This window comes from Canis aureus, chromosome 35, assembly GCF_053574225.1.
Source record: "Canis aureus isolate CA01 chromosome 35, VMU_Caureus_v.1.0, whole genome shotgun sequence".
Taxonomy (NCBI): domain Eukaryota; kingdom Metazoa; phylum Chordata; class Mammalia; order Carnivora; family Canidae; genus Canis; species Canis aureus.
The window spans coordinates 29963131-30035219 of NC_135645.1; the positions used below are offsets into that span (position 1 = coordinate 29963131).

General features: G+C 40.8%; 2 long non-coding RNA genes and 2 pseudogenes across 2 annotated transcripts in view; 2 read left to right on the forward strand and 2 right to left on the reverse strand.

The window, feature by feature from the left end:
• Positions 1-2740, forward strand: part of LOC144305237 (uncharacterized) — a 4916-nt gene extending 2176 nt beyond the window's left edge. Inside the window, exon 3 of the long non-coding RNA XR_013372291.1 lies at positions 1-2740. This exon is cut by the window's left edge and continues 611 nt beyond it. This is a non-coding gene — a long non-coding RNA (uncharacterized LOC144305237).
• Positions 2741-11036: 8296 nt separating this feature from the next.
• LOC144305363 (elongation factor 1-alpha 1 pseudogene) lies at positions 11037-12966 on the reverse strand (annotated as a pseudogene).
• A 1165-nt stretch (positions 12967-14131) lies between these two features.
• LOC144305364 (adrenocortical dysplasia protein homolog pseudogene) lies at positions 14132-15044 on the reverse strand (annotated as a pseudogene).
• A 92-nt stretch (positions 15045-15136) lies between these two features.
• LOC144305378 (uncharacterized) lies at positions 15137-43094 on the forward strand. Its single transcript, XR_013372404.1, has 3 exons — positions 15137-15304; positions 40312-40368; positions 42536-43094. It is a non-coding gene; the product is annotated as an uncharacterized LOC144305378 (long non-coding RNA).
• The last annotated feature ends 28995 nt before the right edge of the window (positions 43095-72089 follow it).

A 72089-nucleotide genomic window follows, 5' to 3' on the forward strand; every position in this document is an offset into this window, starting at 1 on the left:
TGTATTTTTTTTAAAGGATTACACATATAAGTGAGATCACATAGTATTTTTCAGCTTTGATTCTACATAGCTGGTGCTGAGGCTGGAAAGCTTGAGTAGCCCAGTGGTTTTTGTTTCAAAAACCATAGAAAAATTGGTTGAGAATCAAAATTTTCACTGGATCTCGCTTAGGTGCACCAAGCTTTTATGGGAATCTCTGTGTGTTGAAGGCCTGACAAGCCAGTAGCTTCGACTCATAGGGGGATAAAGTGTAGGGGGATAAAGTTTCCAGAGGGAGAGTTGACTTGACACTTTTCCATGTAAAGTTGACTTACCAGTGGAGCCAGGCCTAGTGTGTTTTTGAGCATTCCAGGTCCCCTCCCACCTTCGGAGCTATTGAGTGCAAGCTGCTGACCCACTTCTAAATGGGAATATCAGACTGCGGCGTCGTTAGGCCTCCCTGGGTTGGGTATTTGTTTTTGGCAAGAGCTCATCGGTGAGGGGATAGCTGCTTCCAAAAGGACTGTACCTAGTAGCCATATCCAGGAGGCAACAGGTGCAGAAGCACAAGGGTGTCTTCAGGGCAGAGGCGGCTTTCTACTGCACAGTGTCTCATATACAAGATCAGATATTTGTATCTCAAAGGGATCATTAAAGCTATGGGGTTGCAAAGATCTAGAGTGTTCTACAGCTGGCTGGATAGGTTCCAGGACAACTTGCTGGTTTGAGCCCCACTCAGAGAATGCTGACCTGTGTGCATTTGTGGATACGAAGAATGGAGCAAAACGCCTGAGTGAGACCGCACTGTCTCCGATGCCTAACATGTCACAACATGATAATTCTCCTTTTTTGTCATGGAAGATCCAAAGAAATAGTAGGTTTTCCTTGATTTCTGGACGCACTGAGCATTGTTAGTCCACCTAAGTAGTCCTAATAAATTACGTGGTGTGACGGCCCCTCTGTATTTTTGTCAGGGTTTATTAGCCACACCTGCCGAGGAGGTGTGATGATTAGAAACGTAACTGCTGACTTGCCAACCAACAGAACGTATTCTGTCTAGTGACAGCTTTGGACATTAGAGGGCAGAGGCCTGCACGCTGATTTCTACCTGCCCATCGGTAGAAAGTTCCAGGAGTGTTTGTCCCACTAACAGTTCTTTCACTGTGTCTCTTCACTGATTGAGAGCCACCCATATGGCACTTATGGGACATGAAGTTTAAATATATAACACATCAGTCCTACTGTACGTTCGGGTGTAAGGACATCAGCAGCACATTGAACTGACCCCAAAGAATCCCCCCAAACCATCATGTTAGACTCCACCCCCTCCCACTACCCCATGCACCCCCCTGTGAACTGTCCAAACAGCAACAGTGGAATTCGGACATCTTCTTGCCCTGGAAGCCCTGGGGAGGATGGTGAGTTGGGTGCCTATGTTTAGCAGTCATGGAAGTCCGAGTGTCTCCTGTCCCTGAAGCATCCCAGCACATACATGAATAGGTGCCGATGGTTTTCAGTGCCTCTTGAGGACAGGGAAACCTCAGCCTGCTGCTAATTTTCTTTCTCCATTAACCAGCTGAGGTTAGGGTAGTGAGGGGAGTGAAGAACGGAGGACACAGAGGGAGAGACTGTGCCACATTAGTAAGCACAGCACGTCCACTTTTGGTTTCAGGTGGTGCAGGAACTGAGAAAAGACCTCTAGTGTTTTTACCTGCTCACATGTCTGAGTTCATCACTGACACCATCAGTTTCAGCTCGAGGGACTCCTGGACCCACAGCTACAGCCACGTTGCCTCTCAACTGGGGTAGCGACGCTTGCTGCTGGGTTGTGGTGATCGTATCCCTTCCCCCTCCTGCCTGGAGAACAGTGACCAGGCATCACATCACTGCCGGGGCAACTTACATTCCAGTCTACTTTTCCTCAACCGCTCAGCCTATTAGTATTCATGAACAGGTAGGAGAGTAGGGGACACTAGTTTCCTCCCTGCAACGCCCCCTCTCCCTGCCTTTGCTTACTCCAGGCAAGAGCATTCTTTCTCAAATCCTAAGGAGTCCTTCTATATCCTGAACACGGGCCTATGAGGCCCTTATTCTTTTTCTTCCAGAAAGCCATGGCTCTGTTAACACCTGATCTCCATTGATGGAAGCTACTTGCCAACTAATAAGTGAGCTTATCGGGTATTCATGGAAGATACGGGAGGACATGAGACTCCAGGTCAGAAACAAAGGACTCGTATCACTAACAGCACATCAGGAAATATGAGCCTCACGTTTGCAAGGCTGTACTTTGCCCCATAGCCCACCAAGTCCCATGGGGGTGATTTTTGTCACAGCTGAGAAACACTGAGCTTAAGGACCCTGAATCTTTTGTAATGAGCTACAAGAAATTCAGAACAGTCTTTTCCCTAGAAGAAGGCGTTACCTTCTAAGGACAAGCCGCGAGTGTAACACTAAGGAGGTTGGACTGCATCCCTAGAGTAAGAAAACCTTGAAGGTTTATAGATGGAGTTATGGCACCACCACTCTGCATAGGCTGAGCAATATTTATTGACTATTGTAAAATAAATATAAGAAAGTATTGGATTTAATGACAGTTGAAAGGCGAATGTGATCATACTTGTAAAATGTACTAAGGGGCACAGTCGAGGCAAAAGAAAACAGTGGAAGACAGTCTTTCCAAACTAGAGGGAAACATATAGGTGTGAGAGGAGCAGAAAAAAACGACAACACCTGTTTTAAAACTTGTTTACTGGAAAAGTAGCCGACCAATGTCGTGTTGATGATTATATCACTTTGATAATGATAAGAATTTATTTATGAAACTTTTAAGAATAAACTTGTTAAATATTGTAAGGTAAAGAATGTGCTTGGCTTTCTACTCTCCCATTTTATTTTATGCATTTGTGAAGTGGCATAGATTGCCCAAAACTTTCCTCATTACCAATGTTACGCATGTTTGAGGTAATCTCCTGCAGAAACAGAATTAACATTTGGACATTTTTTTCCTGTGTTTAAGAATCATGACTTCAGTTTTTTTATGACTTTATTTTTTTTATTTGAATCTAATGAAAGTAGAATGACACTATTTGTTATAAGTTCTAAGGTTTAAACAATTTACACCAAATACTCAAAGAATCACCAGGAACTATAGCTTTATTAAATTTGAAATCAAATTTCTAATCTATCAAATATTCACAAAAACTATACCTCTGTTAAATTTTGAAGTCAAATATCTTTATTTCTATACTCAGGGGCTATTAACATTGGTGTTAGAGGGAAAACTTTTTATATGGAGTAATCAGTGGCTTTGTGCAGAGATAAAAAAATACAAAGAATCCTTGCAAATAATTAAACATCCTAATTCTGGATAGTCTTTGATTAATACATTGGAAGGCAAAGCACCTCCAGTGTCTTGGAATGTGGCACTGTGATAATACTGCAGCTGATCCTTCATTGTTCTAGCTGAAGATTAATTATCTCCCTTCCTCCTATAATATCCGTTTAGTGCCTTATAAATTGGATCCAGCTATTAGCACCATTCATTTATTTCCTGTGAAGGTACTGGAAGCTTTATCTACTTGAGTGTTAGATTTAGTATTGCTTTTCATTTCCTTCTTAGCTAAATACATGTTCTTCTCAACAGCTTTATTCTAATGTCTTTCCCTCCCTTCACAACTCCCCCACCCAGAGACACAAACACAATACGCACTCATAGACTAATACAAAAGAGCTTTTCCTCTTTTCCACAGTAGCTTTATAACAAATTTATTGTATTTTTCAGGGTTGAGAGAAGCATCACAAAATGAGGGGAAGATCCTGACTTTTAGCCTCTGGACTGTGAGGTTTACAAGTTTTTTGTTTTTGTTTTTTAATTCCTCCCCCCTCTTGGTGGGACAAGATGGCTCTGGTTGGCTGGAGTTGGGTATTTCTCCACCGCAGGTCAGTTAGGCTGGGATAAAACCCACAGCTTGTGAGACTGGGGTTAACTAGTCTCCCCTGAGATCAGGGCTTGTTAAGAAACAAGTGCTCCGGTGTATTTCAAAAACAGTACCTTTTCCCCAACCACTGCTGGCAGCAGGAGGGGATTTTTCTCTGATATTTACTGTGAGAACCTGGTTGTGCTCCTGGAGGTAAGACTCGCAAAAGCATGGTGACCCCCTGTGACTGGGTCCCCCTGGAGTTTTTAACTCTCTGACTTGTCTGCACGGAGCCTCCAGCTATTTGTCAATTAAGGTCCAAGCTTTCCTGCTCCAGCTCTGTTTCCGGAGGCCGCTTCGCACGACTGCAGGAAGCTGGGACTGCCTGTGTGCACTTGCTTGTCTCTCCAGTCTGGAGAGCAGGGTTTTTCTCTGTGTCCACAGGCCCTTTATGGATCCAGGAAGAGTTATTGATTCTTTACTGCACTTAACTTTTTATTTGTTGTTGACACAGAGTGATTTCTTAGCAACACATGGTAGTACAAAGAGAGACATGCGCTGGGCTTCAGAGGCTGCCCATCTTCTAAATTTAGGCAGGTATGGGACATCCAGCTAGTCTAGGTATAGTACTTCGTGGAGTGCAATTTTCTCATCCTATTTCTGTGTTGAGAGGTAGGGGAATTAGGGTGGTAGGACAGGGCAATAGGCAATCGCCTCGGCCAAGGGATTCACACTTCTAAGACATCTTATCAGACTGCTGCGTACCCTTAAAGAGATGGGGAAGGTGAAGGTGGATGTAGCTCTTAGCCTGGCAAGACTAAGCCAGGGGCCCAAGCCCATGGCCAAGAAATTGAAGTCGTCTTCAGGGTAATTCTGGACTTGGACCCTTCAAAGTACAGACAAGATACAAAGGAAAGTGCTGGCTTATTTAGTAGTGTCATTGGTGGTGTTGGCTAAAATGAATATTTGTTCAATCTTTGCAAGATAGAACTCTTTTCTGAGCTTAAAATATTATAGAAGAAAATGTAATATGCAAGCTCACCCACCAAAAAAATGGCATTGACTACAGAAAGTCAAAATCCATTGTAGGCTTCTGTTGCTACTGCCTAGGTTCCTTTGACATGGTTAAGCTAAGACATAATCAACTATGTCCAAGTACGTGGGCCTGGATGTCAGACTATGTGGGTTCAGATAATAGCTCTAAGATCACTAGCTATGTGATTTAGGGTAAATCAGGTAAATTCTCTGTGCCTTTATTTTCTCTTTGATAAAATAGGCAAGATAATTTGCGTTATGAGGATTTACACAAGCTAAAAAATCAAAGTACTCAGACGAGCACTCACTCGGCCCATTATAAACATTTAATAGATGTTAGCTGTTGCTGTTGTTATCTAACGTTAATACTGATACTGTGAGATTTTCTAATCATTAATTCCAAGCAGACAGCCTTAGTTCACCATTATTGAGAACACCATCAAGCCCAACAAAATGGAAAATATGAGCTGGTGATGGTTATTTTCTGTGTTGCAGGCTATAAAACTTCTTTTTGAAAAACATTTAAAAGAATCAGTGTGGACATCCATAAATATTTGCTCATCTCCTTACTGTCCTAAAGAGCCCAAGTGTCAGGTCCCTTTCCTTATGACAATGGTGGACTGATTGTCCCGAAAATTACTGCTTCTCAGATAATTTGGTAGTTCCTCATTGAAACAGTTGAGTTGATTTTCCTTCTCCCTCTGGTTCTTGCTACTCATTTGTAGAGAAATTCATACTTTAAAGTTTATTTCCCACTTTGGTTATGGATTTCTGTTCTCTCTTTGAGTACTTTCTCTTATTTGGCAGCAAGATATATTGAGGTCCAACAGGGCAGGGGTATTGTCTAGTTTTATAGTTTATCCTTTTGTGAGGCTGTTACTCAATTTAGAAAATAAATTGCATTTTGTGTGAAATGCTACAGGGCAAGTTTGACCAGATGACCCAGATAGACTTCTATTGTTTAATGATGTGCTTTTGGTTACTGTCCTTTTGGAATGGAAATATGTTCTATGTTTCTAGTCTGCAATGGACCATCTTACCATTTTCAAATACAAACCATAGAAATAGGGAGATACAAGAAAACACATAATCAGAACCTACAATATTTTCTTATGCTGCTAAAGTTTCTTTTAAATTTTAGACAGTAAACTGAAGATTGATTTGGTTATGCTGACATATGTTATTACTGTATTTACTTTTTCAAATAATATACTAAATGGAAAAAGAGACTTTCCCCTTTAAGAATTTAGAAGTTAAATAATTTAGGAACCCGTTATACAAATTTAGGAGGGTTTTTGTTTTTTTGTTTTTTTTTTTTTTAGGAGGGTTTTTATATTAAACAAATCTTTTCATTGCTGGTCTCAAGAGAAAACATGGTTGGGGCTTGTGGAGGGGAGAGACCTTCAAGCTTTCAAAGTTTTAACAAAATTTTAGCATTGTTATATGCATAATTCAGGAATAATCCAAAGATGTTAGAGATATTTCTCTTTCTTGAGAAGTCACTGTAATCTTCTGCAATTTTTTGCATCTACACTCTTTCTAGTATGTTATGATTATCCAATGGGATGCTTGGTGTCAAGTGGAAACTTGCCATAGGACTGAGAACAAAACCATGTTCAGATTTTTCGCAGTTTGGTCAATCATTGGATCTGTCTTCCTTTCCATATAATACATGATTTTTATTTGTGTTGTGTGAAAAATAGTTACATTAAAATACTTCCAGGAAAGTCATGAACTTAATGAAAATCTCCAGTTAATGAATTGCTTATCAATTTTTTTTTCATTAAATTGCTTATGTCTCCAATTGAGAATGGTATGTTGAAAGAAGATATTTTGGGACACTATTTGCATTTAAATAAGGTTTGAAGTATCTGGAAGGGAAATTGAGTTTTTCAAATAAAAAAATCCATACTAGGGATCCCTGGGTGGCGCAGCGGTTTGGCGCCTGCCTTTGGCCCAGGGCGCGATCCTGGAGACCCGGGATCGAATCCCACGTCGGGCTCCCGGTGCATGGAGCCTGCTTCTCCCTCTGCCTGTGTCTCTGCCTCTCTCTCCCTCTCTCTGTGTGACTATCATAAATAAATTAAAAAAAAAATTCCATACTACTCTGGAAAGCAGAGAAATTTGCTAGTTTTTAAAATTTAGAAAACAATTGTCATGACTATTTCTTTCTTCCCAAGGAGATAATTTAACATTCTTGTACAATAATGAGGATAAAGAATCCTACCATTTCAGTTAGTTAACCAGATTACATTGAATACATGAGGCAATGTTTTGTTTGAAAATGAGAAGAGTCTGATACCAGAATTTGAAAGATTCTTCATGTATTCTTACTATAACACAACATTTCAAGCTCTAACAAATCAGTTTAACGATAATGTAATTAACTTTCAGTGTGAGAGAATTTGCAGATGGTGCTGAAATTCTAATTTTATTTTACAGAATGGACTTATAGTGATTGCTGAATAGAAGAACATTTTTTTTTAAATTAGTGCAAAGCAGAGAATTAAACGGGTTGTCTTGATTCTATTTTTCTTTGACTATATAAACATTGACCTTTAAATGATTAGTTTTATGAACTTTTTATTGCCAATTTATAGAGGAAATCTAAAAACTGATTTATTGTCAGTGAAGTGGGGATTAAACACAGGGACATTAATAACTATTATGTATAATATTTTCACCAGGGAAGATGCGTTCAGCCTTCATCAGATAGAAATGCATCTCAATTAGCTAAAACATTGAAGTGGGGAAAGAATCCCAAGACCGAAAGAGCCAAATGTCTGGGAAAGAAGATGATAAACTTTGCTATAAAATTATTACCTTCCTGGTTTTCAGTTGCAGCGAGGAGGGACTATCACATTCCAGTGATCTGAGACACGGACCCAGATTCTCATTTGGTAACACTCAGTGGGAGAATTACGCTCCGTGTGTAAAATTCAGGGTGTAGAAGCATAAGCACAGTTATTAGATGTTTTTCTCCTGGGTAAATTAACTCGCTGGTCATTTAAATAGAAAAAAAAAAGATTCTTAGAAACTATTCAATAGCAAATAGACTAAAAAGGTATTCCCTTATAGCAACGACGTCCACTTCCTTCACGTTTACTAGTTGACCCCACCTTTCCCTTCTTTAGTAGTAGATGTTCCTATACTCACTTCAGTTCTGCAAATGAGACTCCCACCCACTGGCCGAAGCCAGTAATTTAGTTCAATGAGATTGTAACTTTAGATTCAGGAAGACACCTCTCCTTGCTCTTACAGTTCTACGTTCAGACAAGCTCGACTGCAGCCATCTACGCTTTTTGAGAAGCAAGTGTATCAGACTAGTGGATTTCCACTTGGTGAAATCAGGGCCTGCAGCTTAATTTTCAAAGCCATACATTTTTATACTCAAGAACATTGGAAATTTCTTCCTTTGCACTTTTTTTTGATTGTTATAAATTTTATTTGAGCAGTGATACTGTTAATTGGAGGAAGTAATGGATACTGTGTTAGTAATTAGAAAATTTGGTTCTAATTCTAGTTGTGCCACCAGCTGACTTTTTAACATTCTTCAATACACTTAATGTCCCTCGGCCTAATTGTCTTCATTAGTAGAATAAAGAAGTTGGATAGAATGATCACTTTTGGCTTTCACCTCCTGGGTTTGCACCTGCTGTGCCTTGCTCCAAAACCGAGGTTACCTGCATCGAGAGATTTTGAAGTTTCTGGACAGAACTTTTATATTTATTATGTATTTCTTACTTATTATACTGTATTCATTTCCTGATTGTTGTGTACTTTGTGATGTACACAAAGCTCATATTTCTTATAGCTAAATCGCAAAAGCAGAAATCTGATGATCTAAATTCACTCCACAACTATCTTAAATCCACTGAACAAGTGTCTTAAGATGCATTGTTAAACAAAATAGGCGAAGATCACAGCTTACATTTCACTGAAAAGAAAGGTAGACAAGAAACAAACAAAAAACCCCAAACCCCCCAAAAACAACCCACCCGGTGATGCATAAGAAACAAACAAATATACACACGTAACATTATATTAGAAATTGTTTCATGTTATAGGAGAGGAAAAAGCGCAGCCGGGGGGGCCGTGGCGGGTGCTGTGTGGGGGATGCTGTGTGAATCGGGGCGTCGGGGCCCAGCCCGGAGAGGCAAGGACCGAAAGAAGCCTGGAGGGGGGGCCGCGGAGAGGGAGTGGGGGGGTCCCACAGGGAGGGAATGGGGGGGTCCCACGGGGAGGGAATGGGGGGCCGCGGGGAGGGAGGGGGCCTCGTGGGGAGGGAGTGGGGGGTCCCACGGGGAGGGAATGAGGGGGCCCGTGGGGAGAGAGTGGGGGGCCGCGGGGAGGGAGGGGAGGCCTCGCGGGGAGGGAGTGGGGGGTCCCATGGGGAGGGAATGGGGGGCCACGGGGAGGGAGGGGGCCTCGCGGGGAGGGAGTGGGGGGTCCCACGGGGAGGGAATGGGGGGCCGCGGGGAGGGAGGGGGGCCCACGGGGAGGGAGTGGGGGGTCCCACGGGGAGGGAATGGGGGACCGTGGGGAGGGGGGGCCGTGGGGAGGGAGTGGGGGGCCCCTGCGGGGAGGGAGGGGGTCCGCGGGGGGGCGGGCCCTGCGCAGGGATAGCCGCGTGGGGACCCCGCGGGGGGCGGGGGCGGGTGGCGGAGGGGATGGTCCCCGGTGGCCCAGGGCCCAGGCCTTCCTTTCTGCCGACGCGGGCCGGCGATCCCACCCGGCTCCTTCCCGCGACCCCCGGGCGCCCCTCCCGCGGGCCTGGGCCCCAGGACCCAGGCAGCTGCGGCCCGAGCGCCGTGGGGGGACCGTGGGGCGGGGCCGTCGGGCGCACCCGCGTGTGCCTCACCCTGGAGGGCGACCCGGGTCCCTAGGGCGCTCCATGTCCCCCGCGGCCCCTGCCCCCCCTTCCCCCGCCGCGCACAATCGATGGAGAGAACCGTCACCCTTGACCTCACCTGCGCTCGGAAGACCTGGTGGTGCCGGCACGAGGTGAGTCCTCCCTGTCCCCACTTGGCTCGGGGCCGCCCCCGCCGCCCAGGTCCGTGTCCAGGTCCTGCGCCCCCGCCCCTGGCACCCCCGGCCCTCGCGCCCCGGCCGTGGCACCCCCGGCCCTGGCACCCCGGCCCCTGGCACCCCGGCCCTGGCACCCGGCCCGCGGCCTCCCCCGACAGCCTCCCTCCCGCCGCCGCGGGCTCAGCCCCCTGGGGATAGGGCGCAGGTGACAGGGCCCCTAAGGTCGGGCCCCTCACTCCTCCGACGCTGTAAGAAGCAGCCCTCCCAGGACGCGGAGTCCCCGTCCTCAAGACACCTGCGGGCGCCTGGGCCGAGGCCTCCCGCCTCCAGAGCTGCGCTCCCCGTGCAAGCCGGCCGGGTGGGCGGCTTTTGCTGAAACAAAACCCTCTGCGTTTCCAAGATTATCTTACTTCTTGCTTTGAGAATACTTAAGGAAAAATGTTAGCTTAGAGAGAATTTTTTCCATCTCTTTCCTGAATTTTTGTTTCCGTAAGTGACACAGTGATCTCTTGCGTATCTTTGTGGCTCTGCGCTGCTCCGTCTCTTCTCTCGTTTCTGAGAGCCAGCCGTCGGGGTGTCATCTCCGAGGACGCACAACAGCCTCATGGACTATGATTCTTAGGAAACTAGTGACTATCAGAGTATCTGAGCCCTAGTCCCGGCTGGGTCGTGTAGCGCAACATGGAACAAGTATCAATTAATCTGTTTTCTTGATAGAGTTTTTAAATTGCTAATGACTTTTCAAAGGATATTTCTTCTACAAAAGCAACTCTTTATTATTGTAACTAATCCTCATAAGAAACATTTGAAGAGAATATTAACGTCATCTGCCTCTAAGCTAGATATTAAAGAAAACCCTGACTATAAGGTAATTGATGCATTTTTTAAAAGAACAAAAGCTATCTGCCCAATATGAAACATTAAGCTATTAAGGCTGTACATGAAATAGTTTAGTGTCTAGCACAGGTTGACTTACACTGGATCTTATTTCAGAGGCTCATCAAATAGCGATTTAATTTTTTCAGCAGAAAGAAGCCCAGAAGTTGACAGTCTAGGTACAGTGCTTGCACCCCGCCCTCAGGGATCCAAACCCCTATTTTTCGGCTCCGCCACATTCTTATCAATGTTGTTATTCTGTATTTCAGAAGTTGATTTCTCCTCCGCCACTGCCTTCCAGCCCTCACATATAGTTTCTGCATCTTTGGCAGGAAAAAGGCAAGGGAAGATGACAAAATGACATGCCAACTTAGTCTCGCATTTTCATTTTCATTTTTATTTTATTTACTTATTTTTCTCACTAAACTTTTGTTTTAATGGGTCTCAAAATTCTGTGGTAGATTTTTGGTCAAGTTGTTGCCATTAAAAAGTTCTTATTTTAAAAACTAACAACTTAAAACTGCCACACGCACATACAAAAAACAAATGGCCCACAAAACCTCCTCCTTTCCTTCTGAAGGTTTTCCGGTGCATCGTTATCGGGAACAGTCTTTTCCTATCAGACTGAAATGGCCAATTGACACAAGCCGTTCCGGGACCCGCTGCCTCCGCGGATTAAGCCTGCGGTGCCCCGGCTCGCGGATAACACGCGCTCGGCCTCCGAGCTCCCGGGCAGCCCCGCGGACCTTGCGGCTCCAGCTGCCTCTTGTCCACTGCTTTGATGACACCCACAGCCACCGTCTGTCTCATGTCACGAGCAGCAAAACGGCCCGGAGGAGGATGGTCCGAGAGGCTCTCAACACACGGAGGCTTGCCAGGGACCGTTTCAACAATGGCAGCATCCCCAGATTGCAAGAACTTGGGACCATCTTCCAGCTTCCAGATAGAATGACGATCTATCTTCTCTTCAGCTCAGCAAACTTGCGAGCACTGTGAGCCGTGTGACAGCCCAGCCCAGGTGCATACCCAGCCCTGACTTGGCCTGGACGGGCCAGGATGATCACCTGAGCCGCGAAGCCAGCTGCTTCCATGGGTGGCTCATTTTTGCCGTCACCAGCCACGTTGCCACCACGAACATCTTTGACAGATACGTTCTAGACATTGAAGCCCCCATTGAGTCCCCAAAAGAGCCTCACTCAAAGCTTCATGGTGAATTCCGACAGGCTTTACTTCAGTTGTAGCACTGACCAGAGCAAAGGCGACCACCATGCCAGGCTTACGAACACCAGTCTCTCCTCGGCCCACTGGGACAGTAGCAATACCACCAACTGTGTAGACGTCCAGGAGGGGCCGACGCAAGGGCTCATCAGTTGGAGGAGCTGGCGGCAGGGTGCAACCCAGAGCTCCAAGCAGTGTGCTTCCACGGGCGCTCCCGTCGTCACTGGGGACTTTCCATCCCCTGAACCAAGGCGTGTTAGCACTTGGCTCCAGCGTGTTGTCACCATTCCAACCAGAAATTGCCACACATGCTACTGTGTCGTGGTTGTAGCCAGTTTTCTTAATGTAGGTGCTGACTTCCTTAACGATTTCCTCATATCTCTTCTGGCTGTAGGGTGGCTCAGTGGAATCCATTTGGTTAACACCAACATTTAGTTGTTTTACACCCGGTGTGCAAGCCAGAAGGCCATGCTCACTGGTGTGCCCATCCTTGGAGATACCTGCTTCAAATTCACCAACACCAGCAGCAACAATCAGGACGGCACAGTCAGCCTGAGATGTGCCTGTACCCGTGTTTCTGATAAAGTCTCTGTGTCCTGGGGCATCAGTGATGGTCACATAATACTTGCTGCTCTGGAATTTCCACAGGGAGATATCAGTGGTGATACCACGTTCACGTTCAGCTTTCAGTTTATCCAAGACCCAGGCATACTGGAAGGAGCCCCTTCCCATCTCAGCAGCCTCCTCAAATTTTTTGATAGTTCTTTTGTCGATCCCACCATGTTGGTAGATCAGATGGCCAGTAGTGGAGACTTGCCCGAATCTGCGTGTCCAATGACGATGATGGGAGTCTTTTCCTTTCCCATTTTGGTTTAGGTTTAGCGGTGGTTTTCATGACACCTGTGTTCTGGCGGCAAACCCATTGTGAAAAAGTAGTCTTGCGTTTTTAAAGAGTTTTCTGGAATCCATACTTAGAGATTTCTGCAGAACTTTCATTGGTCAGAAATAGAAGACAGGCTGTGAGGTATAATTGTTTTCAGCGATTCTAAACATCTAGTTTCTGTTGGTTAACAAAAGAAAGGAAAATAGACATCGGGTAGTATGATGGTTAATTTTTATGTGTCACCTTGGTCAGGCTATGGTGCCCAGGTGTTTGGTCAAATACAAGTGTTGATGTTGCTACAAAGGTATATTTTAGATGTGGCTAACGCTTAAATCAGTAGACCTGGAGTAAAGCAGATGATCTTCCACGGTGTGAGTGGGCTTCATGCAGTCAGTTGAGGCCTTAGAGAAGACAGGCCTCCTGAGAGGAATACATTCTGCCTCCAAACCCAAGACTGCGAGCAAAGTCAACTCTTAACTGGGTTTTTAGCTTGCTGGCCTGCCCTGCAGATTTTGGATTTGCCAGTCCCCACAGTCATGTGAGCCAACTTCTTAAAATAAATTTTTCTTTATCTACATATACAGCTTATTGATTCCGTTTCTCTGAAAAACTAATTTGGGCACTGAGAGTGGTTCTAGGAGAACCAAATCTTAAAGATAGTTTTCCAAATTGATTTTGACATTTCTGGAATTGGTTCTCTAATCTGATTAGATGTAAAAGCATTAATGGCTATGTTTTCAGTAGTAAATGATAGTTCATGGTGTGATGTGGCAAAAAGACATGCAAAATATCATCTGGGATGCTCCTAGTCAAATACTTAAAGAAGGCAAGCATTTGGGTGGCCACGTATTTGATACCTTACAACATTTTTGTCAAACTAACAAGTACAATCAAACTAACAAGTATAAATCAGCTGGTTGCTCCTAATCGTGCTAGAAAAAGTAGGGAAAGAAAAGGATGAGCTCGAAGATTTGAATTCCCAGGCTAAGCACCACATAAATGATGTGAAACTTTCTATGTCTTCTCTGGCAGAAACCTTTCTCTCCTGCAGCCACAGAGATTGCTGAGATCCAGACCCAGGGTCTCATCCTGCTACTGCCTGAATGACAACACAAACTGAATTCCAAGTCTCATGGAACATGTCTTGGTAAAGCGAGGGCATTGACTGGGAAGGAATGAAATCCTTCAGGAAGGATTTTTTTTTTCCTGCCGCATGAGATTATTTTATTAAAAAACTCAAAGGAGCAGAGTGTGGAACACTGTTTGTCAGTCTCCAGCCGTGGATCTGTGTGCATACATCCGCCCACATGCCCACATGATCTCTTACACCTGGGTTAGCTCAGACTCCGGCTGTGGCTCCATCAGAAAGTGCAAGGCCCAGGCCACGAGCTGGGGAGGAAGCCTGACAGCTTGGACTTGGGCACACAGGGAGGTGCAGGGTGGCTCGTACTCATACTGGAAGGCGGAACCATCACGATGCCTCTTTGGAGGGTCCCAAACGGGACTGGATTCCAGGGCTCCTGTGGCGTTTTTTGTCCTTGGAGAGTGATGCCAGTTCTTGAGGGGCAACCCTAGCTCCTTGAACTCCAGGCTGGGTTTCTGGGCCTTGGTCACAGTGGCCTGATGTGGGCTGGATACATGGCCAAGGGATGACAGACTTGGGGTGCAGCTCAGGAGTGGGGAACTGGGTACAGGGTTAGAGTGTGGGGAGCCAGGGGGCAGGGGGCCATGGGCTGAACAGATGGCTGGTACAGCCTGGGAGCTGCTCTTCTGCACTAGGTCTGAAGCTGCCAAGGACAGGGCAGGCAGAAGGCTGATCTGTGTGCATATCTTTCCTCTGAGGACACGTGGCTGGGTAAAGCTGGGGTTCCTGAGGAAGTAGGTGAGGAAGGAGAGATGATAGTCAGCGATAGGTCCTGCAAAGCTGGGTCTGGTGGGGGCAGCTCTGGAGCCTGGGCCCTGGGGCCTGGGCCCAGAGAGCTCAGAACTCGCTGGTCATTCTCCGAGATGTGCAGCCAGGAGCTGGGGACAGTGTACACAGCTTCTCCCGCAGCCCTATAGCGGGTGGAGGCCCAGCGGGTGAGTGGGGGGCGCTGTGCAAGGGCCTGTCAACATCAGAATGGAGCCATCTGGGAAGATCCTGATGAGGCTTCGGACAATGAACCTCTAATAATCCTGAGTCTTTTTTGCCTATAGATCCGGCCGTTCCACCTCCACCTGGGGAGGCTAATGCTGATGTGCCCGAGGAACCCCCAATGGCCTCCTGTAAAGCAGTTGCCCTGCAAAACATTGCAGATTCTCCTTACGACCCACCCGTCACAGCCCCTTTTTGCTTCTAGACTAAACACTTCCCAGCAGGCACTGAAAGGTGAGGTACAAAGTATGACCCCAAGGAGGTGCTCTCAAAGAACTAGAAGATGTTTCCAGTTTATACAGACAGAAAGCCAGGGAATATGTGTGAGAATGGACACTAAGGGTTTTGAATAATGGTGGAAGGAACGTAACATTGGATCAAGCTGAATTTATTGATAAGTATTAATAAGCAGAGATTCTGGATTCAATGTTGCAGCTCAAAGGGTTAGACAGGGCTCTACAGTTTGTTTGGTTGTTTGGCTGAGATACGGGCCAAAAGGTGATCTCTATTCACTCAGTTGAAATACCAGAAGTGCCTTGGAATATAGTAGAGGAAGTAATAAAAAGGCTTACAGAGATGAGAATGGAGTGGAATTATCGTCTAAGATCTGCTCACCTACCCTAGGTGCATCTAAAGAACACACCCGTCAGCACAACTCTGAGAAATAGATTTGTGAGGTGCCATCGATGTCCAGCATTTTCGAAGACCTCTGTGGTCTCTGTTCTCTGTAGGTCAGGAATGATATGAATTGGGAAATCTAAGTTCATGGCGCTTGTTGGATCTTGGGTGGCAACAGCCGGGAAGCAACCGTCAATCATCACAGGCGGGGTGGGTGAGGCTATCATAAGGGACAGCGAGGTCAAACCAGTAATCAGAATCTTCTGACTTGTAAAGATTTATGGCATTGGCTGGTTGAATCATGGTGTTCCTAGAAGTGAAATACATGGGAAATCTACTAAATTCTTACTGGGTCTGTATGCACAAAAGTGTTATAGGCCCAAGTAAATAAAAGTCTTGCATCATAAAAACTTGAATCATAAAAACAGAGAGTTATAGTCCTTCAATTATTTCCAAGACTCGAGCCAGTTTATAGACCCAGAACCCCATAAATGAAAAGGAGGCTGAGTCCCCTTGAGTAAAGACTCAGCTACACCACCCCTTACTCTTTATACCATTACTCTTACTCCCAGTCTTCCCTAAAGGGACCTACAGCCTTTTACTGGGTGACTGTGCATTGGGGAAAAAGTAATAATCAGACTTTTTAGGGATTACTAAATACTGGCTCTGAACTGACATCATTTCCAGGAGACCCAACATGCCACTGTGACCTACCAGGCAGAGTAAGCTTTGGAAGCCCAGTTGTTTTGTTGTTATTTGTTTGTTTGGTTGTTTTTAGCTCAGATCCATTTCAGCAGGTCCAATGGGTCCCTTAGCCCATCCTGTGGTTATTTGTCTAATTCTGGAATGCATAATTGGAATAGACATACTTAACAATTGGCAAAAACCCCATACTGGTTTCATGATATGTGAAATGAGGGTTATAAGTTGGGAAAGGCAAAGTGGGAGACTTTATGTAGGACAATAGGAACTCAAAAGCCATATCTCATTTCTGGAGGGATTGCAGAAATCACAGCTGCCATGAATGACTTGAAAGATGCAAGGGTGGTGATTCCACTATATTCCCATTCAGCTTGCCTTTTGGCTGTGCAGAAAACATGAATTTTAGAGAATGACAGTGGATCATTGTGAGCATAACCAGGTGGTAGCTCCAGTTGCAGCTGCTGTACCAGGTGTAGTTTCATTACTTGAGCAAATTAGCATGTTCCCTGGTACCTGCATGTCTTGATCTGGCAAATAAGGTTTCTTCATCTGTGTTAGTAAAGACTAGCAGAGTAGTTCGATTTCAGCTGCCAGAGCCAACAATATACATTCACTATCCCACCTTAGGGATATATCAACTCTCTAGCTCTATGCCATAATTTAATTTGCAGGAATCTTGATCACTTTCCCTTCCACAAGATATCCCACTGGTCATTAAGTTGATGACATTATGCCATTGAGTGCCATTGAGCAAAAAGCAGCAACTGCTCTACGCTTACTGGTAAGACATCGCATATCAGAGGGTGAGAAATAAATCTGACAAAAATTCAGGGGCCTTCTACATCAGTGAAATACCTAGGGATCAAGTGGTGTGGGCCATGTCAAGATATCTGTTTTAAAGTGAAGGATAAGTTGTTGCATCTGGCCCCTCCAACAATCAAAAAGGAGAAGTAAAATATAATGGGTCTCTTTGGATTTTGGAAGCAACATATTTTTCTCATTTGGGTATGTTATTCCAGCCCATTTACCAAGTGACCAAAAAACTGCTATTTTGATAGGGGTTCAGAGCAAGAGGAGGCTCTGTGACAGGTCCAGTCTGCCATACTAGCTGCTCTGGCACTTGGGCCATGTGATCAGTAGCTCCAATGTGCTTGGTGTGTCAGTTGCAAATAAGGATTTCATTTGGAGCCTTTGCAGGCCCCTATAGATGAACAACAGCTTGTCATCTTCTGTGGATATTACTCTTCTTTTGAGAAACAGCTTTTGGTTTGCTCTTAGGCCTTAGTAGAGACTCAGTGCTAGCCACGAGCCACCATGTTACCAGGCAACCTGAAATGTCATCACGTACTGGATGTTGTTGGACCCACCACACCATAAAGTTGGGTACACACAGCAGCACATCACCATCAAATGCAAGGAGTGCATATGGACTTGGGGTCAAACAGGCTCTGGAGGATCAAATACATTCTGTTAAGAAAAGACCCAAATACCCATGGTGCCCACCCCTGTTATATTGCCTTATTTCTCATGGCCTGCAGCTATGGCTTCATAGGAAGTTCTTTATGATAAATTGACCGAAAAGGAGAAAATTTGGGCCTGGTTTAGAGATGGGTCTGTATGCTAGGCAGACACCACCTGGAAGTGGACAGTTACAGCACTATAGCCCTTCTGTGGGACATCTCTGATGGGCAGCAGTAAAGGGAGATCCTTTCGGTGGGCAGGACTTTAACACCGTATCTGGTTGTTCATTTTTTGTGGAAGGAGAAATAGCTAAATATGCGATTGTTTATCAATCCGTGGGCTGTGGCCAATGGTTTGACAAGATAGTGAAGGACTCGGAAGGAAAATGATTAGAAATGAATAAGAAGGAGATCTAAGGAAGAGGTATGTGGGTAGGCCTCTCAGAATGGGTAAAAAGTGTGAAAGTATTTGTGTCCCATGTGAATGCTTACCAAAGAGTGACCTCAGTAGAGGAGGATTTTAATAATCAAGTGGCTAGGGTGACCCATTCTGTGGATACCAGTTAGCCTCTGTTCCTGGTTGTCCTTGTCGGTGCCCAGTGAGCTCATGAACAAAATGGCCATGGTGGCAGATTATATATGGGCTCAGTAATGTGGACTTCTACTCATGAGGGCCAACCTGGCTACAGCAACTGTTGAGTATCCAGTGTGGCAGCAGCAGAGACCACCATGGAGCTTCTGATGTGCAGACGTTCCCTGGAGTTATCAGCCAGCTACCTGGGGGCAGGTTGATTACACTGGGGCACGTCCATCATGGAAGGTCAGCATGTTGTTCTTCCTGGAATAGACATTTATTCTGGGTACAGATTTGCCTTCCCTACATGCAGTGGTTCTGCCCAAAGAAGCTGGACCCACCGAATGCCTTATTTACGCTCCTGGTATTCCGAATGGAATTGATTCTGATCGAAGAACTCCGCAGCAAATAGGCCCGTACTCATGGAATGTATGGGCCTTACTAAGATCTACCTGGGTGAAGCGGCTGGCTTGATTGAGTGGCGGTGGAATGGTCTTTTGAGGACTCAGTTGTAGTTCTAGCTAGGTGGCAACCCCTCATACGGCCATGGCATGGTTCGCTGGAGTTTGTATATACTCTAGATCGGTGTTCAACATATGGGGCTGCTTCTCCCACAGTCAGGAGTCATGGATCCAGAAATTAAGGGGCAGAAATTGGGAGCAGAACCACTCCTTATTACCTCTAATGATCTGATAGTAAAACTTTTTCTTCCTGTCCACATGCTCTTTATACCCTTCTGGTCAAGAAATCTTAATTCCAAAGGTAGAAATGCTTCCACCAGGAGACACAAAAATGTTTTTTTCACTGAACTAAAGTTAAAATGGCCACTTAACCACTTTGAACTTCTTATGCCTTTGAATCAACAAATAAAGAGATATTTACCATAGATGATTGATTCTGATTATCAAAGAGGAAATTGCACTACTGCTCTTCTATGCGGTTAGGAAGAGCGTATCTGGAATATAGGAGCTTCCTTAGGGCATCTTATAGTACTACCGTGCCTTGTGGTTAAAGTCAGTAAAAAACTACAGCTTGGTTTAAGCAGGACTCATAATGGGCCAGACCCTCAGGAATGAAGATTTACAAGTACTTCTACCTGCTAAAGAACCATGACCAGCTGACATGCATGCTGATTGCAAAAGGAATACAGAATAGCTATTGAAGAAAGTAGTTATAAATTCCACCTATGGCCTTGTGACCAGGTATGGAAACAAGGACAATAATTGTTATAAATATGCGTGTGTATAGCAATATATTTGTTTTTTTCCCTTTTCTTATCTTCTCATAATACCATAAGATGTATTAAGTTTACATCGTAATAATTAAATTGCAGGTTATAGAACAGAAGAGTGAACATCACCTAAGGACTTCACATATTCTCCTGGAAAGTTTTTGTGTATTTTCAGATGTACACAGGGGAATGAAAGGTATAAATATGGCCTCATTATTGTCTTTACTTTGAGAATGAGTATATTTAAAGAGATGTATGTGGGTGCCTAAGTGGACCAAGAGTGGACACTCATGATTAATTGTATGTGTCAACTTGGCTAAGCTATAGTGCCCAGTTGTTTGGTCAAATACTACTCTAGATGTTGCTGTGAAGGTATTTTTTAGATGTGATTAACATTTAAATCAGTAGCCTTTGATAAAGACAATTACCTCCCATGATATGGGTGAGTCTCTTCCAGTCAGTTGAAGATCTTAAGAGTAAAAAACTGAAGTCCCCAGAAGAAGAAGGAATTTTGTTTCTGGAGTGCCTTTGGACTCAAGACAACAACAACAACAACTCTTCCCTGGATTTGCAGCCTGCCAAACTGCCCTGCAGATTTTGGACTTGCCAAGTTCTACATTCACATGAGCCAATTCCTTAAAATAATCTCTCTATGTATATATACATCCTATTGGTTCTGTTACTTTGGAGAATCCTGACTAATATAACTAGCAGTGTCTGCCAGAGTAGACTTCAGAAGTGTTTGGAATTTTTTTCTTTATGTTATAGCTTTACATTTTATATTATACGTTTTTCAACTATGATGCACTTAAAAATAAAAGCTATTTACATGGAATAATGTTACTATTTTATGAGTGAAGGAATTAAGACTCTTGAGTGGCCAAGTGAATTTCTACAGATGATATAAACCATAAGTAGCAGGCTCAGGATTGACACTCATATTCTAGAGCCACAAATAGCAGAGGGGCTTCGCAAGGGGCAGTATTCACTTACACCTATTAGTTTCGACTTGGGCAACATTATTGCTAATTTATAAAATGGACATAATTGAATCTAAGATCAAAAGATTGAAAACTGATTAATTGTATGTTCTAGTCATCTGGGTAGTACCGTATATTTAATAATTTATGTTGCTATTTCTTATGAAAATGAAAATGCTTTTTATAGTAAATCCATTACTTTTATAAAGAAATCATCTTTATTTTGCTTAAAGTTAAAATGCTTTTATAATAAAAGTAATGGTTTGGAAAATTTTTGCATTTTTTAAAGGGTTTTTAAATGATTAGGTTTAATTAAGAAATCTTTAAAATAAACCTTAGAAACACTTTTTAAAAATCTAGATATGTAATCTTTACTGATAAGGCAAAATGATGTCTAGGCACCCTGGGTTTAGGATGCTTCAGGTTTGAGAAAATCAGTGAAGGGTGATACCAAGTATGAATTCATGCTTCAAAAAAATCTAAGAATGCCTTTAGATTTTTCTTGAAAAACTCCAGTATTAATGTTTAGAAAGCACTTATAAAGAGTTTTATCTGTAATTTCCCCCAAAGAGCCTTTTGGAAAATGATTGATTGGCATTTGGCAGACATACTTTATTGCGTTATAGTTTTGTTATGGTCTTTTAAGCTTCAATATTAGGGAAAAAAAATTTCAAAGTATGCACTTCTGTATTATTCCCAAAGGTAATAATAAGAGGATTAAATACAATCAGTTTTCTGAGTCAGGCACAGCCATAAATATGGTATTGAACATATGTTGAAACAGTCTATAAGCTTTCAGAGAATGAAGAATGAGCTAAAGATTTTTTTACTCCTAAATTCCTTCTATTCAAGAGCGAAAAGCAATTAGAGGATGCCAAAAACTGTAGATTCAGGTTCAGTAGCCACCGCTATCATGGCAACTTTGGTGCTGAAATCCAATTCAGATACATCCCATGTATGGAATAATAATGTCTTTACTAAAATCAAGAGTTTCTTTTATTTTTTTAAGATTTTATTTATTTATTCATGAGAGACCCAGAGAGAGAGGCAGAGACACAGGAAGAGGGAGAGGCAGGCTCCACGCAGGAAGCCCAGTGCAGGACTCGATCCCGGGAGCCAGGGATCATGACCTGAGCCGAAGGCAGACGCTCAACCACTGAGCCCCTGAGATGCCCCTAAAATCAAGAGTTTCAACAGACAGCAGAGAGGTGCTAAAAGCAACTCTGTAATTTTTGATAGATTTTTTAAGTTTAAAAGTCATGCTGGTTGGTAATTTGATCACCAATTTTTGGAACAAAAATGTAATTCTGACTATATATTTGAATTCTAACGCTATAAGGGTCATTTTTACTGGAAGTCTAGAACTTAGCAGCAGCGTTGGTGTGGCTGACCACTTCTTCTACATTGCCTTTTAAAATTTTATTTCCAAATCACCGCACTTGATTGGTTTTCTTCCCAGCTCACCGGTTGTTCAGTTGCCTTTGTCAATTCCTTCTCTTCTTAACAGACCCATTCATGCGGGCATGGCTGAGGTCCTCGTTTGTGGGCTTCTCTTTTTTAGCTAGATTCATGGTGATTTCATCTAGTCTTATAACTTTGAAAGCTTTATTCTGATGACTCCTCAATCTTTATACCTCTTGGCCAGATCATGCTCCGACACTACAGACCACATGGCCGTTTGCCTACTCAGCATCTTCACTAGATTATCCGGTAGGCATCACAAATGTAACACGTATAGAACGTTTAACATTCCAAATAATGTGTCCCCTGGACGTCTGCTTCACTTGCATTCTTCTTCGTGTGCACGCTGAAACCCCTAGGGTCTCCTTTCTTCCTCTCACATTCTAGAGCAAATCTCCTAGGCAATGACGGTGGCTCTATCTTCAAAAAGTGTCCTCTGCTGTCACCTCCCTGGTCTGCATTGCCCTCATCGCTTGCCTGGTCCTGAGTTATCCCTGCAAAATGTAATTTGGTCAAACTACGTCGTGTCTCCATTTCACTCAGATTAGAAGCCTGGGTCCAGAGAATGGCCAACATGTTCTCTGGCGTCCTGGGACCCGGCCCCACTGGGCCAGCTCAGCACCCCATCCCGGGCCTCGAGCCTGCTGGATATGTTCTTGTCTTAAGGCTTTTGTTCTATCTGTTCTACCAGATGTCAATTTTGCTGACCGCACCACCTTGTCAATATCTCCCCATTTTCAGTGGGGCCTAACTGACCGCCATAATTAATACGAAACCCCGACCTCCCCCAACACTTCCTCTCCTGCTCCTCACTTCCCCAAACTTGATCTTTTGATTCCCTTTACCAGGCTTGATTATTTAATTTTTTTCCATAGAATTACTCTTGATGCCTTTCCCCAACTAAAATATAAGCTCCTCAGGAAACTCTGGCGTTGGTCACTGATGTGTCTAAGCATCTAGATCAGTGTTAGGCACTTACGTAGACATTGGAAATAATTTTTGAATGAATACATAAATTAATATGGGAAAAAGTACATATCCGGGCCCAAATTTCATCTGCAGGCAGGAAAAACTAAGTAGACAGTGAGTTTGAAGGAGACAGTAGTTTGGGGGGAAAAAAAAGGTTTTCTCTTTGTGCTCTAACAAGTTCAGTTTACTCTATTATCTCTTACACATTTAATAATTTTTATGTAAAAATATTTAACATTTTCGTATTACCTATCATAGATAACAGAGTACATAGTTTTGTATTAAAGGGAAGAAGACCCCATGATTGCTGTAGAGAAACAATAGGGCTGCACAGAACCAATGCAGGCATTGCTGTGATCTGAGGAGGGACCAAAGCTCCGAACCCGGGAGGACTTCAAAGATAACTTCAAAGCACCTGAGTTTTAAACCGGGTATAATGTCTGGCGTGATCTGGCAGGTTTTGAAAGGATAACGTTCTGTCTGAGTTATGATAAAACGTCATAAAGATTTATGTGTTTCTTGAAGCTTATGATTTGTATATTTCCTTCATCTTTCCTTCATTCGTTATTATAAATCCCAGCTGTTATTGCATGCATTTTTAAAGGACTGTGTGCTATATATTTTCCTGCTAGAGACTGTTTGGATGTTTTCAATCCATGAAGTGTATTCACATTTTGAAAACTTCACAACAGAAAGGGACTCCTTAGAGAAGAGAAAAAAAAAAATCAAGTCATAGCATATATTGTTAGTATCATTAAGCATTAGGAAAGCATAGCTCAGTGTTAAAAGTGTCTAGTCCAACTGGGAATTAAAAAGAGATGAGGGAATTAAATGGAAAACAGCAGAGATGTCCTGGGACCCCAGGGGGCTAAAAACTCAAAAGAGCGTTGGCAAAAGTAGTTTTTTAAAGTGTTAAATTGTTTACTATTTCTTTGAGAATTGAGTATGTGTATGTCAACAGTAGAGTTTTCAGAGACACCCTTTGGGCTAACGTAAAGCAAATTGCTTAATTAAATTTCTTCAATAATTAAGCATTTTTGGCTCATGTGAAAATATCCATTTTTGATATATGATAGGTTTAATTTATTCTCGTTTCTTAACATACTGAAAGGCAATAGCAATTGCTTTTGAGTCACTATGAGACAATTTTAAGAAACCAGCACAACTGTTAACTTTTGACACTTTGTAGTTGGAGTGGGAACCTCACCCTAAGAGTGATGCAGGGGCAGGTAGGGAGCCAGCATTCGTATGCCATTTTTCTCACCTGAATTATTTTATACTAGCAGTGTTACTATGAGATTATGGTGATAAATAAAATCGTTTTGAGATTGTTTCTATGAAAAAAAAAGAGAACATTGAAAAATGCCATTGTAAAATATGAAATCATTGGCATTAACATGAAATTGGCCTTCTTACAAAACCAAGATTAATAGGACAGTTTTTGTTTTTTAACTGTTCTAATTTCTTTGTGATTTTAGTCATGCATCAATTAAATCAACTATACAATGTGTGCATCTGTATGAAGTCCATTTGAAATCATCGTGCATAAATGTCCAGCCTTTAATAAAATATGCCAAAACAGAAAAAAATATTTAATTGCTTTACAAACAATATGGGATTATATATAATGTATTGAGTATATGGGAAGAAAGTGAAATTTTCATCTTATTCTTTAGATTCAGTATTATTTTGTTTCCTAATACACAATCATATCACAATTATTGTCAATACTATTGAGAATGGTATATAAGTAATTGTGATATTTTACATATTAGGAAGCAAAATAATACCAAGCTTTTTTCATCTTAACAAAATTAATAAAAAGCTTTCTGTTAAAAATATTAATGTTTTCTTATATGAAAAATACAAAGTATTACAAAACAGTTTCAGTGTGCAAAGACTAAGACTGTGGTGTGCTGTCTAAAGTGATTTATGATCTTCCAATGCTTACAGTGCTGTCAAGTTTCAGTTCTGGATCACACTATTATAACGTGTCAAACAATTTTAAAAATACTCCAACAGTTGACTACACCTGTTTCCACTTTGCAAATCCTTTCAAGTTCATAGCACTTTGATCGAAAAGGAAATATTTAACTTCTTTCTTTTTCGATCTAAAAGTTGAAAATTTTTTCTTACTGTAGTTTTTGTATAATATATTAACTTGGTGGGATAATAAATTGTTGAGATTAGTAAGTCTCTTTTATTTGATTATTTGTAAAGAGATTTTTCACAGAGTTTCATTTGGGTTGTTTCCAATGAAATGAGTAGACCAAAATGTAGTAAAATTTTACTAAATCATATTACCATGTCCTAATGCATAAAATCTTTTAACACATAGTCAAAATATTTTGGGTATGCATCTCTAAATTTGACATATATATTTTATATACATGCTCTCCATTTAAATATTTAACAGCATCTTATGGTTAGGCCGAAAGTAGGACACGTTCAGCATGCAGCTATTATTTAGCATTTTGGCCAGCTTACTTATTTTTGACGGCTTCGAGCAGAACGAGGTTCTTGTTATCTTAACATTTTCATGTGACCTAATTGTCATTGGAAATCACCATTTCTCTGTCCAGTTACTGCTAGTAGGCTGAAATCATGGAGAAGAAATGAAGCCATCATATTATTAATTCCCTCACAAATAGCACATGCATTTGATTAATGCTGAATTGCATTAGGAAGGGTGTAGGGATACATTTCAACTGTGAAAATAACAACAACATAAATTTTCCTAAGAAGACACTTCTCAGTGTCTTCTGCAGATAAAAAAAAAAAAATGTAGAATGCTGCAGGTGAATTTGACAATGTTTACTCAGAAGAATATTGTTTTTTTTTTTCATTATGTATTAGATTTTATGGATATGGATTCCGTTTTCAGACATTCTCTAGTTTGGTGAGGCACTTTGAGAAGTTTTCTTTTTCAGTTCACTGTGGAATTTTAATAAAGGGCTTGACAGTGTCTTAGCCAGATAAGTTATCAGATAAATATTAAAAAATCAAATGTATCTAAAAAATCTCCCTTGGCAAGAATATTGTAAAGGTGGAGAGAAATTTCAAAATATATTATTAAAATGCCCAAAGATGATTTCTAAGGGTGTAATCTAGTGTGTAACTTAAAAAAAAAAAAGATTTATTTATTATTTAGGTAACTTCTTAAAGCTATAAAGTACTTTTTTAAAAAAATGAAGACATTCATTAATTTAAAAAAATTCCATCTTGAGAGTAGGAATCATAATTTTTACTGGAAAGAACATAATTTTAAAAGGCACTTCAGTATTTCCACAATGGATCACTCAGATATTCACCAAGAATGACTTTTGTGCTAGGCCTTTGTTGAGATGTGTTTATTGTTATTTAGAAGTTAGGCTCTGAATGAAATTTGCAGGCATAAGCAATAGTTGCTTATGCTTTATAGACCCACATAATGAACAAAATAGAGAGTTTTAAATATTTATATATATTAAAGATTATATATTAAATATTTTATTTATTTATTCATGAGAGACAGAGAGAGAGAGAGGCAGAGACACAGGCAGAGGGAGAAGCAGGCTCCCTGCGGGGAGCCCAGTGTGGGACTCAGTCCCAGGACCCCTGGGTCCCAGGATCGTGCCCTCAGCCGAAGGCAGATGCCCAACCACTGAGGCACCCAGGTGCCCCAAAATTATATTTTCTTATTTATGGAAAATGAGACAACCTTTAAAACTCTGAAATATTTTCCAAAGAGAGTAAGACCTGCAACTCTCGGTAGGGCAGAGCTGTTAAATCAATGATTTGCAGGAAGAAGAAAAGATACACATCGCTTCCAATATTGGTAATCTTTCCACTGTCTCGTCTTATGGAATGGTTAATTAAATATTCAGGTAGGCTTAATTACCACAACTTGTTAGTTCTTTCTTTCATTATGATGAACATAAATAGTGCAAGTAATAGCATAAAAACTAGGAAAAGAAACCCGTTTTCAGTAAATCATTTACTAGGATGGAATTTAGCATTTAGTATAATAGCCTATGCTCCCTTTTATATTCAAATTATTTTTTTCAGTTGCTCTTTTGTCAGCCTAGTTTGATTAACTGTTAGGGGTAAGTACATAATGTACTTGTATGTTTAAAAAACATGTTCTAATTCAATTCATTCATTGATTCCAAATGACCTTTCTATCAAAAACTCCAAGTTTTTTTTTTAACTTTACTTAAAAATAGTATTTTAAAAGTAAAATATAATATTCATAGTTATAATTTGGATACCTTGTCCAAGGGTCCATCCCTCAGGGCATCAAAAACATCACTTCTTGCTTCATTTCATACTCTCCCTGCCATTGGCAGCACCAGCTCACAATCTCCATTATCGACCACATACTACATGCTATTCTTTTCTCACCATGTTTTTCCCCTTGTCTCATTTTTCCTGCGTTAAGCCAACCCATTCACAATTTTTCTGACTTGGTCTTTTGGAGTCTTTTTTCCTATTTTGTCATTTCCTTCTTTTTCTTGACCTCAGGCCTATTATGTCTTTTGAATGCTACTTTTTTGACCTTGTCGAAGTGCATTAAATTATATCTGAAATTTTAAACCACATAATATGCTATTAGGCCTAAGGATGGCTTTCCATTCTGGCCCACATGCTGGAAAAAAAAATATAGGAGACCATATTAGTTTGCCAGGCCTGCCCACACAAAGACGGGGTGGCTTGTACAACAGACATTTTTTTTTTCTCACAGTCCTGGAGGCTAGAAACCTGAGATCAACGTCTACAGGGCTGTTGCTTTAGAAACTTTTTTCCTCAGTTTGTAGATGGTGTCTTCCTTTGGTGTCTTCACATGGCCTTCCCTCAGTCTCTGTTTTAACACCGCTTTTCATAAGGACACCAGTCATAATAAATTGGGGCTCACCCGTATGATCTCATATTATCTTAATTACATCTTTAAAGGCCCATCTCCAAATGCAGGCACATTCCGAGGAGCAGGGCTTCAGTCTTCAACATATGACTTTGGAGGGGATACAATGCGGCTGAAAATACCGATGGAGAGCTTGTTCCTTTTCCTAAATAACCTTTAAAAGAAATCTAGGTTTCTCATGAGCTCATCTTCCTGGCTGCCCAAGGGATCTCCCTCTGCACCCCCACCCCAAATTCCATATCTCATTTTATGATGAGGACTCTAGCAACGTGCACACACTCTTCTCAAAAACTACTTATCTTGTTATAGTTCCTAATATTAGTTTAGAGTTATCTAGTTATTAATTCCTAATCTCTGGTGGAAAGCTAAAAAAAAAAAAAAAAAATCTTGTTGTGCCACATGAGATCATAAAGGCCAAGCTGGTAAACTGTTCCACATTCTGGATAGTGTATTTCCTCTACACCGGGACACTCTGAAAATGCACACATTTAATATTAAAGCAAGAATAATGGCAGATTATTTGTGGTGCAGGATACATACTTTGGGGGATTACCTAAGTTTCAGGAACCTTTAAGTCATGTCACAAATGTAGTCTTTAACTGCATATTTCTTTGTCATTACATAGGGTCATCTTAGATGACCTTCATTATTTATGGGAAAATGTCCTGTTTGCTGCTTGATTTGCAATTTTCCCTTGTGAAAAACATGGATCTTTAAACTTCAGTGAGTCTCTGTTCTTGAGGGATGTAGAATGATGACAATCAGGCATCCTTGTCCATATGACTTCTATTGTTGAGCCAAATCAAATAAAATTAGTAATACCAAGCACTGACTGTGTCCAAAATAATAATACATTTGTGTCTAACTGATTGTGCTAATATGATAAGAAGAGACCTTTCACAATATGCCCCAGAATCACGGGATTTCTCCCAACCCTCTGGGGGCTGTTTTTCAAACTAATGGAGACACGGAGTAGCATAAACACGGCTTTCCAGGTGTAAGCTGCAGAATGGAATAGGCGTTTTTGAGGTGAAAATATTGAAATATCTGGAATATTTTAATACTTGATGAAAGATACTTGAAAGCTGGTGCATATGGTAAGCATCATACCTACCCAAGTATTTTTCCTTTCTACCCTCACCCTTGGTAATTTTCAAAATGTGTGGGGTTAAGGTGGGAATTATATAAGCATCTGGACCCTGTTTTCCCTGAAGAGAGAGCAAAAGGTACGAAATAGGGAGCACTTCTGTATGTTGGTGTATATTTACAGATCACTTTGGGTATTCCCCATGATTTAGTCACAGCTTGATTGAAGGGTGATGATGTTTACAAATGAGTGTTTCCTTTTCTGTGAAGTTTCAGGCTTGGTGCTTAGGCATCTTCAGGAAGACAGTCCAACAGCTGCTGCCTTCCTGATGAGCTGTAGGGATCAGAGACAGGCAGGTAGAAAAGGAAGCAGAGACACAGCACATGGCCAAGTGCAAGAGGGAGCCCTGACTCACCTTCAGGGCACAAACCTCTAGGCCCTGGCAATTCTTTTCACTTTAGTTCCCACCAAAGACATCATATCTGATTTCTTCTTTTTTTTTTTCCCCCAAGAGAAGTTTCCCTAAATAGGATGCTCTGATTTTAGCCAAAAGCTGATTCATGTCCTTAGAACTGAAGGAACATCTGCTGGAAGATGTGATTATGGTTTCAAAGCTGGAAAGTAAAGTATGTATTAAAATAAATATCTTGATTTTCTTCAAAAGGAGATTACTCAGATCTCATGTAGGCAGACTGTTCAAATCCTATTTAGACAAATTAGTTATGTCACAACAAAACAGCTTACAAAATTTTAAAAAAATTAGAAATATTCCATCTTTGGGTACCACATACATTTCTATCAGTAGTTGACTTTACAAAACTCCCACTTTCACTTTTCTTAATTTTGAGATGTCAATAAATGTTATGTTACAGTATCTTATTGCTTATAATTATCATTTAATGCTATATCTCGAGCACCTGATGAATCATATTCTTTCAGTTTTCTACTTAAATATCTAATGTTGCTGACCTAAATAATTTAATAAAACAATGATTACTTAAAATGATGCTGCTATTTTTATATTGTGGGAATACTTTAAAAATCTTGCATGAAATTGGCCTACTCCAATGTCTACACTGCACAAAGTATTACACTAATTGACTATAATAACCCAAGTATTTTAGTCATCATAGTCTCTTTAGGATGTAATATTAATAGTTAGCACATTACGTAGCCAGATTTATATAATTCCAGTTAGATAGGCACCCTGATTATAAATTCAGTGTTTTAATTTGCCCTGGGTGTGAAACATACTTATATATTATTTTTAAAACTCAAAAATAATGAGCTTGTTGAGAAGCGTTGGCATTATCCATTCTCAAAACAGTCGACAAGAACCTAGCTGTCTCTCTCTCTCTCTCTCTCTCTCTCTCTCTCTCTTTTTTTAAAGCCCTTCTCCCTTGGGAATGTAAAGTTATTACACAGTTGTCTCAGCTGCTACTTGGCATTCAAACCAGATCCTTGAGCTGCCAGACATTTCTAAATCCTACTCTCTCCACTTTTCCCAAGCAGTCCGCAGCTACAGTGCGGCACCAGGAGCTGCCCCTCTCCAGGGCCCGCCGGGCTGGCAGCAGCAGGGACCCGCAGCCCCGCGTCCAGTCCCCCAGGAGGCCTGCAGCTCAGCCCCACGTCTAACTGCCCGCTCTTCTGAAAGGCCAATTTATATTCCACATTCATTCCTCTAAAGGTCTCCCTTCAGGACAGAAATATTCCAAATCCACAACCCAGGAATTTCACAACCTCATGAAGCTTGTAGCGCTATGTGTGGCAATAAATTAGTTTTTTTCCTACATCAATGAGGAAATGTCCCTCTCATGACCTTAAATGCTTTGCAACGGGTTCAGACGGCCAGGCTTGGCTTTTTGGAGACAGTGGAAGAAGCAGTGATAGCGTCCCCCTTCCCCCCACTTAATCAGACGTGTCTGTGTGCATGTGCGTGCAAACGTCTGAGGCAGGAAACCAAATTTAAAAACCTGCTATGTTGTGTTGAATGTGAAAGTGACCAGGAACTTGTCTTTGAGGTCTATATTAACAGACATTTTATAAGAAGGCAAAGTTAATATGCCCCTGGAGCTACTATTGAAATGACTTTAGCTTTATGGTCTTTTAATGTGGGACCTTTCAGCCTGGAAATGAGGTGGATTTTCCATCCTCTGACTTAAATCTCTCAGCAGGGTAGCTTCCCCACTATCCTCGGAGCAGCTGTTAGTGGCAGGAGGAAAAGTGTCCTGCCATAAAATTGATTGCTTCCAACTACACTGCTCTACAGCCCTCCGCAGCTCCGCTTTTCGTTGGGTCTCTTAGCACCTGCTCCCCAAAGCACCAGATCTTATCTCCAATTGGTCTAAATGCAAATTCCAAAAAGAGAATGGATGCCCAGAAAAACCATAAGGTGGTTCTGTGAGAATTGTGAGGAATCGAGTGGCTGCTCTCGCTGAGGTCTTTATGAAGATAACAGGAAAGGTCTGCCAAGGCAGGGGTTTTATTGTGATTAAGATCTTAGTTCTAAATCAAGACACGGCAGCCGGGCTCCCTAAATCATTCCCCGGTAGACACTGGGGAGAAGGACAGAATGCATTAAGTGAATTTCCAGCAATATTGAGCCTTACAAATTTCCCTGGTCTTCCTGGAAGCCTCACATGTGGATAAGTAACACCTACTTGATATTTCCTTTCAGATTCCTGAGGATCAGTTGTCAACCTTTTGAAATGTCCCTTTCGGTATAAGACAGGAGCTGGTATTGTCATAATTCGGTAATATAAGAGAAGCAGCTCAGCCTTAAGCGTCAAGAGTGATTGGTGTGATGGCAAATTGTTAATCTTCATTTTAAAATGCCACAATACTTCATTTTGGCAATTAATAACTGTCACCGAGTCCTCATACATGGGATTCTGGTTGTAACTTACTCTGATCTAAAGTTAAAGTAATATTCAAATCAACTTGCAGACAACTTTTCCTGATGAAATACTTTGAATTATTAATTCTTATCTTAATAGAGTCTGTGTGTTGCTGTATCATTCTCAAAGATGTGTAATGTGATTTGCACATACTTTTATTTCATTTTTTTTTTCTGGCTGGATTACACTTAGAATATTATAAAATCGTGAAAGCTAGTTAGACATAGCCATTATATGTGACTTTTAAAGTATCCTACCAATAACGTGGAAATTTGAAACCACTTATCCCTTCCCGAGCCATTTTACTGAAATGTAGTTTTTGATTTTTTTTTTTTTTTAGAAAAATACCTTCCAAGTTTGGAGTTAAAGCAATTTATTCTAGAAAAAGGCATTATGAAATACATAGTAATTGGCTAAGCCAGAAAACAGCAATGCAATAATTAGTGGGAGAGAAATATGTGTCCAGTTTAGAATAAAGACACAGAGTTTATTTCTTCTTCAAGGAAAACTATCTAAGACAGTACAACAATTTTGCTATTTTGTAAGGATCGAAAGACATATGAATGGTTAGATGGAAAAAATACAGGAACTGGATTTGACCAGGGTTGTTAATATTACTCTTAGGGCATTCTGTTTGGGAGTTCCTTGCACATAGCAGTGGGATTTCAGAGAAGATAATTTGACCATTGACAGAATTATGTCACTCCTAAGACTGTCTGGTTTAGGAAGTCATTATTTGCCTCACAGTTCTTGCTTACCAGTGGACTCAGCAGGTTTCCTTGATACAGATAATTTCACATTAATTTTCACTGAAGATTTTGTATTAAAAGGTGAATGTGCTGATATAGTCAAACATGGAATTTTAACATACAAATCATTCTCCATTTTAACGTGATATTAAATTAGTTTATGTAAGAAGATGGCAGGTAAATGCAATTTCATGTTTGGATCAGAACAAGAATATTCAGGGGCATGGGAATAAAACAAATAGGTGTTTGTGAACAAAAATCTAATGGTCTAATTTCTGAGGAACAGACAATGTGGCTACAGAATCTCCTCATTGAAAATCGTAAAATGGAATATGAGAAGTAAGACTGACTTAAGTCTACCTAAACAAAAATGTACTAGGTTGGGTTGCCTGAGTGGCTCAGTGGTTGAGCATCTGCCTTCAGCTCAGATCATGGTCCTGGGGTCCTGGGATTGAGTCCTATATTGGGCTCTCTGCAAGGAGCCTGCTTCTCCCTCTGCCTGTGTCTCTGCCTCTCTCTCTCTCTCTCTGTGTGTGTCTCTCATGAATAAATAAATAAAATCTAAAAAAAACCAACCGTCCCCAAAAATGTACTAGGTCTATTATTCTAATATGCCAGTTTCAATGGGAGAGGAATCCTATGATGTAGTGGATTAGAGCTGGAATATTGGTAAGGTGAAACGGATAGGAAGAGTTGGGTGCATCAGAATATGTTTCCCTAGAATGTTTTAAAAAATTAGCATGTGTCAGACCATGTTTACTTCTGGACATTGAAAGATAAGACCCTTTGTCAAGGTCTATAAGGGAAGTTATTTCTAATAGTTATCTATTGCTATATTACAAATTATCTTGAGACTTAGGGACTGAAAACAATAAGCATTTATTCTCTCATAGTTTCTAGGGGTCAAAGATTTGAAGATGGCTTAGCTTCATGGTTCTGTGTCAGAGACCAGTCAAGTTTTTAGCTGGGGCAACTATCATCTGAAAATTTAGTCACGGCCGAAGGATTTACTTTCAAAATGGCTCAATTCCATGACTTTTGGTAGAAGGTCACGCACAATTCCTTGATGGTTTTTTTTTTCGCTGGAGGTTTCAGTTCCTGGCCACATGGACTTTCACATAAAGTTGCTTGAATGTCCTCATGAGATGGCATCCAGCTTCCACCAGAGCCACTAATTCAAAAGAGAGTAAAGAGAAATTGCAAAGTCTTTAATTATCTAATCTTGAAAGTCACAGACCATCACTTTTCCAGAGTCTGTTTGATAAAAGCAAGTCCCTAATCTGGCCCACTCAAAGGGAAAGGAATTAAACTCTACCTCTCAAAGAGAGGCATATCAAAGCATTTGTGGATGTATTTTAAAACCGCCACTCTCTTTTGCTCTCATTTCACTTAAAATTTTCTAAATGACACTTTGTTCTATCTCAATGTATTCTTCAAGATTGTTATCTTTAGTCATTGCTTCCAAAGCTTGGATACAATGCTGTCTTCAAATGAGCTGAAAAGCACAATTTCACAATGACAGCTTTCTTATCTAAAGAAATAAAAATTCCTAATTAAAATATTAAAATGTCAAAGAAAGTTTACATTGAAAACATATCAGGTAACACATCTGATTCACTAGATATATGGATTTTATAAGCCATGGAGTGGATTGTGAGCCCTCAGAAACATAACGGTCTTTTATAAAAAAAAAAAAAATCGCTGTGAAACATGGTTTTCTATAGACCACAGACACAAAATAACATATTAAACTTTTTAAGTTTTATTATTTGATAAACTGTATTTTAATGTTAGAATTATTTGAATACAATTATCTCAGAAATTCAGTATATATCCAATTTTGCTTAGGACTCAGTCTTGCATAAAATCACTCAATGTAATAGTATTCAAAAGTATTGAAAATGAATAATTCTAAAAATTTTTTCTCACCAATTTAAAGGTTAGTAATTAATCCTTTTCTTAAATGCTGTTTAAGGATAGACTCCCCTTTAAAAACACTAGATTTTCACATAGTCTTTTTGTCACTCGATAATCAATATGGTATCGCTGTCCTCCAAAATTTTAGAATCATGTAATGTTATTTAAATTATATGTAATGCATTTAAAGATGTGATTAATAAGCATTTTTGTAAAATTGCAATTTAAAAAAGCAAAAAATTGCTTTTTAAAAGTGTTTCTATAGATAACCCAATTCTATATGTATGTGAATAATTTCACCAATTTTATATAGGACAAAATTTTAAGTTCCTAAATGGAATTTCTATATTTTTCATATCTATATAAGAATCAAAGTTATGCTAAAAATCAATGAAAAAGATATTAAGTCATAAGATCACAGATTATGTTTGTTGATTTATGTGTGTGTGTGTGTGTGTGTGTGTGTGTGTGTGTGTAGAGGGGGAGCAAATGAGAAGTGAGAAAAGGTGAAATATTACAAATAATATTGAAATTTGTTTTTAAATGTACTGCTGGGCTTAAGGTCCAGACAAGATGGCATTGGACCAGTTTCTCCCCACTAAGTCCAACTATTAACCTCAGACATAGTTCTATTTGTTTTTTTAAGATTTTATTTATTTATTCATGAGAGACACAGAGAGAGAGAGAGAGAGGCAGAGACATAGGCAGAGGGAGAAGCGGTTTCCCTGCAAGAAGCCTGATGATCTCAGACCCTGGGATCACACCCTGAGCCACAGGCAGATGCTCAACTGCTGAGCCACCCAGGCATCCCAACCTTGGACATAATTCAAGGGACAACTCAAGGAGAATTCTAAAATGTGGCAAGAAAAAGACAAACTGGCTTGAAACTTCAAGACCAGAGGAAACACATAGTGTCAGGGCATCTGCCTTTCCAAGGGAGAAGGTCACCCACACCTAGTGTGTTTTGACTCCAACTCAGCAACAGAAGCTGCCCAAGTGTACTCATCCTCCATATCTAAAGGGAGTTCTGAGAGCATCAGGTGAGCAAAGGTGATCGATGAAGAGCTCTCCCCTACCAATAAGTGGTCCAGAGACTCTTTTCTTCACCAAGAGATACTGAGGCAGTGGGAAAAGTTGGCAATAACACAGATATAGCAAGTGGTCTAGCCTGGGAAGCCACTTTATTCCCCTGGATCTATTTCACCCAGAGATAGATTTATTTCACTAAAGCATGTGGACAGAATGGAGAGGAAAAGACCTGGTCAAAATAAGTAGCTGGGTGATAGATCCTCCTTGTCTTCAAGAACGTGAGACTCTTTTTCCCTCACATACAGACATGGGACAGTTGGGTAGGACTGGCAAGAAGGACCCACTCACAGCAAGTAGCCTGACCCCAGAGCCTCTTTGACTCTATGGACATAAGACTCGTTCCATGTGCAAGAGGAGGCCAAGACCTGGCTTAACCTAAACAAGATGATCACCTCCTAAAATAGAATACTTAAAAAAGACCTAGAATCTCTTAACATAGTAGATTAAGTTAAAATGTTAACTGATGCCAAAATCAAGATGAATCAGTTGCTCAAATTATATGACAAAGATTCTAAAGCAGCATTTATAAAAATGCTTTATTGGTCAATTACACATTCTTTTGAAGCAAATGAGAAATAGAAAAATTTCAACAAAGAAATAGAAATTGCAAAAGAGGACCAAATTGAAAATAAAAGATAAAAAAATATAATAATCATAATAATAATTTAAAAAACCCTCACTGGACAGGTAAACAGTAGATTGAAGGGACAGAGGATAAAAATCAGCATCTTTGAAGAAAAATGAATATAATATACCCTATCTGAAAAATAGAGATAGAATAGACTGTGGATCTCTGAGACCATAACAAAAGATCCAATGTTTATATCATTGGATTCCCAGAATAGAAGAAAAGAAGTGAGGCTGAAAGAATATTTGAAGAAATAATGTCTGAAAAATCTCACATTTTGGCAATATATAGAAATCTACAGATTCAAGAAGCTGAGTAAACCCCCAAATAAGACACACCTCCTCCCCACAAAAATCTACACCAGACACACCATTATTTATTTTTGAAAACTGAAAACAAAACAAAAAAATTCTTGAAAGCAGTCAAAGAGAAAGAACACTTCTTATAGGAAAAGACCAATTTATACAATGAATTTTTCATCTGAAAACATGGAGGTCCAAAGGAAGTGGAACATTTTCAAGTACTGAGCAAAAGGATAAGTCATAAATTTTGTATGCAGTGAAACATTTCTTTGGGAATAAGAAAAAATAAAGATTTTAAAGATGAAGAGAAACCAAGGAAATTTGTCACTATCAAACCTACTCTTAAAATTTCAAACAGAAAGAAATGATAACAGAATCTTGGAGCATTAGTAAAGAAGAAAAAGCAAAGAAAGTATAAAATTATGGATCTATACAATACACTTTTTTATCTCATAAATCTTATAAATAGTGTTTGGTGATTAAAATAAAATTATAACAACATCTGTTACTCTAAACAATGATGTTTAAAGATGGGGAGAGTGAAGACCTACCTAAATGGAAATGAGGTTTCCAGTTTTCATTCAACAGGATAAGATGTTGCTATCAGCACACTGTTTTAAGTCACATTTGTATCAAATTAAGTCACATAACAATAACTACCTAAAATGTAGTTATTAAATGTGGTCCAAATACATCAGTCAGAAATCAGAGATTGACATGAGTGAATTAAAAGAATGACACAACTATATGCTGTTTACATAAAACTCACTTCAAATTCAGTGACAAAAATCAGTTGAGAATAAAATGCTGAAAAAAGATATACTACACAAATGTGAATAAAAAATATGGTTGGTTACATTAATATTAAAGTATATTTCAGAACAAGGAAATTACTATAGACAAAGAGGGTCCACATATAATGTTAAAAAATTAGTCTATCAAGAAGACATAATAATCTCAAATATGTATGCACAAAATAACAGGACTTCAAAATACATAAAACAAAACTGATAGAACTGAAAGGAGAAACATACAAATTTACAGTTATCATTGGGATTTTCAAAATCCTCTTCTCAGCTACTGATAGGAATACTAAACAAAAATCAAGAAAAGTGAAGATGGAAACAGTCAACCAATAAGATCTAATATATATGTTACATATATTTTTATATTATATATAAATGTTTTATATTATATATATATATAAATTTAATGTGGGCCACAAAATAACCTTAACAAATTTTGAAAAATTGAAATAATGTAGAATGCTTTATGAATGCAATGTAATCAAACTAGAAATCAGTAACAGGAAAAACCCAGGAAATTTCCTAAACAGATAAAAATTAAACAGCACTTCTAAAGAATCCATAAGTATAAGAAAACATAAAAAGAGGTACCTGGGTGGCTCAGTCAGTTAAGCAACTGACTCTTGATTTCAGCCCAGGTCATGATCTCAGGGCTCTGGGATTGAACCCTGCATTGAACCCAACATGGGTCTCCACTGTCAGTGAGGCATCTGTTTCTCCCTCTCCCTTTGCCTCTCTCCCCATTCATGCTCTGTCTCTGTCAAATAAATAAATAAAATATTTAAAATGCTTTTTAAAAAAGAAAATGTAAAAAATACATAGAACTGAAAACAAAAACATAATTCATAAAAATATATAGGATGCAGCTAAAGCAGTGCTAAAGGAAAAGCTTATGTAATAAGTATTTGTATTAGAAATGAGGAAAGGCTTCAAATAAATAACCTAAGTTCTTATTTCAAGAAACCTGAAAAAGAAAAGTAAATCCAAAGCAAGCAGAAGGAAGAAGATAATAAAGATAGAAATATAAATCAATGAAATTGAAAATAGTAAAATAATAAAGCTAATGAAACAAAAGTTTGTTCTTTTAAAAAAAATCAATAACATTAATAGAACTGGCCTACCACCCAGCAATTGCACTGCTGGGGATTTACCCCAAAGATACAGATGCAGTGAAACCCCGAGACACCTGCACCCCAATGTTTATAGCAGCAATGTTCACAATAGCCAAATTGTGGAAGGAGCCTCGGTGTCCATCGAAAGATGAATGGATAAAAAAGATGTGGTCTATGTATACAATGGAATATTACTCAGTCATTAGAAATGACAAATACGGGCAGCTCCAGTGGCTCAGCGGTTTAGCCTTCAGCTCGAGGTGTGATCTAGGAGACCTGGGATCGAGTCCCACGTTGGGCTCCCTGCATGGAGCCTGCGTCTCTCTCTGCCTGCGTCTCCCTCTGCCTGTGTCTCTGCCTCTCTCTCTCTCTCTCTCTCTCTCTCTGTGTGTGTGTATGTCTGTCATGAATAAATAAATTAAAAACCTTAAAAAAAAGAAATGACAAATACCCACCATTGGCTTCAATGTGGTTGGAACTGGATGGTATTATGCCGAGTGAAGTAAGTCAATTGGAGAAGAACAAACATTATATGGTCTCATTCATTTAGGGAATATAAAAAATAGTGAAAGGGAATAAAGGGGAAAGGAGAGAAAATGAGTGGGAAATATCAGAGAGGGAGACAGAACTTGAAAGACTCCTAACTCTGGCAAACGAACAAGGGGTGGTAGAAAGGGAGATGGGTGGGGGGTGGGGGTGACTGGGTGATGGGCACTGAGGGGGGCACTTGACGGGATGAGCACTGGGTGTTATGCTATATGTTGGCAAATTGAGCTCCAAAAAATAAAAAAAGTAAATTAAAAAAAAATAAAAATAGAAAGTGAAAAAGCCAAAAATCATCAACATCATGAAACATGGATTATCACTACAGATCCTGCAGCTTCTAATAAATTAACAAGGGAATACTATGATCAACTGTATGCTAAAAAATTAAGCAACTTAGAATAGAACACTCAGCAATAAAAGAATAAAGTATTGATATATGCAACAATTTAGATGACTCTCCAGAGAATTATATGTAGTGAAAAAAGCCAATCCTGAAAGGTTACATACTTTATAATTCCATATATATAACATTTTTGAAATGACAAAATTCAGAAGTGGAGGGCTCAGTAGTTGTTTAGGAATAAGAATAGCGAGAGGTAGGTAGGGATGATTCTAATAGTAAATCAGGAAGAACACTTTGGTGATGAAATAGTTCAGTTTCTTGACTGTTGGTCGTAGATACATAAATCTACACATGTGAAGTAATATATGGAACTAAATACATAAATGAGCAAAGTGAAATTGGGAAAATCTGAGTAAGACTGGTGTATTATATCAATGTCCATAACATGATTCAAAATCTTACCATTGGAGGAAACTGAGTAAAGGATACTTATATTTTACAATAGCAAATCAATCTACAATTTTCTCAAAATTTCAATTAAAAATGTACTGTTGTTAAGGTCTTTAAAATAGCCATTATCTTTAGATATGCCATTTTACCCATTTTTTCATTCTGATGCCATGATTTTCTACTTCTTTTTCCACCCATTTTATCTCTCCTTCCTTTTTTTTTAACTCACTCCTATTATTGGTTGTATATTATAATTTTTCTTCTTCTTCCAGGATTATAAAGACTATGTATGAAACATAATTTTTTAAGCTTAAAAAAATTTTTAGATGAAACTTCTGAATATAGTCATTGCAAAATATGTAACCTTAATATGTGGCTAATATTTCAAAATTAATAATTCTTATTACTTTTTGACTTCAGATCCCTTTATACTGCCAAGAAAATTTTGTAAAACAGTCCTAGCCAAGTTTTATAACAGTGAGTATCAGTTCATATTACCTATGCATTTAATCTCTTTGGGAATAATTATCATTAATGTAATTTCATTTTCAAGTTACTATTATTTATTGTTTATCTTAATGGAAAAGAAAAAAATAACATTTATACAAGTTAAAACAGCCAGCATGGAAAGTCTGGCTTAGCAAAAATCCAATTATGACCATTTTATTGTCATGTGATCCATGATAAAATGTTGTATTTTTATTTAATAGTTTAGTCAATGAAGGGCTACTGATGGCTCTGGAACAGTGATGTACCATAATTCACATTTGTGGGCTCAATGTGAATGCAGAGAGAGAGAAAGTCCACTTAGGCATCTGTTACTAAAATGCTAACATAAAGGTTGCCAACATAAAAAGGATATTCCATAGGCAGGACAACCTTTTCTTTCTTTCTTTTCTTTCTTTCTTTCTTTCTTTCTTTCTTTCTTTCTTTCTTTCTTTCTTTCTTTCTTTCTTTTTCTTTCTTTCTTTCTTCTTTCTTTCTTCTTTTTCTTCTTTTTTTTTTTTTTTGTAAAATCAAATTTATTTCCAAATTCTCATTTAAAATATTTTATTGTTGTTTGTTTAGGCTTTATGCAGTAGTTTGGTTGAAAATTAATATTTACATTCATATTGATATGTAGGTTAAACAATAATATAAATGCTAAAATGCATATTTCCTCAAGAGTATTAGTGTGGTTTAACCCAGGCTGGATATGAAATGCTGATTTATATTAAAAGAGTTATAAGTATTCCTTAAAAGAGCAAGAATTTTATACCTTGTAATTCTTCTCTTGTTAATGTTTAGGGAGCTCAAAAATACTGTGAAATTTCTATCCTTTGTTTATAATGCTTGTTTCCAAGAGAACCACGAAAACTTTAGGGAGGAAAACCCATGATTTTCCTGGGAAGATTTTACCATCATGGGAGGAAAGAGAGTCTAACTTATTTCCCATCATAACCCAGATGTTTCTTGTTGTTTCCCCTCTTCTCTGAAATCCAGGCAAATTAGACTTAAACTCTACATACCTATATTTAGTAGCTCAAAACCATCCTCAAATTCCCAGACTTCACTTCCTTGTAAAGTTTCACCTTCTAATCTAATTACCATGGTCATGGTCTTGGCAAAGGCTCCTTTGATGCAAGATTCTCCCTGTCGCTGGTCACCCCTGCAAGTGTAGCCCAGTCACATATTTTTACTTTTTTTCTCATGGATTGTTGCCTCCTTAGAAAGCTTTTGCACCTTTATCAAATAGAGGTAAAAATAGGTTCTTGTTGATCGCCTGGTGTGTAGAAGGCATTAAATCCGATAGTCCTGCACGGATCATGCACCATTTTCCTGATGCTGCTTAAGAAGGGCAGAGGATTTAACACCAGACATTTAACTTTGTTTTTGTATTTTGATGGGAACATAGTTCCTCACAGACTTTACCAAGTCTCTAAATGATGTACTAAATGGTATAGACATGAAGTTATTGACTCTGAATCGATCTAAAACACATATGTTCTTAGACGTGGACACATATTTGTGGTCTGTGGTGTTGAAAGTTTGAGAAAGCTTTTTGGTGCAGCCAGGACCCCAATGCAGCAGAAAAGGGATTATGCTACTGTGGGGCAGTGAGCAATTATTTGCTTAACCTCAGGGCTGCATAGGCTGAACTGACCAACCACCCTGATCTCTTAGCCCAAAAGAGGTTGATATTAGCAACCAAATGTTAGCGCCATGGGCTCCTCTAACATGGCGGATGGCGAAGATCACCAAATGTCAGGCTTGCCGCCCCAGTTGTGACCGTTAACTGGAGGGAAAATAACTTTACAGAGATGGAGTATTGGATGTGAACCTACCTAGGTGGTGTGATCAAGGATATAGGATCAAATGTGAAGGAGAGTGTATGATGGTCTAGAAGAGACCAGGAACTTTGCAGCTAGGCCGTAAGTTCAAATCCTAGTTCTGTCAATATCTGTGTTGCTTGCACAAATTATTTCCCTTCGTTATGCTTCTTTGTTTTTAAATAATAGCAAGCACGTCCCATGATTATTATGAAGATTAAATGAGTTCACATATGTAAATGACTCAGGACATTTGCCTGGCATGTTTTAAGCCCTAGATATTCTACTATTATTTAACAGAATGTACAACATATCTTTTCACTTTTCTATTGCAGGACAGAGCACATCGTTCAAACTTACTATTTCATGATAATTCAAGCATCATTTACAGTTTTGCAACAGATTTTTTTTTTAAGTCAAGGAACCTGTCACATTGAATACAATTTCTCGACATCTCAAAATTATTCTTTTATTAGGAAATCATAGACTGTTATAAAGCATGTTAACCAAGACGGCAGCGCCTGTGGGGCACAAATAACTTTTGCAGGTGATGGTGAAGCTGAAAGAAAAGTAAATGCAGACCGTCTCAATATTGTAAATTTTAAATTTAGTTAGCTACCAAATGTCTTTTTCCTATCCTTTTTCCTAGACCCTGGAATCTGTGCTGACTGAGCCCATCTGGGAAAGCAAACCAACCAGATGGCCATTGTGAACTGTTGGGGAGACCCCCGCGGCAGTGAGAGCTAGTTTCAGAAAAGAAAGCTCTTTGGGACACAATGAATACAGGCCTAATTTATATTTTAGGGCTTTAGGAGATTAAGGCCAACGGTGGCATGATTTTAAACCACAGTTGGGAGGGTTTTTTGTCTTTATGCCAGTGAAGCTGAATTATAAGTTTGGGGAGCTTTGCAAGTGTGAAAAGAGATGCCATAAAAAGAAAGGGAGGCTGAATAATTGTACGGCTGTGCAAATTACAAACAGTATGTAAAAGGATTGAGGTTAAAGAGCCTCATCAAAGCAATGCCCTCTTCAATCGATTTTTGTCATAAGGATTATGACTTTAGGAGAGGTACAACCAGCAGGGGATAAAGGAGTGGCCATCCCCCCTCCTTTTAATGCCAAAGTACTCGAACAATTGATAACAAGGGATTAGAAATTGAAAATACATTGTGGCCTTGCTCTATTCACACTAGTGTCAAGGTTGAAAGGACATGGTTCATGAACTTGAGAAGCATTAGTGCACCAGTTATGGGGCATCCACAGACCCCATGTGTCTAGAGTCCTAGCAAATACCATGATGATAAAAATTAGTTCTGGCCTAAGTTAATCAGTCAAGCAGATACAGATACTCATCTGGCATTTCAGACATGATCTTAATCCTCCCTTCATCTTTTCTTTATTAGATGGCATATTTTAGATTTAGCTATTTCATCGAAGATCCTTTTCCTGTGGGAGACGTTTCATAAACACTCATGAAGGATTCTGGAACAATAAACTGAAGCTCAATCAACGCTGGCGTAAATGAAAAATGCAATTATGTTTGTCGTATTTTTCCATGCTTGCTGACTCTAATTACTATTAAATCACATTTTGCAATTCATAGTTGCCTTAGACAGTTTGTGACTGACTCTATCATGACTATTCATTAATTATCCATTCATTATTTAATAGCAATGTGTGGAGGATCCATACGTGCTAGGTCCAAAGGGGATGCAAAGATGAACGATCTTCCTACCTTCAGGCATTTCACTGTCTAGTAGTTTGGAAGGACATATTAGAAGTTATACAAAGTGCTATATGCAATGACATATACATTCAGGACAGTAAGCTACCACCAACCCCTCTGCTATAGGTAGAGTTGGGTTACAGAGAGGCAGAAACTGTAGTGGACAGGTAGGACGAACGGAAAGCATCACAATGTATGAAAGCTTATCTGAGATTTCTGGACGAGTGATATAAATTTAAGAAGGATCCAAGTAGGCACGTGAAATTCTCTAACGAATGGCTTGGAGTTAGGATATACCATATCCTTCTAGGATGTAGAAATCTTGGACGTAGAAGGCTTTGAAAAGTCTTCAGTCCTGTTGCATTAATTATCTTTTGCTGTATGACAGGTTACTCCCAATCTTAGCAGCTTAACACATTATTATCCCATTATTGTCCCACACACTTCGTGTGGCTCAGGAATCCAAGAGTGGTTTAGCTCAGTAGTTCTGAGTCTGGGTTTCCCATGATCTTGCAGATGAGTCCCTTGGGCCCACACTCATCTAAGGCTTCAGTGGTAGAGGGTCCATTTCCAAGAAAACGCACAAGCACAGCCATTGGCTGGAGTCTGCAGTTCCTGAACATTCTCTACACAGACTCCCTGAACACTCTTACACCACGGAAACCGATTCCCACGAAACTGATCTGATCAAGAGAATGAGCTAGAGGGAGCATCTTCCTCAAGCTGGAAGCTGCAGTCTTTGGGAACATGCTAACACTTTTCCATATTTTATTCCAAAGTGTGTCCCTAAAACCAGCTGACACTCAAGTGGAGGGGAATGAAGTTTCATCTCTTGAAGGGAGAAGAATTTTAAAGTAATTATAGAAATATTTTTAAAACTACCAAACTGCTGTGATAAGAAACCTGGATAAACAAACAAACAAAAAAATCATGATTTTCTTTAAACCACAAGAGACTCTTAACTCTAGGAAACAAGCTGAAGGTTGCTGGAAGGGAGAGGGGTGTGAGGACAGGGTCCCTAGGTGATGGACATTATGGAGGGCATGTGATGGGATGAGCATTGGGTGTTCTATCAGTGAGCTCTACCTCTGAAACTAATAATAGACAATTTGTTAGTTGAGTTTAAATAAAATAAAATTTAAAAAAATAAAGTCATTGGAGAGCTGTGGATTCATTGAAATTTGAAGAAACTAACTTCCAGAGGGATAGTCTTCTAAAAAGATTGAGGCCCAAAAGATGTTTCTATACCTGGAATCAGTTGGTAAAATTGGGTAACGATGGTGCTGACATTTTTTAAAGTACTTCCCCATTTTCTTTTTCTTGAATTGATTAATCATAGCAAACCTTCATTATCTTCAACAAATTAACACAGTTCAGGAGTATCCACATATATCCAGGCCCTTATTTTTATAATGTCCCTAGTTTCTTTCTCGTATGAGATATGTGATAGCAACCAGTGGGGCCCGTCTACCAGTGTGCATCTGCACTTGCCACCCGTGAAATTGGTAACCGTTGTGCTATCATGGGACGCCAGGGCTATCCACATCCTGTAGGCTTCCAGTGGTAAGATTCTGACTGCCGGAGTGGCCGTCATCTGGGATGCGCGTGGTGCTCAGACGGCTCAGGAATGCGGGCCACCCCACCAAAAATTCCGCCCAAACCAGGGGAGTTGTTAGGGGAAGGAATGGGGTTACAGAGAGAGTCTGATGAGGTGACACTGAAGGGGAATAACGTGGGGCCCCCGGGGGGCTCAGTGGTTGAGCATCTGCCTTCAGCTCAGGGCTTGACCCTGGGGTCCCGGGATTGAGTCCCCTGTTGGGCTCCCCGCAGGGAGCCTGCTTCTCCCTCTGCCTGTGTCTCTGTGTCTCTCATGAATAAATAAATACAATCTTAAAAGAAGAGAAAAGAAAAGAAGGAGGCATAACAGTTCTTTGCTTGTTAATTGGCTGTACTTTTTCAGAAAGTTTCATCATGTTCTTAATGCTGCATGTCAATGTATTGTTAGATTAGGTCATATTGAACTGTCCTGAATTAAAATAATATTAAAATGATAAACATTTTTGTCTTTGAATAATCCAAATTAACAGAAATTATGCAAGCCACTGACTATTGATGACAACGATTAAAAAAAAAATAGAGTAGGTTTGATTGGTGAAGGAGAGAGCTCTTTGAGGAGGTGGTGAGGAAAGAAAAACATCAGTTGTCGCTCTATCCAAAAAGAAGAGATGACTATTTCTTTTGATTAACATTTCATGGGCCTGTCAGGCAAACCCAAATAATTTAGATGTGGGCGAATGTGGGCTGTGTGAGATTTATTTGGGGTGATAAGCATGGGAAGGAGATTTGGCAGGAAGGTTCTAAAGATAGAGAACAGATAATTTTTAAAAGAAAACTCTTGCATGACCCTGCTGCAACTAGTGCGAGCAGAAATGGTTTAACCCAGCTGCTGCTTCGTGTGTGCGTGTGTGTGTGCGTGTGGGGGGTCGCATTTTTATGTGAGTGATGACTTAAGTGTATCACACTGACTGAAGAGCAGTTGTCTGTTCTGGGGGTTTCTGCGGGGGTTCCGGGGCCACGGGCACCGACAGCTCCAGGAGGCCTTCCTCAGCCCACGTCCGAGGGAAGGGCTCTCCTCCTCCTCGCGCGTGTCCTGGGTCCCAGGCGAGGCGGACCGGCTGGGTGGTCCAGGGACCCAAGGGCGCCGCTGGGCTCCCGTGGTGCGGCCCCCAGGGACCACCTCCTGGGTCCGGTTCGTCTCTGGCGCCCTGATGGAATATTCTCGAGGTCGCTGCAAGCACTGAGTCGCAGTTCCGAGTGGCTCATTGTGCAAGAGGACCCTCCCCGCGGGGAGGTGCAGGTAGACAGCAGCGTGTCCCCGCCAGGGGCACACCCGGGCCCCGGGCGCAGGGCCCTCCCTCGCCGTCGCGGCTGCTGTGTCCCGCACGTGTGCTCGCGGCGGGGACGGCCGTGGGCCCTGACCGACCCCCGCGGTCCCCCCAGCGGGCCTGGGACGGGGGCCACACGGCAGGGCAGGGGCAGGGGCAGGGGCAGGGCCGCGCCCCCGCCCTCGGGTCCCCGCTGCCGCCGTCCGGGGCTGCGAGCCACGTGGGTGCTCCCGCAGGGCTCGGGGTCCGCAGGGTCCACGGCGCTGGACCCGAGCGGGTGCACACGCGGCCCCCCGGGGGGGGGGGGCACCCGCCGCCAGGACGGCCCTGGGCCTGCGCGGTGTAGACGGCCCCGAGGAAGCCGGCAGGGCGGGGACCGCGGGGGTGGCCGAGCCGGCCGGTGACCAGCCAGCAAGGCCGCAGCCGCCTGTGTCCCACGTGAGGCGATCAGGGTGTTGGCCGGGTCCTCCCGCGTCCTCGCGTCTGAATAATACGGGGTGTGGACACTTCTCATAACCCGGTACTTGATCCGTTGGCTCCCAGGCGCTTGGGGATGTGGCCCAGGTGAGGGGCAGGCGCGGGGGTGGCAGGTGCGCGGGGCTGCGCGAGGCTCCAGGTGCGGCGCATCGGCACCTGCCTGCACCGCCCCGGGCTGCAGGGGCTGCGGGGGCTGCGGGGCTGCGGGGGCTGCGGGGCTGCGGCGCCCCACCCCGGGGACGGCACGGCCTCCCACCGCGAGGAGCCCCGCGAAGCCCCGGAACCCATCCCCGCGGCCGCGCCTCGGCCCGCACCCCCACAGCTCCCGCGGGCCTCGGGCGCGGCCGTCGGGCTGCTCAGGCCCAGTCCCCGTGGGGGACTCGCACACCACCTGTCCCACCACACCCACCTCGCCCACCCCTCCAGGCACACCCATCTGTCCCACGTCAGGCACACCGACAGGGCCTTCATCCTTGGGACACACCTAGAAGACTCTGCACCCTGGAAAGACCTCTTGATTTGGGTGCTTAGCCCCTTCAAGCCTTCTCGCCCGGGTGCCACCCCTTCGGTGATACGCCCCCGCCAGCCTGGCCCAAGTGCCCCACTCTGGGCCTCTTGTCCCCACAGGGTACTTTGCACCGACAGAATGTATCCTCTTATCTACTGGTTATCGGGGGGCTTCCCGTTGGAGTGTCGTCCTGGCAAGGAAGCTGCCCCGACCTCTGTGACTGCCGCTGTCTCTCGGGTACCGGAGCACTGCCCGGAGCACCCCCTGAAGCACCTCCTGGAGCACTGCTGGAGCATGGCCCGGAGCACGGCCTGGAGCACTGCTGCAGCAACGCTGGAGCATGGCTAGGAGCGCGGCCCGGAGCACCCCCTGGAGCATGGCCCGGAGCACGGCCTGGAGCACCTCCTGGAGCACCGTCCAGAGCACAGCCTGGAGCACCTCCTGGAACACCCCCTGGAGTACTGCTGCAGCATGGCCTGGAGCACGGCCTGGAGCACTGCTGGAGCATGGCCTGGAGCAACGCCCGGGGCACCCCCTGGAGCACCACCCGGAGCACCGCCCTGAGCATTGCATCCTCCATAAGCATTGGTTCATAGGTAAGTAGCTGACGTTCACGCCTTCCCCGCGGTCTTCCTGCTGTCTCCGGGCGTCACCTCTTATTCGCCAGAACATAGGGCAGTGGGTCCGCGCCCTTCCGGTCACTGAAGGGAAAGTAACGCAGACTGGGCAATACTTGGAGATCGCAGCCCTCCGAGGCAGGGGACAGGTGTAGACGCCAGTAGCCCGACTCTCACCGAGCAGACTCGCCCGATTTCACTCCGTTCATCACAGTAGTGTCACCTACCTGAAATCTCTATTTTATTAAGATTTGGAGGGGAGGGGTTAAATTTGTTTCTTAAGGTTAATTTTTAAAAGATTCTCATAACCTCATAATCATGTCTCAAGCAAAATTTACTTTGGGTGCGAGTACTTGCAAGTGGCAGTCACATTCCCTCCAACAGCAGAATACACAAGCCCTGGAAAACCTCCGAACCCTGTAGATACCCTAAAACCAATGAAGTCAATATTTTTCCGGGGAGAGGAAACAGTACCTCTGAACCACAACACTATGTATAATCTCATCGTTTTGTTTGTAGGTGTTAACTATAGAAACTTTATTTATAAATTTCTTTTTTTATTTTTAAAGGAAAGTAATGAGTCTTTAAGACATTGTTATAAATATGTTATTCGGGATCCCTGGGTGGCGCAGCGGTTTGGCGCCTGCCTTTGGCCCAGGGCGCGATCCTGGAGACCTGGGATCGAATCCCGCGTCGGGCTCCTGGTGCATGGAGCCTGCTTCTCCCTCTGCCTGTGTCTCTGCCTCTCTCTCTGTGTGACTATCATAAATAAATAAAAGAAAAAAAAAGAAATATGTTATTCGTGTAGTCCTTTCAGAATGCAGATAAGAAAATTAAAGCTCACAGTGACCCCTTAGCCCAAATAACTGGTTAGCAATAAAACTGGGGCCAGGATAGTTACGCGATAATTACACATGTTGTTTGCTGACTAAAGAAGTACCTGTTGCCTCCTATAAACTGAAGTCAGTTATTTGTACTTGTTTATCTTGCAAATAAGAAATGCATAAAATGTTTTAGAAAATATGTATGTATATTGTTTAAAATATACTTAGCCGTCACTTCAGTCATCCTTCCAGGCCTCTCAGTTATTGTCATTGGTCTTAATCCTCTGGTTATCTTTAGACAGGCCAACGGACTGTCCAACGCTGTGCGGTGTGCAGAATAAGGCCATAAATGTGTGGGATTTGCCAAAGTGGGTGTAAATGAAACAAATTAAGTTCTACACACTTTTCCCCCAAAAGCTTTCAGAAAACCTACCATGGGAGCATCAGTAGGTGCTTTAAAGTTTTTATATTCAAGATTAAAATTTCTAAATAGTCTAAACTCCCCCTCTGCCGGCGTATGCTTGTCCTCATCGCCTTTTGGGTTCAGAACGGATTGCTTTAGGGGATATATATTTTTAAAGATTTTATTTATTCATTCATGAGAGACAGAGAGGAGGGCAGAGACCCAGGAAGAGGGAGAAGCAGGCTCCGTGCGGGCAGCCCGAGGCGGGACTCGATCCCGGGACCCGGGGTCACGGCCTGGGCCCAAGGCAGACTCATTTTGCCAAGAAAATGGACCATTTCGAGAGCGTTCCCTTCACACCTCGGGCAGGTGACTTTGGAACGGCCTCCTTCTAGAGCAGCCACACTTCGGCTCCGGGAAGCAGAGGAGTGTGCGTTCGGGGATACGGTCCTCAAAACAATAAATGAAGCCCCCCATCAGGTGATGGCAGGGTCGCCGTCCCATCCGGCAGGCGCGGTGCTGCCAGGGTTCCCGCGGCTCCGGCTCAGCACCTGGGGCCCGGCTGAGCGCCCCCCCGCCCCCAGCACCCTCTCCCCCGGGGGGGCTTCGCGCGGTTGGAGCCCGCAGCGCCCCAAACTAGAGCTTTTTCCTCCCCCCCCACCCCGTGCTCCTCGTGCCCCCGTTTCCCGCTCCCAGCGGCATCTGGCGGCTGCGGTGCTTCCTCTCACTGTAGTTCGCCCCCTTTTTAAGAATACGAGTTAATAGAATCTCAGGGAGCGTGTAGGTCACCTTTACTGCTTGGCTTCTTTCCTTTAGCTTCCCGATCTAAAATCCACCCACGTTCTAATGTCATGTACATCAGCTGGGTTCTTCTTCTTTTTTGTCCCCGACTATTCATTTTCCAACTGATGCACTTTTAGCCTGTGTGATTTAAGGTCCTGTAAATGTTGGTGGACAAGCCTTCCTGGAAACATAAACTCGTATTTTCTGGGCTAACAATGAGGAGTGTAATCAAAGGGTTGGATGAGCCTAAGTGTAAGCTGATTAGAAGGCATCATCCTAAATTTCAAATTGTGTATCATTTTGAATTTCCTCCAACAATGTATGAGTTTCAGTTGCTCTATATCTTCACCAACATTTGTCAGTTTTTAAAAATTTTAGCGATCCTGGGGCACCTGGGGCCTCAGTTGGCTAAGTTCCTGACTCTTAATTTCAGCTCAGGTCATGATCTCAGGGCCCTGGGGTCAAGCCCAAGCCCCACATGGGGCTCTGTGATCAGCAGAGAGTCGGCTTGAGGATTTTCTCTCTTTCCCTCTGCCCTTCTTCCCACTCATGTTTCTCTGTCTCTAAATAAATACATAAATCTTAAAAAAATGTAACCATCTTAGTGGGTTTGCAGTAGTATGATGTTTTATTATGCATTTCCATATTGACTAATGATACTAAAGATCTTTTCATGTGCTTATTTGCTCTTTTTATATCCTTATTTGGTAAATTTTCCATTTAAATATTTTATCCATATCTTATTTGAATAATTTATCTTACTGTTGTAAGAGTTCTTTGTATTTTAGGTTCACCTGTCCTTGATTAGACCTATGCTATGCAAATATTTTTTCCCAGTCTGTGGTTTGTCTTTTCATTTTTCTTAACAGTATCTTTGAAAGGGGAGAAAAAAACCTTTACTTTTTGATAGTTCATCAATATTTTAGTTTATGGTAATGTTTTTTCTGTCCTACCTAATGCATCTTTGCTAACCTAAGGTCACATAAATTTTTTTTGAATTTTCTTCTAGAAATTCTATAGTTTTAGGTCTTCGTTTAGGTTAATTATTCATCTACATCTAGTTCATATTTTATATGATATGTGGTAGAGGCTCATTATTTGGATTTGGACATTCAAATGTTCTAGTGCCATTTGGTGACTCCAGTCCCTGTTATCTTAAGATGCCCAAAAGCAGAAATCTCTCTTTTTTAAAAAAGACTTTGTTTATTCATTTGAGAGAGAGAAAGGGAGAGAAAGAGAGAGAGCACACAAGCTGGCGGGGAGAAAGGGAGAAGCAGACTTCTCGCTGAGCAGCGAGCTCCCAGTGGGGCTGGATCCCAGGACCCCGGGATCATGACCTGAGCCAAAGGCCGATGCTCAACCACTGAGCCACCCAGGTGCCCCAAGCAGAAATCTCTTAAGCAAGGCTTTGATAGATCATAGATATAACTTGCATGATGTAGTTTTAATTTAATATAATTCTATTTGTCCAAACAAAAAATGAGTTGATATGTTTCACTTTTATGACTTCTCATTTAGAATAATCACAAGCACAAACCACAAGTAAGATAGTTATTTTAAATCTCTGAATTACTAGTTCAGAAAATATGGTCAACATATTTTCTCGTTGAGTTTTTGTATTGATTTCTCTCCAAATTGTAGAGATAAGCATATTGTGACTTCAAAAGTACTTCTGTAAATAATAACTGCCTTTTCATTGTAGGGCTTTACCTAATAATTTTCCACAAATACTTATTAGAATATAAGGTCCTACCGGTTCAAAAGATATAATTGCCCATTCTTTCAGAATAGAGATACTTATAGTCTTTATCCAAATGGAAGCGGTGCTATTACTAAATTATGTTGGTTGCTCAATTAGGTTATTATAGAAAATAATGATAGGAGGGTCTATGTTTTCCATAACCATGAAATGGACCCATCATTTATTTTCATGGTGTGCATTTGTAGCTTGCCATTGTTGCAAAAGTCTTTTCACTTTGTCCCCATCATAGGCTATTTATATATTAAATTCATACATTAAGCTTTCTGCCTTTCTGTTGCAGGACTCTAACTTGATTTGTCATGGTTTTAAAGTGGGTAAACTCCATGCACATGCCACAGTAATCAGATGGCCTATTCTTGAACACTGTAGGATGACCCGACAAGAAATATCACAGCTGAACACAGAAATTTAGTTCTGTTCTTTAAATAACCAAAGAGTGTGACAGACCTGGGGAGTTCACTTAGGTCTTTCTTGTGTGATAGAAATGTAATGTACCCTAAATCTATTTTTAATTCTGCCTTATGCAGCCTCGCAGCAAGATTTCACACATGCAAATAAGTTTGTTAAAAAAAAACAAAACACAAAAGCCTCCTGAAAAAAATCTGTTAGTTTAAGTGGTGTTGAGATGTGAAAGCCAATTTTGCATTTTAATGCCTAATTAACCAAATAATTACTCTAAGCTCATGCCAAATTTTCCTTTGCATTAGGATATGTGTTCTAAATGGTTAAGACATGTACAATTAAATTATCGGGGCTACACCAAAAGAAAAAATGTTGCACAGCGAAGGGAACCATCAAAACAAAAAGGCAACCTACTGAATGGGAAAAGATATTTGCAAATCTGATAAGGGGTTAATATCCAAACTATATAGGGAACTTATACACCTCAACACCAAAACCTAACAATTAGATTAAAAGTGGGCAGAGGACCTGAATAGCCATTTTTCCAAAGAAGACAAACAAATGGCCAATAAATAAATGAAAAGATGCTCAACATCACTGATCATCAGGCAAATGCAAATCAAAACCACAATGAGATACTATCTTATATCTGTCAGAATAATGTACCCTAAATCTATTTTTAATTCTGCCTTATGCAATGTCTGAAATGAACTATAAAAAATAGAGAAATAACAAGTGGTGGCAAGGATGTGGAGAAAAAGGAACCACCTTGCACTGTTGGTGGGAATGCAAATTGGTGCACCATTGTGGAAAATAGTAGGGTGGTTCCTCAAAAAATTGAAAATTGAATTAGCATATGATTGCGTAATTGTACTACTGAATATTTACCCTCCAAAAATGGAAACACTAATCTGAAAAGATATATGCACTCCTATGTTTATTGCTGCATTATTTACAATAACCAAGATATGTAAGCAACCCAAATATCCATCCATAGATGAAGAAGTCATATATATATACAATATATATACAACATATATACAATACAAATACACACACACACAATGGAATATTACTCAGCCATCAAAAACAATGAAATCCCACCATTTGCAACAACATAATGGATCTAGAAGGTATAATGCTAAGTAAAATAAATCAGAGAAAAATAAATACCATATGATTCACTTATATGTGGAATTTAAGAAACAAAACAAATGAGCACACAAAGGAAAGAAAAGGACAAAAACAAGACCCCAAAACAGACTCTTAACTATAGAAAACAAACTGATAATTGACAGGGGAGAAATAGGAGAAGGGATGTAGATAAAGGGAATTAAGAGTACACTTATCATGAAGAGCACTGAGTAATGTGTTGAATCATTATATTGTACACTTGGAATTAATAAAACACCATGTAATTTGCACTTTGATTAAAAAAATACATCCGATACTTAGAACAGTGCCTAGTACACAGGAAATATTCAATAGATGTCGTTATCATTGCCGTCTTCAGTGGAAGGAGGAAGAAACTGAGGAATGTATGTTTTAGCATTGCCCAGTGCAGAGAAGATACGTGGTACCTGGAATAGTTGATTAGTATCAACATTAACTATTAAATGGGAATATTAATCAGTTGCAACTAGGAAAATAAAAGAACAAGAGTACAAAGCTAAAATTATTTAGATGAAGAAAACCGAATCTGATCTTTGCATAATGTATACTTAATAAAATGTCTATGCTTAGTTCTATGTATTTAAAAATTTGTTAATAATCCAGATCTTTTATCAAACTCATTTAAATTAGTTGATATAGTGTCCAGAACTATTTCCTTTCTTTTTTCTCTTCTTATTGTATAAAAACACCTCTTTATTTTGGGGAACCCATTTCCTGCTGCTTCAGTGAATTGTGTCCTTCTGCCTTCTCTGAATTGGGCATCTTATAAGGAATGGCAAATGGCCACCCAGGATATCCAGTTTTCACTGGCAACAGTCATTGATTCAACATTTGGCCTATCAATTCCACTTTCTCTAAAATATATGCAGTTTGAGAGTTCTTCTACTTCAGTAGGTTGCAATGACCACCTGCTATTTCTAGTGAGGTGGGGCTTGGGGGGTATGTCCTTTGGAGATGGTTAGCAGCCGGTGTCTTAAATAATAGGAAGACAAATTATTCTACTCAAACAGTGAAAATGACTGATGACTGTGTTTTTCAAGCACAGATAGTGAGGATTTTAGACACATTGCAGAGCATGTACCTAAGGAACATGTGTTCCTTCATATGTTAGCCTTAAGCTAACATATGAAGGCTAGGCATAGCCTAGGCATAGCCTGTTTTTTTTTTATTAAAGATTTTATTTATTTATTCATGAGAGACACACACAGAGAGAGAGGCAGAGACACAGGCAGAAGGAGAAGCAGGCTTCCTGCGAGGAGCCTGATGCAGGACTTGATCCCAGGACCCCAGGATCATGCCCTGAGCTAAAGGCAGACTCTCAACCACAGAGCCACCCAGATGCCCCTAGCCTTAACCTTCTGTTCTAGTCACTGCTTTTGGGAACCTAATGCCCCTCACAATATCGTTTTCCTGGTCAAGTTAGTTCCAAATTAGAATACTTGTCTTAAGCTAACTACCTTTTCATCTTGTTTTGTTTTCAAGTCCCTACTCCATCTCTGATCAAACAAAAGAACTGGTTCTAAATTTTATCCCGTGGAAACTCTTATATGACATATTGGACCATTTTAGAGTGTGTGTGTGTGCGTTTGTGTGCGTGTGTGTGTGTGTGTAGCTATCTGGAAGATGAACACCTTTGATTACCATTGAGAAATGAAGTAGCAGGATCTAATCTATGTCTTAGGTCAGTAATCTGGAAGCAGCATGAAAGTGGAATAGAAAGTGTACACATTGGAGGGCCAGTGACAAAGGACTACTTAGGAAAGGACAAACGTGAAAGATATTTTGAAGCACAGAAATGAAATGTTTGAGATGCTTAGTGGGAATGAATCCAGATTTGTGGATGTTATAATGTTGAGTTTTTATTTTCTACATTGATTACCTATGATTATTATAGTAGAAAAATCTAAATGACGACATTGGTTTTACAATTCACATGGTTGGTTTTATGTACTTTTACTAGTTTCTCACATTTTTGACAATTACATAATATAAATAAATCTTGAGGTTGGAAAACATTGGTTTTGCAATGAAGAACTCATAAAACGTGGTTGCTGACTGGAAGTAGGTCAAGAGTGAGAAAGAGAGTAGTATTAAAGTGCTCCTTGAGATTTCTAGTGGAACTTGCCTAGAAGTCATGGAATGGTGTAGAGATTAACAGTCTGAAGAAATAGATCTATAGAGCTTCTAACTTTAATAACCTCTAGTGTATTAGCTTTCTAAATCTTAGTTTCTTGTTTAAACTGGACATTATGAACCAGAACTCTCTACATCCTTTCCTCCTATTCTGTGCTTCTATGTGATTTTGCTAAATATCACAGCTTGGTTTGCTATTTTTCCTGGATTCTGTATCTTTGCTGCATTACTTACATTTCTTGTAGGTTTTTTTTTCCTTATTGGGGTCTAACTGACAGAAAAAATATATATAAAGTGTACAACATAATGATTTGATATACATATACTTTGTGAAATAATTTCCACAGCCAGGTTAATCAGCACATTCATCACCTCGCATTGTTATATTTGTGTGCATGTGGGGAGAATGTGTAAGGTCTACTCTTTTAGCAAATTTCAACCATACGGTTCAGCGTCATTAACTATAGTCATCCCGCTGAACAGTAGAAACCCAGAACTTGCTCATCTTATAACTGAAGATCTTCGCTGTTTGCGGAGCATCTCCCTACTTCTCCCACCCACTGTCTTCTAGTGATCACCATTCTACTGTGAACCACTATGAGATATTACTTCACACCTGTTAGGATGGCATTTATCAAAAAGATAAGAAATAACAAGTGTTGGTGATGATGTGGAGGATAGGGACCCCTGATGTACTGTTGGCAGAAATGCAAACTGGTGCAGCCACAATGGGAAACAGTATGGAGGTTCCTGAAAAAAAAAAAAAAAAAAAAAAAACATAAATAGAACTACCAGATGATCCTTCAGTCCCACTTCTGGGAACAAAATCAGTATCTTAAAGAGATCTCTTCACCTCTCTGTTCATTGCAGCATGATTTAAAATAGCCAAGATATAGAAACAACCTAAATGTCTGTCATTAGGAAATAGTAAAAAAAATGTGGTTTATTTATATACATAATTGGATATTATTCCACTATGTGAAAGCGAGAAATCTTGCTACTGATGACAACATGGATGGAACTACAGGACATTATGCTAAGTGAAGTAAGCTCGAGAGAGAAAGATAAATCCTGTATATTAGAATTTCCAAGTGTAATCTTTAGAAAAATTACATTTATAAGAATTTTGGATGGAAAATAACACAAGACCCTGCTTCTTTATACACCTATACATGAATATACCCTTCATGGTGGAGATCTTTGGGGATTCTACGAAGCCTTCGTATATTTTTCAATATTTTACCAGTAATCTTGTGATTGGATCCGCCAGCTTTCCTATCAGACAAGGTGAATACCTGACAGCAAGTAGAACACTAGGTCATTAATAATTTCTTTAAAAATAATATTAATTTCTTCATGGTTTTTGTAAGTTTTACTTTATTACCCCCCCTTATTCTGGCTGAGTTGTAATCACTACATTTTCCCCTTTATATCATTTGTTGCTACACTGGTTAGAGTGATGTATAACTACTACATTTTTTAATTTTGAAAAATTAACAAAAAACATGGAAAATTACAAATGCTAGAATGGTATTATTGACTCTTCAGAAATAATAATTGTTAATATTATGTCATAGTTGTTTTATATTCCTTCTTTCTTTGTTTTCAAAGAAATTGAGCTTTAGATAAACATAAAATCTCTAATATTTCTTATATGAATGCTATTCTTCCTTTTTCTTTCTAGTGATAACCCACTCTAATATATTTACACATCTCTGGAGAAACTCCAAGTTTAAATGTATTCGCACAAACTGCACAGGCAATGAGTGACAGGGCATGTTTCAGAGCATAGGCCTCTAGATTCTTGATATACTGTTCCATCTGCAAGACTAGGGATTTAATTATTGGCTGAATTAAAAATAAAATCATGTCAGTGGAAGTCATAACACTATGACTTTTAAAATGAAATAAAACCATATGGCACTTTTGATTTTGGTTCAGATTTATAAAATGGCAAGAGATCTACCCTAACAACCAAATAATCCAGATATCTTACAGAATCTAGTTTTATAAACCCATCAGAGAGCTTTTGTGTATTCAAAGAAACAAAAAGAACTAAACTCCAAAAGTGTTGTGTGCTTAACGGGGGAGAAATCGAGGGTTACTTTTACCTCTGGCAGAATGGCAAAAGGAAGAGCCATCTGCTGTAGAAAAGAATGGAAATATTAGAATGAAGAAAACATTACAGAAATGAAAAATTCTGTGCACCTGGGTGGCTCAGTTGGTTAAGTGTCTGCCTTCGGATCAGGTAGGAAATAGATATGTCTCCCTGTTCAAGGAGGAGTCTGAAAAAAAAAAAAAAAAAAAAAGGAGGAGTCTGTTTATCCGTCTCTCTTTGCTCCTCCTCCCACTCCTGCTCAATCTCTCTCTCTCAAATGAATAAATTAAATCTTAAAAAAAAAAAAAAAAAGAAACGAAAAAGTCCTTAAACAGACTTCGCAGGAGCATGGAAACAGTAGAAAAAAGGATAAGTGAGCCTAAAGACAAGTTGATAGAATGTATCCACACTGAAACAAAAGGAAGAGATGGAAATGAAAGAGATTTAAAACAATTCCCAATTTGTTTATTAATGAATTCTTAGGAAGAAAGCAGAGGGAGAACAGAGAAGAAAGAATATTTGAAGAGATGAAGACCAAGAAATTTACAAAATTGATGAACTCCAATAGACTATAGTACTAGAAAGCTTACTGACCTCTAAACAGGATAACAGGATTTTAGAAAAGACATTGAGAGCCACAGTTCCTTTTCTAATCTCTGCAATCATAATTGACTAAATTAAAAAAACAACAACATAGTAACCCAATGTCAATTGGTTAAAAGGAAAATTGAAGTGAAATCTTTGAATAAAGACAGCAGGAATTTCAAAGGCAACTAGCAATGAATACTTTGCCTGAAGAGACATAAAAGTGACAAATTATTATCTAGAGAGAAAGGAAAATAAATACTATTCAGATTTATAGGATCTTCCAGTTAACTCATCTGCATTCTAATACGAGTGAAAGTGGAGCTCACCAACAAATTTTGAATGAAGATGGAAGAAGCTATCTCAGGAGGTATGAGTTTTCTGTCACTGGAAGTAACCTAGAGTTGGTTAATGACCAATTGGAATAAAATTCAAGTCACAGATGTATTGTTCAACTAAATGATCATTGTGATCTTATCCTCATGTTAACATTCTTTGATTATAGAAAAAGCAGGTAAAAGAAGCTAATCAACCAAATATGTGATTTAATATACAGTATCCTTTGCTTTTAACTTTTTAAGAAAATTAATAGAAAAATATTTTCTCTTATTTGTTCCCCAAATAATTTAAGATAATGTAACTAAACTGTAAAAACATGAGGCACAATACTTCTAGCTACAGAAATATTTGTTAGACTTTGATTTAAGGAGAGATATAGTTAAGTCTATTTAACTTGTTATGTAAAAAATTATCTTGAAATGATTTTGGTTATAAAGGGACTTATTTGCATTGTTTAAAAGTTTCAGAGAAATAACCTGTCTAGATATGATTTGATCAAGTCTGGCTTAGATGTGTTTTAGTTGTATCTTCAAATTAGTGTCCTTCAGGGTGGCAGGCTGATGGCGCATTCACCAACCACATCATTAGGAGAAGATGGGCGTCTGGTTCCAGTTTTCTTCATTATTACCAACTTTAGTGATGACTGGGCTAATCATCAGCTAATTTCAGTGGCCAAGAATATGTTGCACATTAACTGAGTTTGGTTTAGATTGCCAGACCATCTGCTGTGTGGGTTGCTGTGACAATGGTTGTAGTAGGGAATGTGTCATTAACCCAAAGATGTGGACCTCTCAAGGTTCACCCAATCCCACCCAACTCTCACAGCTGCTTCATGATGAAGAATGTTTAGAGATTGTTTGAGGAGATTACCATAATATCCATTATTGAAGAAATGCTCTAAAAAGTTTGAAAAATATAGAAAAAAATCACATGCCTTTACGACCTCAACTGCAAGGTTATAAAAGATACTAAAGGCTCAGAAATTGAAATTGTCAGTTTCACAAATGGAATTGCCAACCGCCTTACAATTATTTCAGTGCTTAGGTAACTGACAGATTTATTGAGTGTTGGAGAACAGATTACAAAGTCCATTGTGCCTTCAAAATAAATTGTAGTTACCAAAGACTCAGTCCAACATTCACATACCTCAGAAAAAATAGATTCAAATGTCTACTGCCATCTATGGCTACAATGGCTGTCAAATGAGCTACTAAAGGAAGCAAAAAAAACCCAACAACACAACAGCCGTATTTTTTTTTTATCAAGAATAATCCTCGGATAAAACTCTATTAATCCTTAAAGATAGATATCTTCTTTGGGATTTCTGTCACTGCAGACCATGAGTTTAATCTAAAATGAATGATTTTAAGTGACACATGCTTTCAGTACCATTGGTCTTTTCCACATATCTTGAAGAAATAACTACCATCAGTTCTCACTCTATCTTCTTGAGTCTCACACAAATTGCTGCCAAACGACAAAAGAGAAATACAGGAACTCAATCATCTCAGTATTGAATATGTTTTCTATATAAATTGGTTTTGGAGAATGAGTTATTGTGCCCAATTCCAGTAATAGCACGGAAAACTTAACTTTCATTATCAAATGGCTGAAAGCCATAAATTGTGTCCTGTGATGAAAAAGTTATTAGAGGAGATTTCGATCTTTCTTTACAGTATATATATCTGTGTTGGTCTAATGGTTTGAATTTAGAAACATGTAGTTGTATCATTTCAGAATATTTTTGCTCTTTTCTCAATATTTTAAAAGTTATTTAGGGGATCCGTGGGTGGCTCAGCGGTTTGGCACCTGCCTTTGGCCCGGGGCGCGATCTTGGAGTCCCGGGATCGAGTCCCGTGTCCGGCTCCCTGCGTGGAGCCTGCTTCTCCCTCCTCCTGGGTCTCTGCCTCTCTCTCTCTCTCTGTCTCTCATGAATAAATAAATAAAATCTTAAAAAAAAAAAAAAAAAAAAAGAACCTACGAAGCAAACCTTCCTTCCTCAAAGTCATGCTGGTAAGATTCTGAAGCTTAGATTACTCCCCAGAAAAGGAGAATGGAGAGGGCGAGAACTCTGGATTTGATCGGCTATCTGAAAAGAGACTTTTATATTAACAGGAAGTGAACATATTTCTTATCTAGATCGTTGCCTCCTGTTTTCAAGAAATGAGCACTTTGAGGATTATGATGGATTTACTCAAAGAAAAACAAAGTTCTAGTTTTGAATATCTGAGTTGTTTGAACTATTGCTATGGCAAATTTTAAGGCTGCTAAGAAAATTTTTTATATTCATTAAACTGTATTTATTAAATAATTATTTTTCAGTTTTAATAAGTAAACGTGTATTAAAGTTAACAGAGCTTCAGATCACCATGAACTCATCAGAATTTTTGTCAATCTATAATGTATTAATTTTTAAAATTCAAAAATAGTAAAAATAACTTATTTGTTTTATTGAATTCATTAATGACTCTCATTTATTACTCTCGGTTGAACAATATGAAACTGTTGATGTTTAGCTATTTTTGAGCTACAAAAATGGCAAGTTCATGTGGTGGGTCTTAATACCTTCCAGAATATCTAGACCTTTGGGCACTCCAGGTTGGAAACATCTAGAATGGATTGTAAGCAATGGTTGAAAAGATTTACAGAAAGATGTATTTAGCAAGAAACCTGTTTATGATGAACATAACTTGAAAATAATTTTTGAAAATCATTAAATCTGCAAGCTTATATATTTGTGTTTCTCAAAATTTTAATCCAATTTTCCAGCATGTTCTGTCCAACAAAGAATACACAAAAATTTTTTTCTGATATTGATGCTTTGATTGAAGCAGACTATTAAATTATTCTGCAAAGTCTTACTTTTGCAATACTTTTGACTGATCAAACCATTCTGGTGATTTTTCTGACTCTTATCTATGTAAATGTTGAAAGCAATGTCCAAATAAGTCTCAGACTTGGTATGTGCGTGTATTCTGAACCGTAAGTATTAGACTCATCAACTGGAAATAAGTGTTCATTATGCAAATATGGTAGAAGTTTAGGCAGCACACTTATGAAAGTGACAATTCAGGTAAAAAGAGGATGTTTTAGGCGAGTGGGCCAGCTCTGTCTTCTTATATCATCCTGGGCAGTTCTGCTTTTTTGTATTTAATTCCAAAATCAAAGGATTACATTTTATATGGGGGGGAAAAAGTTGCCTTTCTGAGGTGTATAGTAATGTAAATTGTTGGGATCATTCATTTCTTATCCTGTGTTCACTCACAAAGCTTCAGTAGAGCAAATGATAGGAAAGGTTATCATCACAAATATAAACTTACACGTATGGACAGCAAGTTAGAAAAAGATTGTTTTCTTTAATGGGGATTTTTGAAGTATATGGGAATTTGGCAGCTGAAAAAATTTTTTTTCTTTCTCTTTTTTCTTGAGCTCCCTTCTGCAAAGACCTCTTTTATCCCCATAGAGGTACAGATCAAAACCTCTTTTGGAGCAGCCACAGCACTGATGTAGGATGACTCTCCTCCGTGTGAGAAAGCTTCAGAAAACCCCGGGACCAGTTGCCTCTTGAATCTGGAAAAGGGAATGACGTTCCATATATTCTTTCCATCTGTGATATGCTAAGGCCAGAAATGTGTATGATCAGTCTTGGAAACATTCCAGGAAAGTCACTGGTGATGCAGTATTCATGATCTGTTGACATCTAAGATGAATTTGAGATTCCACCGTGATTCTAAATGCCAAATTTATTAATATCCATCTACTGGGATAATTTAATATTTAAATCTTTATCATTCTCATCTCTGTTTCTGTGCAGGAGACCGTTCATTCTCTTGCTTAGAAAACATTCCTAAATATTGCATCAAGATTCTGTTAACAATCCAAAGAAACAACTTTTCATGTTCACCCAAAACCACACTACCTCAGCATTGAATTATTTAGAAATAATAAGCAATGGCAACAACATTTTCCCTGAATCTATGGGTTGGTAGAGATGTTGCTGAGATGTGAAAGTTGGGTTTAGGGGCACATGGGTGGCTCAGCAGTTCAAGGGTCTTCCTTCAGCTCAGGTCGTGATCCCAGGGTCCCGGGATCCAGTTCCAGATCGGGCTCCCTGCTTAGCGAGGAGTCCTTTTCTCCCCCTTCCTCTGCCGCTTCCCCTGCTTAAGCTCTCTCATTCTCTCTCTCTCAAATAAATAAATAAAATCTTAAAAAAAAAAAAGAAGGAAAGTCTGGTTCATTTGAAAAAAAATTCAATTTTTAAAATACTGTATTAGTTTGGTCTTCATGTGAGTTTTCATGGGAAGTATGTTTGTCATGTGAAACAAAATTTTTAAAGTATTCTCATGGCAAAACATCTTCCTTAAATTATCGTGGATTCTATTTATTATGGGTTTTGTCACAGACAAGATTATCAAACGTAAAAAAAAAAAAAAAAAAGAATGTTTTAAATGCTAATGTCAGACATGGTAAACTGGAGAGAAACACAACAGGCCAAAGCAATTTCCTTCCAATTCATGATAAAGGCCAGAGTCTAAGAAGAACCAGCGTTTCTTTTAGACTTATTTCCTATTTTGAGTATATGGAGTTCTCTCTCATTTAATCCTGAGCATATATGCAACGGCCTTGTCTTATTGTTTCCTTGAGAATGAAGGGGAAGGCCTTGTGTGGGACACAGTGACCAAAAAGAGGACAGCAAGTGTCAGCTGTTGTAATTCATGGCAAGAGGTGATGGAGACCATGACTGTAATTCCCCAAGGGAATCGTGAAAAATCCTGGAATTCTGAAATGCCCCTTAGCATAGAAGACAAGGACTTGATACTTAGGAAAATGAACCCAGAAGAATAGGGGACTTAGGAGAAAACACATTAAATGTATTTCTCCCTCATAATTCTACTTTAAATCGATCTTTTTCCTTTTGGAAGATTGAAAATAGAGGTTTATAAATAGTATGATGAGGAGGGTGAAATTTTGTATTTATAAGGGAAGTCTTGAAACGCATTAGTTGTCTATACTGTAATGTGCAATTGAAGTGATAATTACAGTAGATTGTGTTCATTAGGCAGTTTCAGCTGAGGGTGCACGTAGCTTATGGTAACAGGGAACAGCTTCGACCGCAAGGGCTACGTAGAAACCATAAACATAGTACATTTGCTCTGCACAGTGTTTTAAAACATTTTTAAAAATTAGTTTCCAATATTTAAAAATGGGGAGATTTCACAGAATAATCAGGAATTTTGGCCTTTTCCTGAAAAATGGCAAACATTAGCAAAGGGTGTTCAAATTCAGAGGGCAACGAGCAGCTGGGACTGATGATCCAGACCCTGACTCTTCTAGGTGGGGTGCAGAAGCTCCAGGCCTCTGTGACCCACTCATCTGTGTGCCCGTTTGCCTCCTGTAGACATTCGGATTATTTAGGAGGGACTTCTCTGTGTTTGGAGATTCTATTTATTTACTCATGAGAGACGCACAGAGAGAAAGAGAGAGAGAGAGAGGCCGAGACCCAGGCCGAGCGAGAAGCAGGCTCCACGCAGGGAGCCCGACGCGGGACTCGATCCCGGGACCCCGGGGTCACGCCCTGGGCCGAAGGCGGCCGTAAACCGCTGCCACCCGGGCTGCTCCAAAATCCTTAAAATATGTAATTAATGTGATTCCCGAAAACCAGAGGGAGCACCGATGTCCAGGAATCCGACAAAAGAGTCACAATAGTTAAAACCTGTTGTCAGGGCCTAAAACCCGAGGCGCCTCTTTAACGTGAGACTTTGTTTAAAGACTTGCTATTTTCCAAATCGTAACGCTCGGCCTTTTGTCCAAAACAGTTTCTGTCAGTTGCGGCGGTTCCTGCGGGCGTGAGAATTGCGTCGGGGTCCTTCAAGGTCAGCGCCTGAGAGGGCCGACGCCCGGCCGGGGAGAAAGCCCGATTCTGCAGGAAGGACAGCGCGCAAAACACCTGCGGCTTAGTAAGTGTAAGATTCTCCGTGAAAGCCTCGGTCTGCGTGAGGTCCCGGGGCGGGGGGGCGGGGGGGGGGGCTCTGCCCTCTGTCTGGAGCCTCATCCCCGGCAAGGCCGGAGGCAGGTCAAAGGGCCTGTCCCCGCCCCTCCCCCACCGCCCTCCGCGGACAGCCCCAGGGGGTGAAGCACCCCAAGTGTGTGGATGCCACCCCTTCCGTCCCAAATACGCGGATTTTGAGACAAGGATGGCGGGGAGTTTGGTACTCTTGTGAAAGTGCCCTCGAGTTTTGACTTGTTTTCATCACACTGTTTCTAAAATTTATTTATTTATTTTTAAGGATTTTCTTTTCTTTTTTTTTTTTTAATTTGACAGAAAGCGAGTGCATGAGCAGTGGGCGCAGAGGGAGGAGGAGGAGCCCGCCTGAGCCGGGAGCCGCGAGCGGGGTTGAGCCCAGGACCCCGGGGTCATGACCTGAGCCCACGGCAGGCGCTTCACCGGCTGAGCCCCCAGGCGCCCCCGTTTCTAAAATTTAAGTGAAAGAAGAGTTTGGGGGCAGCCCCAGGGGCCCAGCGGTTGAGCGCCGCCTTCAGCCCAGGGCGTGACCCCGGGGCCCGGGATCGAGTCCCGCGACCGGCTCCCATGTGGGGCCTGCTCCTCCTCCTGCCTGTGTCCCTGCCTCGCTCTCTCTCTGTCTCATGAATAAATAAATAAAATCGAAAGAAAGAAAGAAAGAAAGAAAGAAAGAAAGAAAGAAAGAAAGAAAGAAAGAAAGAAAGAAAGAAAGAAAGAAAGAAAGAAAGAAAGAGAAAGAAAGAAAGAAAGAAAGAAAGAAAGAAAGAAAAAGAAAGAAAGAAGAAAGAAAGAAAGAAAGAAAGAAAAGAAGGAAAGAGAAAGAAAGAAAGAAAGAAAGAAAAGAAAGAAAGAAAGAAAGAAAGAAAGAAAGAGAAAGAAAGAAAGAAGAAAGAAAGAAAGAAGAAAGAAAGAAAGAAAGAAAAGAGTTTTGTACGGCAATGAATGAAGACGTTGACTTTACAGTGTCATCGCTCTGGGTGACTGTGAACTTCTCTGGGAGGGACAAGCTGGGTTGCGTGTGAATCGGGACGGCCAACGGCGTGCTCCCCTTGTACGTGGGTGTGTGCATGCGTGTACGAGGCCCGCTGAAATAGGCCGCGTGGCCCCGATTCTCTTTCCAAGCCTCTTTTTTTTTTAATTTATTCATGAGAGACACAGAGAGAGGCAGAGACCCAGGCAGAGGGAGAAGCAGGCTCCCTGCAGGGAACCCGACGTGGGACTCGATCCCCGGGCCCCAGGGTCGAGGCCTGGGCTGAAGGCGGCGCTCAACCGCTGAGCCACCGGGCTGCCCCTCCAAGCCTGCTTTTAAAGGAGACTGAATCTCTCTAAAGGAGAATTAATCAACCTGATTGCTGTCTTTTTATTTTATTTTATTTTATTTTATTTTATTTTATTTTATTTTATTTTAATTATTTTATTTATTATTTTATTTTATTTTATTTTATTTTATTTTATTTTATTTTATTTTATTTTATTTTATTTTATTTTATTTTTTTAACCTGATTGCTGTCTACACATTAGTACATGTCTCTTCCAAGTTCGGGAGATCCCAGTAGTTCTCTTGCCTTTACAACCACACAAGGCAGCTGTTTTCCCACACTTCTTAACAGTGTTGAGCAAAGGACGGGAGAAAGGCATGTGGCTGGAAAATTTTTATGACTTGAAAAAAATTAAGGTTGACCTGATTCTAAGACCTGTAACTTCCTTTTACATTCTATTCTCACATAGACTCACATTTCTCTCCTTATAATCCATACATACTTCTTATCTGCGGCCTTGTTGACATTAAGTAAATCAAACAAATATCTAGGATTTAACTAAAACATTATTGTTTTCTTTAGGGCCCCGAAACAGAACTTCATAAAGAATTTATAAATGTTTTGAGTAGAGTTAAAATCAACACATCTGTTTTTTGTTTAGTGACAACTTTTAAGGTGTGGTCGGGGACCAGGATTCATCCATCTTTGGGTTCACTCAACTTTGCCAAACTGGAGCTTACATACCAGTGTGTCTGTGTTTCTATAAAACTGACGTAATGTCAGCATGATTCTGGGAAAAAGTTTTTTGTTATTTTTTTCTTCTTCCCAGATTGTATTTTACTACTGCTGCTCCAACAAAGATCGAGCGAAACTGTAAAGGATATGCCTGCAGTACATTTCTGTTGAAAGGAAGGGCTGGGATAAAATTAACCCCAAATAAACTGAATTTTTAAAATATTTTTTTCTCAAGGGTACAATCCTTCCAAAATTAGAATGGGCTTATCTCGTAGCTGAATGCTGTGCAGAAAAGCAATGTAAATAAAGGGACGATCCGTGCTTATTAAACTTACTATTTGCCAATATACTTTCCACCACCTCTGAAACCTGCGCTACCGACGACTACACGTGGGGACCCAAGGAGCGTCTCAGCGAACTGACCAGGTTGCTGCTGTTCATCAGGATAATTCACGGATAACGTGCAAGCAGCCAGGATAAGTCCGCCAACAGCCTTGCCACCTGCTCATGAGCACTTGCAGTTCTGGATCCCCGGAAAAAATATATTTTAAGTGATTATATTTGCATTTTATACCAGAAAGCATCACACATAGATGTGCACTGCTTATTATTTTGGCCGTCTCAGAATAAGGAATTCCGACAAAGTGGAGCTTATAAACCACGGTGCAGATGGAGTTCCTGGAGCTGCCAAGAAGCCACATTAAAATATTTTTACATAGATCTATATAGTTACTTCATCATAAATAAAAGCAAAAACTATAACCTGTTCTCTTTACATTTAACTCCAAATGGAAAATTTACTAGAGGCCACGAAACGCCTCCCACAGCACCAATCCGTGTCCCCGGGCCACTCGCTGTCCACGCCGTCGTGTATGATTAAGGCAGGAGGGTCTCTGCTCTGAACTTACGCTCACGAGTACTTCGGGGTCGCGAGTCCTAACTGTGGGCATTTCAATACGGTGCTATTGCAGCTCAGGGCCCAGACCTTAGGCAGCAACTATCCTGCCCTTAGGTTTGGCAGCACGTTTCCCGGGTCCCGAGGAGGAGACGGTGAGCGAAACAGTCACTAGCTGAGCCTCTGCTGAGAGGAGCCGCGCTGCAGGGCGTCCCTGGGCCCCGGTGTGGGCCAGCCGGGGTGCCCGGAGGGGGCCAGCCGGGGTGCTCGGAGAGGGCCAGCCGGGGTGCCCGGTGTAGGCCAGCCGGGGTGCCTGGAGAGGGCCAGCCAGGGTGCCCGGTGTGGGCCAGCTGGGGTGCCCGGAGAGGGCCAGCCGGGGTGCCCGGTGTAGGCCAGCCAGGGTGCCCGGTGTGGGCCAGCTGGGGTGCCCGGAGAGGGCCAGCCAGGGTGCCCGGTGTAGGCCAGCCAGGGTGCCCGGTGTGGGCCAGCTGGGGTGCCCGGAGAGGGCCAGCCGGGGTGCGGTCCCAGGGGCCTCCTCAGCCAGGGCGGTTGCTTCCATTCGCTTCTGGACACGAGGGCTCTGGGTGCGCGTGCCCGCGGGGCTGCGGAGCATGGCATGGGGCTGACCTCCCGCCGTGGAGGGCTCGCAGCTGCTCCCTGGACTCTTCATTTGGAATTTATTTCTGTCTGATTTCATTGGGGAATCTTTCTACTCCACCGAACTCTTTCATTCTGTAGGAATGTTTCACTTGTCTTCTTTTCCTTTCCATCCTCCCCTGCCCGCCCCCTCCTTCTCTCTCTCTCTCTCTCTCTCTCTCACACACACACACACACTCACACACACACACACACGCCACTTACACGTGACCATAGGACATATGACATATACACACAGAACTTCCTCTTACATGATAAAAACATCCTTTCAAATTATTTCACCGTTGTTACGGAGTTTATCTTTCAAGTCCGAATGGGTGAATTTATGATGGTGAGGAGACGGTTTATGTTAAAACCATTAAAATAAATACGCTGCAGACAGACATGTCTTTGGGCAACAGGAAATGAACCAGATTGTGATTGGGTTTGAAGTTTATATCATTTCCAGGGATGAGGAGACTCTTGGATGAGTAGAAACCGATTTGACTATAGGTTTTTTTGTCAATTCCTCACATCTGCGAGTTATGAAGCTTCATTCTGACAGCAGAAAATTAACTCACTGTGCTGCCCTGATTGCTTTCCCACAGTGCTCCCCCCGTGGCTCTGCACCAGCAATTGCTGCAGCAGCACGGGGAGAGTGGGTTTGCTTCACGGTGGGTTGGCCCCATTCCCCGTGAGGGTGAGGGGAGGGAATCTGAGATGGGAAGGCTCGCCAGGAGGGAAATTTTTCGTATGACTTCAGTAGTCAATGGTAACATTTTACGTAGAGCGTTTTATCCTTATAGAGATGTGGTGGGTTGTTTTCTTTTCCTTTATCCCGCATAAGAGGCACAAGGCTAAGCAGTTTTATGACTGTTTCCTTGCTAATTAATGTGGAGGGTAAAATCATTTCCCCCTTATAGGAGCCAGTGGTGACATCTAATGTAGGATGTGTCTGGCCCCAAGCCCAGTACAAGATGTAGTGCAGAAGTACTCTCCGGCACCGGGGGCATTTGATGGTCACTAAACACACTGGAACACTATCTTGTTTTCAAACTGAAATGCCTGAGAAAGTAGAATTCTCTAAACCCTGAATAATGTGACGTTATTCATACTCTCAGGACAATTACAGGGGGCTCAGACTCACCAGGAGCTGTCTATGAAGAAATGTCCACAAAGAAAAAAAGACAGATTGTGAGTAATGATTTTCACACTCTTTACGATTTCTTGAAAGCTTGATTGCTTTGATAAATTTGACATCAATTCATAGTGACCATGCCCAGGATAAGTAAGTAAACAAGGATTTGAGTTTCCTTTGAAAGCTTTACGATGTCAAGTATCACTCCGTGGGTCCCTTCCATTCACCTGATGGATAACATGCACGTGTTGATTTGGGGCCTAGCAAAGAGGACCTGATTATTGATATAAGAAAATTCATAGAGTATAGATCATTATCTCTAATATATATTCATAGTTTCCTATCTGACTCCCTCTGGTACGGGGTGGGTGGGTTAAGGAATGGCCTTTTTCAGGAATCTGGGCACATCATCTGAAGAACTTAGTTCTAACCACACAATGTCTTAGAAATATCTGTTATCCTAACATTTTATAAAAAATTTTCATTATTTTCTTATATTTCTCAGCTGGCTTTAAATTATAAGTATTAACTTATTACAAGAAATAAAAATTAATTTTGTACTTGTTTCACCAACTTATTTCAATTATTCAATCACTTGCTACGTGTAAACATCCAGTATATATATATTTGTGATCTCTGGCCTTCAACAAAAATATGGTTTTTCTCATGTGAGAAAGTTTGGTTTTGCTTATTTTGCACAATTTTGTTTTAAAAGCAATGTCAAGGCATTAGAAAAGCTACTCCATCAGACCCATGCTAACTGGAAAATGAGTTGAATGTGGAGGATAGAGCAAGGCGATCAGTAAGAAGGTGACAGACGAAATCTAAGTAAGAGAAGGAGGGGCCTGAACTAAAGTGGCGTACTCCGCATGGACACAAATGGGCGCGTTATATTTTCAGAATGAAGCCAGTCTGACTTGCTGATGAACAGGATGTGGAATGTGAAGGAAAGAGAAGAGTCACACATGGCCCCTTGGATTTTGTTCTAAGGAACTGTTTCCATTTACTGAGATGGGAAGTCCAGGAGGAAATGGCTTTTGTGCTGGGAAAAACCAACCACCTTGTTTTTACTATGTTAAATTTGTGGTGCCTATTTTATAATAACCATTAAGGTGGCAGCTAGATTTATAAGTCTGGATCTCAGGGCAGAGATAGGAATCTCAGATGAATTTATATCTATATTTGCATTTTATTGAAAGTCAAGGTATGTGTAAATGGAAAAGAGAAGGACATATGACCAAGCTGTTGGCCACTATAATAATATTTAGGTTGGGGAAAAAAAGAGTCAGCAAACAAGATTGGGAAAGGATGGTCAATGTGCCAGGAGACAAGCTCGGAGAGGCCAAGAGACATGACATTCCGAATAAGCAACTTAACAATCAACTGTGAAAATACTATTTGACGAAGAACGAGTCATTTGAGAAATGAGAAAAGCATTTATCTGATCTTTCAGCATGGTGCTCGCTGTTAACAGGGCAGACTGTGGGCGTGGGTTCAAGAGAGTGAGGGAGAGGAGAAGATACACTACACAGAGGCAACAGGTCTAGGAAAAAGAGGAACAGACAAAAGAGGCAGAAAAGGAAAAGGAATATATGGCCAAACGAGCGATTTCTCAGACGGGAGCTAATTCAACCTGTTTGTCCACTAATGGGCATGATCCGTAGGGCACAGGAGACCACGAGGCAGGCAGGAGGGCGTGATTTCAGGAGAGAAGCCACCGGGGAGGTGAGTAATTGGTGTTGGGAGCATGGAGGAATTCTTGTCTATTCATTTCCATTTTCTCAGTTAATTAAAAAGTGAGATTATCACTAAAGGGAGAAAGCAGGGTTGTTGGAGTTTTGAAGAGAGAGGTGTGAAGTAGTCTGATCAGGAAAAGGGAAATCGAATTGATCAGGAAAGGGGAAATTGAATTAATAGAAGAAAGCATTAACGGTGAGGCCGTTGGGTGTGATAATAGACCTCGGCACTTGACAATTCAACGGTCAGGGTATTAAAGATTTTAAGACGTATTAGACGATATTTGTCATTTTGCAAAGGCATGAATTTGGATCACAGGCCAAAAAAATGAAAGTGTCCCACGTAGGTCGTAAATAAGCTCCCATGATACTTCTTTTAGAGAGTCTTAAAGAAAAACTAGCAAGAAAAGAAAACTTTTTCCTTTTCTATTACACCTAAAAAGAAAGCATTAGTGTTGAGGTTGAAAGTGAAGCAAATATCAAGGCGTCTAAAAGGGTCACGATTCTCATCCAGATTGCTGGAGTTTGAGGTACATTCGAGAATGAAATGTCTGCTTTAGTGAAGACTTGGTCCAGTGATGTGAACAAGCATACCCGGCTGTCCTGGAAACAAGATGAGGTATGATTGGAATGTTCTAGTAAATGCTCAAACCACTCACACGAGGATAGTCTCAGGAAACATGTGTCTTGACTGAAATGTGATTTGAGAGAAAACCAAGAGCCTGGACAAGTATTTCTCGTTAGCAGGTTCAC